Genomic DNA, 72089 nt, shown 5'->3' on the forward strand with positions numbered 1-72089 from the left:
AGGGATAGTTTTAAGAACTACAGTAAAGATCTAGGCAACAATACTAAATGCATTAGTAATATACTCACGGCAAAACAAAATTCACTTCCATATTTTACTAATACAGATTTATCTGGAAAATGCCAATGTTGCTAAACTTAATCAACTTTACTTGTTAAATGTTCAGTGAGTCTTAACCACCAAAAAAATTTCTCTTGGACAATCCGTATTGTCAGCATTAGATGAAAAATATGTTTGAACTCTGTAAAACCCTTTCCTTTAACAAGGAGATAAATTCAGCAATGATCTTCCTGCATCCTTTTCAGTATTATGAAGTTACACCTTTGGAAAACTTAAAATAGGTGGTAATTCTGTAAATAAATAAATCTTTCCAATGACTTATGAATTAGCAGTACAACTAAATACAGCTAATGGGAAAACATTTAACTATCCGAATATGTTAAATGCCACTTTATATTGCTTTAGTAGCAAAGTTGTATAATTTATCTCCTCAGCTTTTTAAAAGCTAATTCAAATAACTATACACACACATACCCTAATAAGAACCATATTGGGTAGCAGTTTACTGACAATTGAGGCAGATAGGCTAGACTCAAGGGCCTTATAAACATTTGTAATCATTTCCCTAGGAAGAGGTAGAATACGAGGTCAATTTTTATTTATAGCCTAAAACTCCCAGAGAGATCTAGTATCAATAGACCTGAGCTCTGTATGAAATGTGCCTAAGAACACCAAGCTTTTCACCTTTATGTCACATTTCAGTGAGCCTTCACAAGTTATGCTTCCCAAGGCATGATTAAGCAAAAATGGAAACATTTTTTTAATATACTAGGAGCAAAGAATTTCATAAAAATAACTTCTTAAGTGTACAAAATGTCTGCCATTCAAGTCTCAGCTCAAATGTGACTTCCTCAGAAGTCTTCCTTGACACCCCACCCAGAAAATTGCTGATATTTTTCCTAGCACCTCTCTGAAATATCTTGTTTATTCATCTATTGTTTATTTTCTAATTCTAGAATTAAGGGTGTATGAGAATAGAGATCTTGTATGTCTTGTTCATCATTGTCTTTCGAGCCGGTGGTTGGCATGATTATTTGTTGGATAAATGAATTTCTCAGGGTATATAACAGATTAAAATATACCAAGAAATACAAAAGCAAACTCATACACACATACACACACGGAAACATACATATATATATCTAAACAAACTTACCTGCATTACAGAATAGGTTCCAATTTTTTAAGGTACATTATTCCAAGTCAGAGGTGAAATATTTTGTTGCTTTAAAGTAAATAATATATAGATAGTATATATGTAGTACAGTAAAAATTATGTAAGCCTATCCAAACTGAAAAGCTTTGATGGGAAAACAATTTAGTATTTTTGGGAAAAAAAATTACCCACAAAAGACAATATTTATCCCGCTTTTATATTAGTTAAAAATAATCAGATGAAACAACTTTGAACATGACAATTTATTTATGCAGTTGTTTAAATCCATTGTTTAGAAATGTTCAAAAGGCACTTTAAAAAATATTTAAAAATACATTTTTCTGACTTAATGGTGATCACTTAAAATAAGCAAGTCACCAGACATTTTTAAACCATTCATGACACTATTACCTTAAATAATTTTTAAATTCCAAAACACAAACATTCACTAAGTAGTACAACACACTGCTTAGCAGTAATTTTACGATTAGTTTCCCTCTAATAATATACTTCATGTAGATTATTTTGCAGGGCCCTGCAAAGTTATTCAAACAACTAATATAAACTGAAAACTAGAGATATAAGGGAGTTGAAACACAGTACAATTCAAATCTAAAACTAGTCTTAGAGTTGGTTTCTCTAAAGAGAATTTGTAAAATTTTTTATTCCAATCTGTGTTAAAATATCTATTTCAACTCTGACGTATAAACATAACTCATTTTTTTAGTCAATAGAGGTAACATTTAGCATAGAATATACCACAGGTTGTTCCCCAGATTCCTTAACTATGTTTCTGTCAGGCCTACTATAAAGTAGAGAATGAAGCAAACGAGTTTTGTTTTTTTGAGAAAAGAGTGGGGGGATCCAAATAACTTTACTTCCTTTGATAACTGTACATGTAGGATTAGTTTAAAAGTGTAGATTTTTTTTGAGCACAAATATTTTAATTGTCTAAAATGAAATTTTAAGAGTTATCTACAGTTTAAAGTTCACTTTTATGAGGTGGCACATCCATCACCCTTTTAAGAGAGATAAAATTATGAAAAGATATCACCAGAAGCTGCATTAACATTTCAGCTAAGGGCCAAGAGAAAGTTAAGGGTGTTTCCATGACAAAACCAAAGAGGACAATCAGAATGAAGCAAGTTCAACATGGTCATACAAATTTTGGTGAAAGAACTAGAGTGGAAGCCCAAGCTAATGAGCAAGAGGGAGGAAAAAAGAAAACATGGTTCAAACAGATCACATGAGGAAAGTAGTACAAGTATCCTGAGAGCCAGCAGGCATTATTCTTTGACAGACTTTTCCTTTCAATCTCTTTAGGGAAACCTAGGTAGTAGGTATAAAATTATCAGTAAGTGATACAAATTCTAATCACTATTAACAGCCAAATTAACTTTGCAAAGGCAGCATTAAGAGTAGCTAGAAAGTGTAAATTATAAAGGAAATACAGAAAAGCAATAAATACAAAGAAGCAGAAACTGTCAAAGATAGAGTAATATTCTAATTAACTGAAAATTTAAATGATGGATAAAATGCTAGATATGATCTAATCAAGTGAGGGATTCTTTCAAATACAATAGTACTTGAATCTGGTAATAAGAGTTTGATAGGCTCAAAGAAGTGAAAAATTAGTACTCAATCATGAAAATAACCAGTTAGCAAATTTAATGTTCAAATCCAATTACCATATTCAAAAAATATTAAAAACTGATCAGTGATTTATTTTCATATCTTATTACAGTAACAGACACTACTCTGAAATTTATGGTATTTGAAAACAAATAATTAAACTATGGGACAAAAACCTGCTTTGTATCTATGAACTTCCCACTTGAAAATACAAGTATTCCGTTATTAGAGAACATAGGATATCAAAAGCCTTATGTTCTGAGACCATCCCAAAATCATTTATCCAGTAACAAAGACCTTAATCTAAAAGATGGTGAATAAATTATCATCATGCAACCTGGTTTTATGTGCTCTATCAAATACTTGGAGAATTTTTTTTGCTTTATTAGGTCATAAAGGATACTCAAATGATCCTTGAAAGTGATGAAATTTTAATTGACAAAATGATTAGAAAATGCTCTGCATGTTATAAAAGAGCATTCTGTGACTTAAAAAAAATTTTTATTAACAATTGTGGACATTTTTGATGACACTCATTTATGCATGCTTTTAATGAATTAGTATGTACTTACTAGTACTTAACCCTTCCTGTCTCAATGTAAAATTACTAAACTTGGAGAATTACAGATTTTATTGCAGGCCCTGATATCAATCACTATGGAGAAGCTAAAAAATTCTTCCAAAATGAATGATCCACTGACCCTTTAAATTATCTTTAAAGTATTTACATTTCCTGTAGTGTGATCCTGGACCACACTGATTTAAAACATGCTTTATGTAAGTTTTTGAAAAATACCTTAGTCATAGGCAGTAATCTTCAGTGTGTTCCAAAGACTATTTGTACCAGAATCACATGGGTAGTCTGGAAATGGTTCTCAAACTAGGATGAATAATACTCACTTGTAGGGCTTGTTTAAACACAACTGCTAGCCCTGTCCCTGTTTGATTCCATAGATCTGGGGTGGGGCCTGAGAGGGTGCATTTCCAACAAGTTCCCACATGATGTTGATGCTGCTTGTTAGGACCACACTTTGACAACCACTGCACTAGAGTATTTGGTAAGAATGCATATTCCTGGGCCCCATGCTAAAATCAGAATTTCCGGGATTGGGGTCTTTAGAAGTGCATTTTAACAAGCTCTCAGGCAATGTGAGAACCACAGTTTTAAAATCATTCTCAAATTTGGTTGGTTGATGTGACTATTACTGGACAATGTATCAGATGTCACATATTGTATCAGTGAAAAATGGAAATCATGCTAAATGACTAACCCCAAGCTTGATATGATTCAAATGAATAATACACTGAGTTTGGGTATAAATTCTAGCTCTGTAACTTACCAGCTTTTGTGACAGTGGAAAAGTTACATTAATTCTGTGAGCCTCGTTTCCTCATCTATAATGTGGAAATAACACTCAGTTTGTGAGGATTAACACTAATGTACATAGATTATCTAAGCACAGTACCTGACACATAGCAGGCACTAGATAAATACTATTACTTACCATTATAAGAAATGTATGAAATAATTCCTTCAGTACCTGATTTGATCAAAGCAGATTTTCATTAATTCAAATGAAATATTTACACTCCAAGGTAACAGAATAAAACATTATACCTATTGCTCCCTATTCTGGGGCAGAGAGTGCTCTAAGAGCCTTATATATTCACTTACTTAATCCTCAGAAAAATCCTGTGAGGTAGGTAGTATTATTATCCCTAATGTACAGATGAGGAAATTGAGGCACAAAGAGATTAAGTAAATTGCTCAAGGTTACAAAAATAGTAAGTGATGAGGCAAGAATTTAAACCCAGGCAGTCTGACTCCAAAGCTCAGGATTCATCACAACATTTATTTCCTATGGGTAGATCTTAACATTTTTTGATATTTATGGTAAATCATTTCTAGTAAAGAAAAACAGCATATATGAAAATTCATGTCCACACCACTGTGAAGAGCTGTTCAAAGAATAGAATGAATGCCTTGAAATTTTGGCAGATGATACCATAATGAAAACAGCAAAAAACAATTTAATAGGTAAAAATTGGAGTGTGTTTTCACTATGTGGACAAAATTAGGCAATGAAATGAACATCCTCTCAAATATACCATTCAAAAGAGGTTATGGTTTTGACATGTTTTGGCACAATAAATAAATTATTTAGCTAAGCAGCAGAGTCAATGGCATCACAGCCATGTAAAATTAGCATAATGATAAACATAAGGGAAATCTAAATCATTTGTAACACTAAAAATAATCTTACAGAAAGTCTGTAAAATATTCTGCTGTGATACACTCAGATAGTATTGCTAAAGACAATAAAAATTTTCTTTCCTTCCATAAACTCTATAAACAGAGTCACTAAAATTACAATGAGACATTTGTGAATGTTTTTGATGACAGTCTCGAATAGGTATTCTGCTGTTAGTGGGTCAAAATCTTGCATTCAAAATAATCTTGCCAGTGTAATTAATAGCCACCTCTGATCCTAAAATGAATTTCAAAACTCTGCTTTAAACAAGTTATGAAAGGCACAAACAAGTTCTCATCTCTCAACAGGAGGAGAATGAAAGAAATTATAATTACGTAGTTGGAAAAAGTTTTACATAACAATTAAAAATGTCACTTAGTAATTCCTGAGAGTGGGCACTGATAAAAGGAAAAGCATCCCCAAATAGCATTAAATTTACTACTTAATAGTTACCCATAACAATGGGTAAATTTGGGAACAAATTATAAAATGCATGTCTACAGAATGCTATTAATGCTTTGAGTAAATAAATACTAATAGTGGAGAATGGTATTCAAGAGTGGTTAATCATCTTTAGAAAAGAGACAGCAGGGACTCAGTAAAAGATTACTAATTAGAACCAAGTATATTAATATAGTCAAGGCCCGTGATATTTTCAAAATGTGGTTTTATTAATGCACTTTAGAATAAGTGCCATTCTTATTCTATCTTTTGGAAGAAATACTGCCAATTATAATAATCACAGCAAAATTTTCATTAGACAAAAACTGTATTTGTGTGTGGGGGGAGTGGTTCATTTATATCATACTGCAAATATAAACTCATTTCTCGAGTTTATTAACAACACTGAGCGACAATATTTCTTTCTAAAACTTTAAGGCAGATCTGTTTAGTATCATGTGTGTTACTAACATGGTACAGTGTAGTTTTAACAAATTGTTTTAGTTTCTCAGTGACAATAATACATATGGTCAAAAATAGGCAACAAAATCTCTTTTCTAGTTTCTCTACCTGGCCACCTTTTTAAGAACACAAGTTCTTCATATATATATATATATATATATATATTTATATATTAATGTATCAAAACACATTTTAACAGACTTCACAGCTCATTTAAAGCTTCAGTTTACAGTCATTTGTATGAAAGATTTCTATATGGAATGTTCACTTAGAAAGAATTCCTCACTGGGATTCCAGTGTTCTGTGTCAGAAATGCAGAAGTCCGTCTTCAGTGCAATGCTTGCTAGGCATTTACCTCTGTTCATTCATGTTTTTCTTTCAAGGGTTTCCTGATTTTACTTTTGGATCTTCATTTTTGTTTGCTTGATTTATTTCCTTTAGTATATTTTCAGGTAAGGCAGGTTGATATCTGTATAAATAACCATATGGACGAAGATGATAAACGAGGTATTCTAACTCATACATAGTTGTAGAATCAACATAGTGAAAAGAAACTGCAAGATCAGAGCAGCAACCAGGACCCTAAAACAAACACAACAGGCATCGTTAATAAACAACACATTGATAATATACAATATTCACATACTTATAAAGGACACATTAATTTTAAAAGAATTCAAACATTGAAACTGGCAAGGTAAACCAGAGGAACATAGTTTATTAGATCTGTGGTAGAAATCAACAGTTCACTTAGAGTTCCTAATGACTTAAAACCATGAAGTTGCTAAAGTATTTCTAGCAGAAACAGTATTTTCTCACATTCTTCAGTGTTTTAGCAGATAAAATTCTTGGGACTTCTTCAAATGAAAGGGGCAAGCTATACAAAGGATCAGACTCTATTTCTTCAACTTTTGCTTTTTCTTCCTAATTTTCTCACTGTAATTTTTTGCTTGGCTCAGTCTCAGACATCTCTTTACCATTTAATGACTATAAAAGCTTTCCCATTAGGTATCTACAATATAACACCTCATCTATTAATATCGGTCAATCCAAAGAGTATAGTATTTGAGATGAAGCTCTTAAGCCAAACCAGGGTTTGAATCCAAATTATGCCTACTAGTATACAACTTTGGATAAGTTACTTAATCTTTACAAGCTTCAATTTCCCCATGTGTAAAACGTGGTTACGTAAAGAAGACAAAGTGTGTAAAATGCTTGCGAATATGCTTTGCTTTAATAAATGCTCGAATAAATGTCAGCTATTATTGACAGAATAATCACATAGGCCCTCAGCTAAGTAGGTAGGAATTGAAACCTTTGCCAGTTATATAATTCTCATAGATTCCTAATAGGGTTGGTGTGAGAGCAAGTTTATAACTATATTACAATAATACGACAAACAAAAAGGAACAAGAAAGCAAGAAAATAAAGAAAATAGAATTAGATTGAGCCCAGAATTAAAGAGTTACAAGGTCAATCTGGGATCAGAATTGGTATTTGGAGAATATTTCATCTAGGTTTTTCCAACAAAACTTCAGACTGTATCTGATGTCTCTGCAAGGACTAACGGAGATAGACAGTCTGGCAAGTTCCCGGAAAATGAACATTTAATAATTCATGTTTGGAAGTATGTAGTTTACAGCATAGTAAAAATTATGAAACTGTCCAGTGCATTTTCTCTGAATTTTCTCTTTGAAACAAACACTGGATATGTGGGATTCTTAGAAACCACATAGTCACTGGAAAATTATCTGGTGCCTACTCTTTACACATTTAGGGAATATTAGAATAGAAACAAATATGAAAAGTAAATAGATAAGTCAAGTTGTGATTATCTCAATCAGTTCTGTCCAATAGATGTGAACCACATAATGTATTTTAAAATTTTCTAGTAGTCACATTAAAAATGTGAAAATAGATGAAATTTAATTTGAACATATTTTAACTGAAAAAAATTCAATCATTGTTTTAACATGCAATATTTTAAAAATTATTAATGAAATTATTGTTTTTATTTTGTTAAGTTCTTGAGAAATCGGGTGTGTATTTTATACTTACAGCACCTCCCAATTTGGACTAGCCACGTTTCAAGTGCTCAGTGGCCACCACACGGGACAGTGCATGTTAAACTAAAGCCTCCAGATCCCCAGGTATGGCCCCTCGACCGAATCCCAACTTCACAGAAAAAATTCTTTTATTAATTTGGATTCAGTCAAACGGCCGCACTGAAGAATCCAGAAGACCACAGGTTCCCCACCCCTGGACTAGACCGTTAGCAGTTATTTTTAAATTGCTGGTCTTCTCTGGAAACAATTTTTATATGCTCTAAAATATTACAATAATGCTTTTGGTAAGATTTACTGCATAAATTATGTCATTTATTTTATTTAGTTATTTTTTACTGGCTGGCCAGAATACCATTATTGTTAAGCATCATAAACAATAAAACAGCTATAAGAAAACAAAATATGGTTACCCAAAAAACTCAAGAATCTCAGGTGAAAAATCATCAGAGATAAAGAATTCAGTTACAGAGTCAGATTTTAAAGATTTAAAAAGGAAAAAAGTTTCACATATACCAGTTAAAAAGGTAAATTTTTTTTAAAGTCCAAGTAGAAGAGTAATAAAAATATTACATACTTAGGGATATGAAGATCTGAGAAAAACTATAAATCTTTAAGAGATCTTTTTAAAAAGCAAGTAAGAAAAAAAAAAAAACCTGGGCAAAAATATCATTGTCCTAAATTAATGAGTTTATATGTAAGGACAGAGAAAAAGAGGAGTAATTGGCTCTTAAATTAATAACTTAAAAATATTGTAAAAATTAGCTGGGTGTGGTGGCATGCACCTGTAGTCCCACTACTTGGGAGGCTGAGGCAGGAGGATTGTTTGAGCCCAGGAGTCTCAGGTTGCTGTGAGCTAGGCTGATGCCATAGCCCTCTACCCAGGGGAACAGAGTGAGACTCTGTCTCAAAGCTGGGGGGCATGGGCAATATACATAACCTAAACTTTTGTACCTCCATAATAAGCTGAAATAAAAAAAAATACTGTAAAGCTACAAGGTTCAAAATAGGATGCTGGGCTAACACCAAATAGAACAATGGCACAGAACTGAAATCTTAGATATAGATCCTACTATAAGTAATGCTATAGTGCATGATAAAGGAGCTATTTTAAATCAGTAATGGAAGTAAGTTAAAAAATAGTATTGGAACAATTTGAAAAAATCAGGAGCTCGCTATCGCAATCATGTACTAGTATGTTTCAGATAAATTAATGTAAATAAAATTGAACAGAATAAATTTATTCTATAAATAAATACATTTGATCATTTCCAACTTAAAAAAAGGCAATTTCTCATGTAGAGGGATATATATGTGAATAATTACACATCTATTTTAAACCTACTGTATTAAGACTCATTGCAAAGTCTCTGGTAAGAAGTCTATTCCTAAAACACTTCTTAGGAAGTGAGGAGGTGGTGTAAGAAGGGAACTGCATGAAGAATCAGTTCTGAACAAGCAACTTAAGAACATGACTGTTTGATAAATCAGACTATCTTACACCCTGACTTGTAAGATAAAAATTTTCGATGGCTGGGCACAGTGACCCACGCCTGTAATCCTAGTACTTTGGGAGGCCAAGGCAGGAGGTTGAGGTCAGGAGTTCAAGACAAGCCTGGGCAACATGGTGAGACCCTGTCTCTACAAAAAATTTTCAAAAAAAAAATTAGCCAGGTGTGGTGGCATGTGCCTGTAGTTCCAGCTAGTAGGGAGGCTGGGGCAGGAGGATTGCTTGAGCCCAGGAGTTTGAGGCTGCAGTGAGCTATGGTGATCCCACTGTACTCTAGCTTGGGTGACAGAGCAAGACCTTGTCTCAAAAAAGGAAAGAAAAAAAAAATTTCTATATTGTATTTTCAGTAATTACTACATAGAAAAAGTGTTATAAGATTTAGAATGGCTTTGAAAATAGTAACTCCCTTAGGGAGAAGAAAACTTATTAAATGACAGGTGAATAATAGAATTTTGATTTCACATTGGGTTTACTTAATAATCTCCTAATGGAGAATAGGCAATGTTATAGAAGGTTGGTACTTCAAATTCTGTTTAATGTCTTCAATACAATTGGATAAATTTTTATAGAAAGAACAAATCTTGCCATCCATTTTTAAAAACCACTATAATTTAAATAAAAGATGCACTACAGAAATATTCATTTTTCTCATATAAAGCATATTGTTAGGCATACCCTATTTGTAAGTAGAAATTGTGGGAAGTACTCTTAAAAGGAAGAAAGGCTATTTTAGTAGTTATAAAATAATGACAATTATGGTGTCCCTTTGCTGTTACCCAGTATCAGATACTTAGTAAAATCTTATATGCATTTTCATATATTTATTATATGCTTTGTAATGTTCTTGAACTTGGATATATTTTTATATGGGAAAATGCTAAGTCATCTTGGAATGGTCAGAATATATTATGAAAAGTTTACCTCCAAAACACAGCTGAAGCAATACCTCACTAAAACAAAAGAAAAATGGACTATCAAAAGGCAGATTGGGAAATACATATGGTTTTATAGCCTAAGAAATTGTTGTAGCTACAATAGCAATGAAATGATAGCATAAGGTTTCAAATAGTATCATTACATAGAACTGAACCTAGTGGATTTTTACTCCAACAATCGAGTATTCTAACATATTCTCCTTATGTCTTGTTTTTGTACATACACCATTAATTACAAAGAGCTCATGAGCAGTATTACGGAAATATTAGGTCATTAAGTTTGATAGTTGGTATCTCCGACATTTCAACTTTGACATTTTTTTTTTTTTCCTCTTGTGAAGGTACATCCTCAGTCTTTTAAATGCACTGTTTGGCTTGTAATTATCTTTCACGTTTTTTAGAGCAATTTTTGTGAAACCACGGATAAGTCAAAATTTCATGTTATTTTTGAATATGACTTCCATCATGGAATCAATGCAGTGCAGACAGCTTGAAATATCATCAAAGTGTTTGGGAAGCATGTGGCTCATGAATGCACAGCACGTCAATGGTTTGAGACATTCCATTCTGGTGATTTTAATCTTGAAAATGAGCCATTCAGGTGACCTGAGACCAAAGTGGGTAATGATGAGCTGTAACCTGTAGTGGAAGTGAATCCATCTCAAACCACAGGTGAATTAGCAGCTAGGTTTGATGTTACTATTCCAACAATATTGGACCATTTGAAATAAATCGGCAAGATAAAGAAGCTGGACAGATGGGCACTGCATGAATTATGTTCTAGAAGCTTGCCTTTCTTTGCCGTCACGACAGAAAGGTGAACCATTTCTACACTGTATTGTTACGTGTGACCAAAAATGGATTCTTTCTGACAAATGCAAGCATTCAGCACAATGACTGGATAAAGATGAAGTGCCGAAACACAGTCCAACACAAAATAGTCCTCAAAAAAAAAAAAAGGTAATGGTGTCTGTTTGGTGGTCCAGTGCTGGTATTGTCCACTACAGCTTCATAAAACCTGGTCAATTACAGTAGATGTCTACTACAACCAATTGGACAAAATGATGAGGATGCTTGTGATTAAGCAGCCAAGATTGTTCAGTAGAAACAGGCCAATCCTCTTGCAAGACTACATGGCACAAAAAACAACGCTGCTCAAACTACAGAAGCTGGACTTGGAAACTCACTCTCTGTCATCCACCATATTCACCAGACAGACCTTGCACCAACTGCCTGCCACTTCTTCCAGGCTTTGGACCACTTCTTGCAAGGAAAAATACTCAATTCTCAACAAGCTGTGGAAAACGCCTTTTGCGGTTTCATCGCCACTCTCCAGGCTTCTTTGCTGCTGGCATAAACAGCTATCCTTAAGATGGCAACGCTATGTTGATAGTTTTGGTGCATACTTTGATTAGCTGTACTGCTTCTTGTTTGAAATATAAAATTCAAAGTCGGACATTCCATATTTAATGACCTAATAATAAGCTTTTAGAATCAAAGTGGTTTGCAACACTGTCTAGTTACTTAACTTTCCTGAGCCTCAGTTTTGTCACCTGTCAAATACAGAATTACTGTAAAGATTAGCTATTGTGTCTGCATAAGTACTAAAAACACTGGTGGTTGACAGCTGAAGTAGTAGTGATTTGCTTCAAAGTTTCTTTTTAAAGCTGATTACCTAAAGCTTGGGTCAGATGGTCTAGGCCAGGGTTTCTTGACTTTGGTACTACTATTGACATTTGGGGTTGAATAATTTATTGTTTTGGGGGGCTGTCCTGTGCACTGTACGATGTTTAACATCTGGTGCGTTTATAATCTCGTGGGTCTCTACCCATTAGATGCCAGTAGCACTGTCTCCAAACCTTGCCAAATGCCTCTAGAGGACAAAATTGCCCCTGGTTGAGAACCACTGTTCTAGATAATGATTTGAAAGCACCAGCTTGTGAAGAAGAAAGTAGTAGCATAAAGTGTGTTATTAGGGCTAGACAAAAGAAGGCATAGAGAACTAGTGACTTGCTTAATCAGTAACAGAGTCTAAAAGCTAAGTTTCATGGTTCCTAGTGTCATTCAGTAATTCACTGCAGTTAGTGAAAAACTAGAAAAACAACCTACCAAATGCATTATCAGCAGGAGAATGGACAAATTATAATATATTCATATGTTAATGAAGCAGACATATATTAACATTGCTTAATCTCAATGTGTGAAAAGAGCAAATTGCAGAAAGATGCATATGGTTTGATTAATTTAAAAACCTGCAAAACATTACTATATATTATTTATGAATATATAAACATGTAGGAGAAACATGCACAGTAATATTAAATTCATGATAGTGGTTAACTCTGGAGAAGGAGGTAAGGGAATTAGATTGGGGAGGGTATATAAGCCTCAACTGTATTTATAACATTTTTTTCTTTCAAAAAAATCAGAAGCAAATATAACAAAAGATTCATATTTGGTAAAGGTGGTAAGTACAAGGTATATTATTCTCAAATATTTGTATACCTGAAATATTTCATACAATAATGTACCTTAGACAAAATTCTCAGGAATGTAAGCTAAGGTGTCAAATGAGAGCCAAGGCTTGTTAAATGCTTACTGTGTTGCAGGGGTATACTGTACTCTAATTACAAAGACTAAATGACACAGGTAGACCATGTCCATTTTACAAATGAAGAAATTGAAGCTCAGAAATTAGATAAATTCTGTCCATCCAAGGTCATTCAGCTATTAAGTAGGAAAGCAGGATTTGAATACAGGTCTTTCTGAACTTCAAAGTCTTTTCGTGTCTTATTCCTGATGACTAGAAGGCTCTTTACTCAGATACTCACACAGCCTGCTCTCAAGTTATCCCTAGGAGAGGTCACCTTTAATCATCCAAAGCAGAGTACCCCAACCCTGGGTCACTCTTCATTCCCTTACTTGGCTTTATTTTTCTTCAGGGCACTTACTACTATCTATATAAAATCATATTCTATCTTAACTAGTCTGCCTTCTACTGTATCTCTCCTCATCCAAACTGGAACTTGGTGTATTTACTTCCATATTCTCAATGCCTGGCATATAGTAGCACCAATACGTATTTGTTGAATGACCACAGCTGATGACCTCATTCTCATCTACTTTGTTATACTGCCACTCTATACAAAAAGACTAAGGAAGACTCCTGGTACTATAGAAATATACACACATTACTTCTCATCAACAAAAGTCAGTTCAATTATTTACATAGTAATGAAATTTCTAAACTTACCTCTACTGCAGGATAATAGTTATAATTCCAGTACCAAAAGGTTCTGGGTAGATAACCTTTGATTAAATGGTGTTCTGGTACAAAGGGATGAAAAGTTTCTTTTCCAGTGATATCTCTGGAATCTCCTGCTTCTACATTCATAATTTCCATGCATCTCCCGAGTGCCAAGTCTTCGATGGAGGAACTATGTGTACATTTTTCTGTTTTAAATGCATCAATAAATCTCTTCAAGGCTTCTTTGCTTAGTACATATCCTGCTCCTCCACTCATGTAGCCCTGCTTTACATAGGGCTTAAATCTTCTCCCAAAGTAAATGGGGTCTTCAGGGTTGTATCTGGAAAGAAGCCATCTCAAGTTGTCCACTATGACGTATGTATCGTCATCTGCTTTCAAAAACCAATCAGCATCTTCTAAATAATGGTCATAAACATAATGAAAGGCTCTAATTGTTTTCCAGTATAGTTGATCTCTGCCTTCTTTGGTTTTTAATCCCACAGCAGGGAAGTCTTTATTGTCTTCTGAACTCATGAACAACACTTTATTACAACGCTGGGCCCATGTAGCTTTGACGTGTTTGGCCTTTGTCTCCAGATTTTGAGGGCCTGTCATAACCCAGCAAAGAATTCTAACTCTCTGGTAGAGGTTGTCAGCGATGTCTGTGTTCTCATCTATTAAACAAATATTTTTAAAAGTTATATTTACATAGGTATAAAATACAAATAAATTATACTGAAGAAAGCATTTTCTTAAACAAATTTCAAAGACTCTCCTCCTATGTACCCACCATTAGTGATTTAGCTGAAAGAAAACAAAATTCAACCTAATGTGAATTGACACTGATTTATTGGTTTCATGTCAATCTTATCTAGGACATCAGTAGAGCTAACAAAGATTGACAATGACCTAAATGCTTACTACTTGAACTGTGTTTTACCGATCAATAGCATCAGCATCATCTGGGAGCTTGTTACAAATGCAGAACCTCAGGCCCCAACCCACTGAATCAGAATCAGCATTTTAACAAGTTCTCTGGTGATTCATAAGCACATTAAGTGCCGCCTTAAAAAGTCTCTGCTTGGCACTTCATAATACAAAGAAAACTTCAGCTGGTTTTCAACAGATTGACAAGAACTTCTCATTGCTCTGAATGAGCTTCTGAAGGACAGTAAAGACATGCTGCTGAAGTGGCAATTCATTTTCGAAGTTCACAAGAGTCTGTTGCTATGAATTTCTATAAGTACCCTATCCCAGTTCAAATCACAGGAGTAAATGCAGGGTTGAGATTACTTCCTGATAGTAATATACCTCATTTGAAAATGCAAATCCACCAGTCAGAAACAGAACTGGGAGATGGGATTTCCAAGATTGTCTACAGCAGTGTTTTCCCAAACCAGTGTGCAAAGAAATAAGGAGCTTATGCCAGAATATAAGGCAACATATTACTTCTTTCATCGAAGGCCTGCTATCAAACAAACAAAAAGTCCACTTACTTAGGTAATGAGCTTAGGGACTTAAACTGATTTACAACCTGGTACAAACTCCTTATCTGAGTGCAAACAATTTATAGACTGTCAGGCCAGGACCACATTTTGAGTAGCACCAGTCTAGAGTTAAGTGCCCAATTATAACATTCTAGACAAATGCTTCTCAAACTATCTGTGGTAAAAGACCAATTTTTATTCCCAATAGTTAGGGACCTACACGTGGAGAATTACTAGAAAAATAAATATAGCCCTAAGTTTTTCAATTATCATAAAAGTTTCTGCTTACTCCCAAGTAAGCAAAACTTCTTTAGTTGTAGACCAGCAAAAGTCTACAAACTACACTTTGAGTAGCAATGCTCTAGGCGGTAGCCTGAGGAAGCATACCCTTATAGTTAAGGTCAAAGAGTTACAAAACCGCAGTCCTGTGAAAAACTAATAGAGGTATAATATGCTAGTTAACTAATTGAGGGGGAATAGAAGCAAAGGCTGGGTAACATATAATATTCTCATCCCCCCTGAGTACCAAGAATTCAGAATTCAAAGGACAGAAGCAAAGTCACCCTATTGTTAGTAAGAAAGTATTCATATCTCATATACTTGAGGAGCTCAGTCTCTTAGCTATAGATATACCAAATCCTGAATGGACAGAGAAAACAGTATATGCAGGAATCCCCAATCTGTTTCACTTAGGACAAGACAACTTTCTCCTCACTGCTGGGATCTGGTACTATAGATACTCCCATTCTTTCAATTATTTAATCATTAATTACTTTATACCAGGTATGTGCTGGTACAAAAGATGAAAAAATGAGTAAGACACAGTAAGTCACTGAGGAATTCATAGTCTAGTAGGCCAGCTTTACAAGCAAATCAGTAATTACTACATACTAAGAGGTGTTATAATAGAGATACGTATAGAGGGTTCAATGTGCTGAAGGAAAAGAAAGTAGCAGCTTGATAAATCCTATAGAGCAGGGGCATAGGGACTTGGGTAGAGCAGAGAAGAAATAAGAGAGAAAGCGATAATAGAAAAAATAAGAGATGATGCAGAAAACAGGTGTTTAAATGAATAAAAGCTCACCAAAACAAAGAACAAAAGGCATGGTGAAGTTTAGTTGAGTGCAGGTACATGGGTATAGCCAAAGGCCGGAATTAAGGGAAATGTACTGTGGAATGAGAGGAAGAGGTCTCAAATATGGTAAAGTAGAATTGTTAGAATTTAGTGACAAATGGGATTGACAAAGTGGGAAGGCAAGCACCTACTATGATTTCATAGTTTCTGGCATTAAGAATATAAGAGGAAGAGCAACTTTCAGGAGTAGGAAGGAAAAGGAGATTCAACTTACACAAGTTGAGTCTGAGAGGAGTAGACAGACTTTTAGCATACCACCCATTTTGTGGGCCACTGAGCAGGACAAGCATGTGTCTATTAGGTCATTAAATATGAAATGTCCAATTTCAAATCAAAACTTTATTATATCTCAAACAAGAAGCAGTACAGCTAATCAAAGTATGCACCAAAACTATCAACACAGTGTTGCCATCTTAAGGATAGCTTGTTTATGCCAGCAACAAAGAAGCCTGGAGAAGTGAGTGGCGATGAAATCGTAAAAGGTGTTTTCCACAGCTTGTTGAGAATTGAATATTTTTTCCTTGCAAGAAGTGGTCCAAAGCCTGGAAGAAGTGGCAGGCAGTTAGTGCAAGGTCTGGTGAATATGGTGGATGACAGAGTTTCCAAGTCCAGCCTCTGTAGCTTAAGCAGCATTGTTTTTTGTGACATGTGGTCTTGCAAGAGGATTGGCCTGTTTCTACTGAACAATCTTGGCTACTTAATCACAAGCATCCTCATCATTTTGTGGATTTTGTAGACATCCATTGTAATTGATTGACCAGGTTTTATGAAGCTGTAGTGGACAATACCAGCACTAGACCACCAAACAGACACCGTTACCTTTTTTTTTGAAGACTATTTTGTTTTGGACTGTGTTTCGGCACTTCATCTTTATCCAGTCATTGTGCTAAATGCTTGCATTTGTCAGAAAGAATCCATTTTTGGTCACATGTAACAATACAGTGTAGAAATGGTTCACCTTTATGTCGTGACGGCAAAGAAAGGCAAGCTTCGAGACCATAATTCATGCAGTACCCATCTGTTCAGCTTCTTTATCTTGCCGATTTATTTCAAATGGTCCAATATTGTTGGAATAGTAACATCAAACCTAGCTGCTAATTCACCTGTGGTTTGAGATGGATTCACTTCCACTACAGGTTACAGCTCATCATTACCCACTTTGGTCTCAGGTCACCTACATGGCTCATTTTCAAGATTAAAATCACCAGAATGGAACTTCTCAAACCATTGACGTGCTGTGCATTCGTGAGCCACATCCTTCTCAAACACTTCGTTGGTATTTCCATGTGTCTGTGCAGCATTGGTTCCACAGTGGAACTCATATTCAAAAATAACACCAATTTTTGACTTATCCATGGTTGTACAAAAATTGCTCTAAAATAATTTTTGAAAGATAATCACAAGCCAAATGTGCATTTGAAAGAATGAGGATGTACCTTCACAATAAAAACAAAACAAAACAAAACAAAACAAAAACAACAAGAAGTGTCAAAGTGAAATGTCAGAGGTATCAAGTGTGAAACTTAGTACTTCAGGTACTCGGACATTCCATACTTCATAACCTGATAATATGTGTTTCTATAGTGAGGTCTAGTATTGACTACTCCAGGCTGGCTCCAACTGATCATCTGAAGACAGGTGGCTGTGCTACAAAGCAACTGCATAGTGACCAGACTGCTCTATGTTAAGAACACAGATCACCTGCTCAGAGCTGAATTAGATAAATATTACATAACAGGACATGATTTGTAATAGTATGCATGTGCTTGCTAGTTGATAAAACTCAACCAGGCTTTGATACCTCACCCTTCAACTTCTGCTTGAGAAGCAGGGAAGAATAATTTACTACTGGAAACCTGAGAGAAATAACTCTTAACGGGGAACCCTCTGCATTCCTGAATCCCAATTGTTTTCAAGCTGCATGTATTCTTTTCTGTCTAATAAATCACAATTTACAAAAATCTCTGTATTGTGTTAATGTCTTTTCATGGTGTCTGGAACTGGGGTGAAGGATAGATGGAAATTAAAATTATGAGGGCTGATGAGATCACAAAGACAGAGAGCTAAAGGACAGAAACTTTGAGAAAAACAAAATTTAAGTGGGACATGGAGGACTCAACTGAGAACATCTGGTTAGAGATAGGGGGCAATGAGAAAATGAAGTCATTGTAACACATCCTTAGATTTTTACTTCCTTAGTTCTTTATGTCTCTCAAAAGGAGAAAAGACTAATGATAAAAATACAAATTGAGATTTATAGATATCTCTTGAGTTTCTCTATGAAAACAAGACTTAAAGCAAAAACTATGACCAAGACCAATAATAAAAACCAAAGGCATTGATATAAACCATAACAAAATTGAACCTAAAGAAAAATTTTCAGAAACAAACTTAATCTGAAAAGTTATGCTTTTTCTCCAAGTCATGGTTTCTGAACAATTTCTACTTAAAAATAAATTTGATATTAATACTTTACTCTCTAAATAAATCGAGGTTTTATCGATTCCCTTCTCCTGAGGCAAACCAAGAATTATTTAGTATTCGGAATAGAAAGCTCATTTTAATTAAAAAATATAGACAGTGATACAACAAAGTTCACATAAATAACTTTTCCAGTTCTCTCAACACTTAGACTAAAATAGTGTTCACGTTTACTCCTTTATAAAGTAAACCATACCTTTATGTTGGCTAGCATCTGCATTGAAGTTCATTTGTCCTTCTAGATGATTCTGTCCATTATCATCTGAATGCCTAGCATGAGGATCATTATGAAGAATTTTAGGCTGGGTGTCACCCTGTTCTCCCAACAAAATACTGAATAGCTGAGAACATAAAAAAAATCCTATTGCTGATCCACACAGGAAGGTTAAAAAATTCAGCCAAGATTTAGAGGCCATTTCCCGAAAGTGTATTTCTGTAAAAAAAAAAAAAAAAAAAATAGCAGGATGTTATAAAATTACAAAGCAATATACATGCAAAGAGTAAAAAGTCTGATAATGTTTAGCTATGATGGAGAGTTAATTCCTTCTATATAGAACAGTTCTAATAGTATTTAATTTTTTATTTTCTATGAGTGTACCCCTCTATTTTGCTGCTAAAACAGCACAATATGGACAATTCAATAAAACAGAGGAGTAATTAGGATAGTCACTGTTGTAGTGGGCATGGGTAAATATATCAATATTCACACACAGAATTCCAATTCTTCCCATCAGGATCCTCTGTGGATCCAAGCCTGCTTGCGATGTTCCTTTTCTTTCTTTGCTGACATCTCTGAGTACTGAAGTCTACTTTTTTTTCTCTTTTGGTAGCAATCACCACCCCCCCATTTCCAACCCAGGGGTTAACAAACCTTTTCTGTAAAGGATTAGAAATAAAATATTTCAGGCTCTATGGGCTACATGTGGTCTCTGCTGCATCATCATCTTCTTTTTAAATAATCCTTTAAAAATGTACATGCCATTCTTAACTTGTGGAGGGCTAGGAGTAGCACAGTTTTGGGGCCCATGGACCAAAACTGACCTGCCACCTGTTTTTGTAAATAAACTTTTATTTGAACACACCCATACCCATGCATTTATGCATTGAATATGGCTGCTTCTACACTACAATAGCAGAGCTGGGTAGTTGCAACAGAGGCAGTATGTCCCACAAAGCCTTGCCTGGCCCTTCACAGAAAAATTTGTTGATCCCAGCTCTAATACTCCTGCTTCATTACAGTACTGGAGTTAGCCTCCCCCTGCTCACCATCTTTCATTGTTTTCCCACTAAACTGCAAGATTCTAGATGGAATCTATATATCAATAGGATTAAGCAGGATGCCTAGAACACAGTGGCTGCTCAACAGATGCCTGCTGAACTGTCCTACAACCAAACATAACATCCCCCTTTTAAGGGTTTGCTTAAATAATTACTATTACTACATAGAAAAGTTATAAATGCCTATTAAATTCCTACAAGAGCCTTTTTAAATCTGCAGTTTCCTATTCCCCAAAATAATTTTTAAAGTAAGTTTGCTAAGCATCTACTATTTGTCAGGTGCTATCCACATTATTTCATTTTAAATAAAATTTAATTTCAATTTCACTTTTGATTCTATGTCCATTTGGCAGAGGAGGAAAAAGAAATTTTAAGAAGTTAACATAGGCTGGGAATGGTGGCTCACACCTGTAATCCTAGCACTTTGGGAGGCTAAGGTGGGAGGATTGCTTGAGGCCAGAGTTCAAAACCAGCCTGGGCAAAACAGCCACACCCCATCTCTACAAAAAAAAAAAAAAAAGCCAGGTGTGATGGTTCATGTCTATAGTCTTAGCTACTTGGGAGGCTGAGGCAGGAGGATCATTTGAGGCTAGGAGTTTGAGGCTGCAATGAACTTTGATCATGCCACTGTACTCCAGCCTGGGCAGCAAAACAAGACACTGTCTCTACAGATAATTCACACAGGTTGACACAATCAAGATGAGCTACAATTTGAACCCAGGTATCTCTGTTCAAAAAGTCCACGCTCTTTCCATTGCATTTCTCAAATTCTTCACCCAGTTACCACTGATAGCATAGAACAATGGGCATGTGTAGTGAAAGTAGGGGTCTGAGAGATTAATCCCCCAAATCAAAATGGTGTTGAAATATTTTATAAAAACAAATGCACAAAGCAACAATAACGATTACAACAATAACAAAAATAAAACAATGTCACATGGTTATATTTCATGATGAGCTATGTTCTTTCAGACCAATCAAGTGAGTACAATCAGAAAAACTAGATGAAATTTAAAAAAAAAAAAAAAGTTTGAAGACACTGGTAAGATATCAAGGCAGTGAGAATTAGTAGGGCCAAGATCTGAAAGAAGAGAGAAGAGAGGAAGACTTGAGATGTGGCACAGCTCCATTCTTCAACACAATTACTGATTCTGAAAGAAAAAAGATGAGAGGCAATGTAGCTAAGCAAAAATCAAAATTCAAAATCTGCCCAGGAGAAGAGGTCCTAGAAAACACCCTGGCTTTTTTTTATATCAAGGACCCTAAGAGGCTACCTCAATTTAGGAATAAGGATGAAACTAAAATAAACCAACTTTTACAAGGGCTGAAGCCTAGGTGGAAATCATCTCAGCCACTGACTGCATGCTTAAGATGATCTGCCTGAGCCTAACTGCAAAAATATTCTTCTAGAGAAATACAAAATCACAAAGAACCTCAGCTTATTACTAGAATTTTTGTACAGTGAGATACAATGTCCAACACAGTGGGAAATAACCAGGCATCAAGAAGAAAAATGTGACTACAGAGAAAAAGGTAGACAATAGAGCCACAAGAGACTCAGGTAACAGATTTTCTGTCACTAGCTTTAAAAGTAACTATTCTTAATATACTCAAGAAATGAAATGACAATATTTAAAAAAAATAGGCATAGAATAGATATAGCCGAAGAGGAAAATTAATAAAAGCTTGATCAGAAGAAAATGTGCAGAATGAAATATAGAAAGAAAAGAAGGGAAAATAAAGAATTGAGCAAAAGAAACATAAGGAATAAAATGAAAGAGTCTAAGATAAGTGTTAATTGGAACTTTTGAAGGAAGAGACATATAACTGAGGATAAGCAGTATTTGAAGAAATAATGACTAAATATTTTCCAAAATCAAAAGACTACCAACCCTCAGATTCAAGAGGTTCTACAAGCCCCAAGATAAAAAAAGAAAATGACACCTCAGTACTCTACAGTCAAACTACTGAAAACCAAGGACAGAGAAAAAAACTTAAAGGAAATAGTAAGATTGATAGCTGACTTCTCACTGGAAACAACAGAACCAAGACTGCAGTGAAACAGTATTTTTTAAATGCAGGAAGAACTACCAACCTAGCATTCTATACTCAGTAAGAATATCCTTCAAAAATGAATCTGAAACATATTTTCAGGAGAACAAAATCTAAGTGAACTGATCACTAGCAGGCCTACTGTAAAAGAAATACTAAGAAGAGTTCTTTGGGCAGAAGGAAAACAATTTTAGATAAAAATTCAGAAATATAGAAAGGAAGAGAAAGTCATAAAAAGGGTATGTATGCAAATACACCAAATACTAGCCCTATAAAAGATTTTTTAAAAAAGTCTCACAAGATACTAGTATTACTATTATCATTAAAACAAATGATTAGTTACTAGCACAAAAAGTGTAGGGGGCTACATGGAGTTTAAGTGTTCTAAAAATCATTTCATTGTCCAGAAGTGGTAAAAATACTAATTAACTTTAGACTTCACAAGACCAAGGGTGTACAATACAATCTCGAGTTTAATCATTACAAAAAAAATAGTGAAAGAATGTATAATTAAAACTCTAATAGGAAAAAGTGAAATAATAAAATACTTAACCAAAAACAAGGCAAGGTTAAAAATACAGAAGGGAATACAGAGTAGGTGGGGGGGGGGAAAACCCAGTAGTAGTAAGGTGGTTAATTTAAACCCAGTATATCAACAATTACATTAAATGTCAATGGACTAAAAACTCCAATTAAAATTCAAAAACTGCCAGGCAGACTAGAGAAAAAGTAAACCCAACTACGTGCTGCTTACAAGACACACATAAAATATATTTACAAAGCTGAAAGCAAAAGAATAGAAAAAGATATGCCATACTAGCAGTAATAAAAAGCAAGCCAGTATGTTAATATTAGAAAAAAATAAATTAGTGGTTACATCGTTTGTTCTCCTTGTGATACTTATTAAGCTCTAGATTTATGATTTACACACTTCTGTATTAAGAGGTGCTTAACTGCTCCATACCTGAGATATAAATTACCCATCTAAAACTATCTGACACTTGTTTATGCCTTTTGCTCTATCTTACCTTTCTGTACGTTCAAGTTCAGAAAGGTAAGCCTTCGTGGATGAAGTACCTAAATCCCACTCAACAACCCCTCTCCAATCCAATTTCCCAGAGGAAAAGTAAAAACACCTTTAGTACATCCTTCTGTTTTCCCTGACTGAGTATCTCAAATTCTGCCCCCCCATCCCTTTTCTGCTATTCAGATTTGCCTTCAGTGACATCTTTATATTCAAAAGATGCAATAAAAAGTATCCTTCCTGTCTTAAGTGATTGTTTTGAAATTCTAAAAATCTCAGTTGTTTGCGGCTCAAGTTCACTAGATCTGGCTCTAACCAGAAATTATGATCTGAGATTTCATTCAAACAGCCAAAGAACATTGACTATTCAAATATCTGTTTGATATTATGTAAGTCCTCCCTTTAATAATGTAATTATCAAAACATAACCTACAATAGAGGTGTCTGATGTGAAAGTACCATGAATTGAAAACATGAAGAGAAGTAAATGAGAGATGTCATAACTCCTAATTTCTTATGGTAAAGACAGACTAGCAGAATAAGATTGAAGCCGTGAACCTGGAGGAAGGCTTTTAAGGTAACATTAGCAGAAATCTAAGAAACTGAGATGTCATTTAGGAGCCATACTGCAAGCAACTCTCCACATCTCTGATTCTCCACTGACACTCTTGCTTTATAGCACAATGGTGTTGATTTTCCACTCTTTTTGTCCTAGTTGTGGCTTTCCTCACCTTAATATCAGATATAAACACTTCACTGTCTCAGAAAGGTACAAACACCATGAAATTTTCCACTGCTGCAGAGTTAACTAACCACTCCCAGTACTGAAAGAGAATGCAACACTCACGGTGGCATTTAATACCACTCAGGCAGAAAGCATTGTAACTGAGAAAAGGAAGTAAAGACTGCAGGACCAAAGAAAATCCTTATTTCCATCATCACAGTGCATATCTGAAGTGAAAACAGTGCCAATCCAGCTCCAGTAACTATGAATACTAACCTGCTTCCCAATCATTTTCCAAGGAGATACTGAGCTTCAGAATAGGCCTATTTCTATAGCATGGAGGACGTATTGTTTGTAGAAAGCTAGTGAAGTATTTATGAATAGGGTTTTCCTAGCTGAGGCGGCACTTTTTTTTAGCAAGGCATTCATCCTGGAGTGAGTGGAGGGGGAAACTGACTTCTTGATGTTACATAAGTTGTTTTTAATTTAAAAATGTTTTGTGAAGCTGTTTGATGCCTGCCATATTCTCTTACTCCTGTCCCCCCAGAGTATTATCTGTCAGCATGTACTGGCACCTCTTTGTTGCTTTTAACACATCCCCTTCCAATTTCAAGAACTCCTGCCTCAAGACTCAGTAATAGTGAACTCTCATTTTTCTTTCCTGCTCCTGGGATAAAACAGCCATCTCATGGGGGTGGAATGCACCCCAAAGCCCACTCAGATTTTTGGCAAAAATCATCACGTCCACCTCTTCAGATTCTTAACAAGAGTGCTGCAGTAGACCAGACGGGAAGAAGAGAGTTTAACCATGATGCACATCATAGGGGCCTAAATATATATTCATTTGAATTGGGTAGGGGAAGTTATTTATGCCAAGTGCTTCCAAACCTGATGCACAATCAGAATCACTGGAGGAGCATTTTGAAAATACAGATTTCCAGGCTCAACAATTAAGATTTCAGATGTAAAAGAACTGCTGGGAAAACCAAAATTTATATGTATTTTATTTTTAAAAGGATAGCTTTGTGTTATTCATTATTTTGAAAAACTCAAGCTATAGAGAAATGAAGGAGGAAGGAATCACCCCAAATCCCTCTACCCAGAAACAAACATCATTAACATTTGGTGACTATCATCACAGATCTAGCTCTATGAATAACAGAGGCAGGAGAAGTAATTACAACTAACACTGAGCCCCACATTAAAGGCTTTATGTGAATTACCTGTAAACCATAAACTAGGGACGATTATTCCCATTTTATAGATGAACTTAGAAAGATAAGCAACCTTCCCAGAGTCACATTAGCAATCTGAATCAAGAATTTAGACTCTTAACCACTTTGCTAGATATGTCTTAGTCCATTTTATGTTACTTATAAGAGAATATCTGAAACTGGGTAATTTATAAAGAAAATAAATTTATTTCTTAGTTATGAAAGCTGGGAAGTCTAACATCAAGGGGGACACACCTGGTGAGAGTCATCTTGCTGGTGGAGACTCCCTGAAGAGTCCAGGTAGCAGGGGGTATTATTAATACATGGTGAGGGGGCTGAGCATGCTAATGTGCTAGGCTTAAGTCTCTCTTTCCTTATAAAGGCACCAGTTCCCCTCCCATGATAACCCATTATTCATTAATTCATGAATGGATTGATCATGGCAGAGGCACCACAACCCAATTACCTCTTAAAGGTGCCATCTATCAATATCACCACATTGGGGATTAAATTTCAACATGAGATTTGGAGGAGACAAATATTCAAACCATAGCACTAACAGTTTTACAGAACTGGAATTATATTAGTCATGCTGTTTTAAAGATTTAACATATAAACTGAATTCATTTGAATTTATAGAAAAAAGAGGAAATGAAATGAATCTAGAGGATCTATTGAATGTCACCTAGACATTTATAATATGACCCCCTCTCTTCTAAATGTTGCCTTCGAAGATTAGGAAAAGAAGATTATGAAAAACACAAAGCATTTGGAGGTCCTTTATTTAACGATATGTTTCATATTTAGGCAGTACCTATTGATTTCTTGCTGTGAGAAATGTGGAAATGAGCATGCATGTACATTTTATATACACACACCCGCACACATGCGCGCACATACTGTCCCCATAATCAATTTTTTAAAACTCTAATCCCATGACAGACTGAAAACCAATTTTTGTGATCTATTGTTATTTGTTAAAAATTTACGTAATTTACATTATAAATTATGAACTATAATTTCATGACTGCTTAATCTTGAATCTACATTAAACTGGATTCCATGCTCGCTAACAGTCCTTTTATCACAGCTCCTCTAAATTTGAGTTCTTCAATAACATCATGTTTTTTGTTTGCTGGGTTTCAGCAAATAGTTTTAGTAATGGTGCTTATTGATGCTATAGTTAAACTCCTGCAGTTTTGAGAATATCTGCTATTGTCTTTATATATGAAGCACAACTTGACCTAGTACAAACTTTCCTCTCCTTAAAACTTTGTGAATATTACTCCATGGTCTTCTCACATGGGTGCCAGAGAAGTCTGAGGATTGATCTTTTATCCCTGTAGATAGATTTTCCTCTTCTCTTATGCTTAGTTTTCACTCACTCTACCTGTTCAATAATACTCTCACCAAGATTTTAATGCCCTTTGCCATGAGAGTATGTTTTCACCCAGTTTTTCAGGCTTTCAGAAATTCAGTGGAATTTACATTTATTGTGGTATAAAGTACTAAAATTACTTTTTGCACATTTTGCCAAGGTTAGAATCTAGTACTTATAATTTTATTCTGGATTATGACACTCATTTGCTATATTTACATATTCAAAATACATTTCCCTCCTCAAACCACATTAAAATAATTTTTGATACACCATTATTTTTTCCCAAAATACTTTCCTTTTAAAATTGGGATGAATCTTATACAGCATCACATCTATAAATGTTTACAAATACCGTACATGTGAGGTATCATGTTAGAAACTTTGGTTTTCTCTGAGCCTCACAGCAACCTGAAAACTTGACAGCAGTACTTCCATATTACAGATGAAGAAACTAAGTATCAAAGAGGTTATTTAAATTGACCCAAACCACACAGCCAACATGGCAAATTGAGACTCTATCCCACATTTCATTTAAAGTTCACAGGGTTTCCCACTATACCATTCTCTTACCTATAGTCATCTATTAATTTTCCATACCCTTTCCCTTTCTTTCTAAAATTATCTTTAAATGGAAGATTTAAAAAAAGTTATTAGTAGGTTCAACACGGACCATTTTTGCTTTATTTATAAATCTTGAGGTGAAAGACAATACTGAAAAGTTCATAGGCTCTATGATGAATTGTGAAGATGTTAACATTTACTGAAAGAATGGAACTAATTTCAGACTAAATTTTCATGCCTCTGTTCTTTACAGCAATCTTGCTATTAAAAATTCAAATGTTTATTTATAGAAATCCATAAACAGGATAAACACTGCTAAAGATTTAATTCAATCTTATTTTCAATATACTTTTCACTAAACAAAAAAAATCTATTAAATAGAATAAAATTTCACTTGCAATAAACCCTCAGTTATAGTTTTCCTCTAATTTTAGGGAAAATTTGTATTAATTTTGTTCCTTTCCAGTTCCAGGGTATAAAGAGAGGTAAGCTGCCAGGATGAGATGTATGTGTAAGTTTTAAAGTTCAAAAACCATTTACAAATATATGGCACTATGCTATATACTTCTGTGGAATTTATAATCTTATTAATTATTCAGGCAAGTAAAAATAGCAAAGGAAGAGTTTAAAAACAATAGGGGGACTTATAGCATTAACTGCCTATATTAAAAAAAGGAAAAGTTTCAAATCAATTATTTAAGCTCCCACCTCAAGAATCAAGAAAAAGAGCAAAATAAATTGAAAGCAAGAAGATGGAATAAAATAATGAAGAGCAAAAATCAAAAAAATTTAAAATAGGAAAACAATACAGAAAAGCAATGAAAAAAAGGAGGTTGTTTGTAAGATCAATAAAATGAACAAGCCCCTAGCAAGACTGACAAAGACAAAAAAAAATGAAGGCACAAATTACCAATAACAAGAATGATATAGGGGATATTGCCACTGACCCTGCAGACATCAAAAGAATGATGAGGGAATATTACAAACAACTCTACACACAAAGAAACTTGACAACTTAGAAGAAATGGACCAATTACTTAAAAAGCATAAACTACCACAATTCACACAATAGATACTTTGAACAGCCCTACAATTATTAAGGAAACTGAAAGCAAAATTTAAAAATTCCCCCCAAGCCCCCAAAATATCCATACCCAGATTGTTTTACTAGAGAATTCTAACAAATGTTTAAAAAAGAATTTTTTAAAAAATGATTTAATATCACTTATATACAATCCCTTCTAAAAATCAGAAGAGGGGAGAACACTTCCCAATTCATTTTGTCATGTTCATATTATCCTGATACCAAAATCAGACAAAGACAGTAAAGAAAACTACAGACCACTACCTCTTCTCATAAATATGGAAACAAAATACTTAAAGTACCAATTACTACGTAAATAGAATTCAGCAATATATAAAGAGAATTATGACCAAGTGGGGTTTATTCCAAGGATGCAAGACTGGTCCAATATAAAAAAAAAAAAAAATCAACAAATATTATTCATATTAACAAGCTGAAAGAAAAATCACATGATCACATCAAAAGATGCATAAAAAGCACTTGACAAAATCCAATACTCAATCATTACAAAAAACTCTCATAAAAACAAAATAGAAAGAACTTCAACCTAACAGTTGAAGTTCTTTTGATAAAAAACATTTATCAAAAACCAACAGCTAACATACTTAATGGTGAAAGTCTGAATGCTTTCCTCCTAAGATCTGAAATAAAAGCAAGATGTCCACTCTCATCACTCTTATTCAACATAGTACTAGAAGTTCTAGCTAATACAATAAAGGAAAAATAAAAAGTAAAATGAATGAATGAAAGAAAAAGGGGCATATAGACTGCAAAGGAAAAATAAAACTGTCTCTAATTGCAAATCTGTAGATGATATGACTATCTATGAGGATAATCTCAAGGAGTCTAAGAAAAAAATTTTTGTAGAGATAGACAAGATTATTCTAAAATTTTTATGTTAAGACAAAAGAACCAGAATAGCTACAACAATTTTGAAAAACAAGAAAAAAGTGGGAGGAATCAGTCTACCTAGTATTATATAGTTCAAGATGTTATATAATTATAGTAATCAAGACTGTATAGTACTGGTGGAGGGATAGACACATGGATCAATGGAACAGAAAACTCAGAAATAGATCCACATAAATATACTCAACTGAACATAGCCCTCATGACCTAATCACCTATTAAATGCCTTACCTCTTAGTACTCTTACAAAGGCAATTAAATTTCAGCATGAGTTTTGGAGGACACAGTCAAACCACAGCATCACATATCTGAAAAATAATTACCTTTTAGAATATATAAGGAACTCTCAAAATTCAAAAGCCAAAACAAAACTAAACTCAACCAAACAACCAACCAAAACAATGTAATTAGAAAATGGGCAAAAGATATTTCACCAAAGATCTATACATGACAGATGAGAGCATGCAAAGATATTCAACTTCATTAACCATTAGGGAAACGCAAACTAAAACTATAAGATATCGCTATATACCTATAAAGATGGCCAAAATAAAAATAGTGACACCACTAAATGCTGATGAGGATGTGGAGAAACTGAATTACTATACATTGCTAGTTGGGAATGAATGTAAAATGGTGTTTAGCTACTATGGATCAAAGGTAACTGTGCAAAAAAAAATATGTTTTAACCCATTAAACAAACCCAACTTATTATCAAAGTGAACTATTCACCCTGAAAAAATGGGGAAAATGTCAAATTTGAATGATATACCCCCAATCCAGTGAAGCTCCCCACCCACACACACCCCCAACTTCCTGGAGTCTTTAAAAAGTCACAGAAAAGGAAATCCCTATATGCAGCTGCCCAAGGTCTGAGCTCTCTTATTTACCTCTAAGGCAGCTAAATGACTAGACAGAAACTATCAACAGCACCAGCACAATACTCTAGTTCAAAACTTAAAGGAAAGATAAAGTGGTTTGAAAAATAATTGTCTATATGTAGCATAGACAAGTAGTAAAAAAGATTCTATCCACACATTTCATAAGCCAGACCAGCCAGAATTGATTATATTTAAAAATGAATAGAAATACATGTAACCTGCATAAAAATCTTGTAGTAGAAAAAAATGAAACACAGGATGCAAAAGAGGGGTGAAAAACACAGTTCTGCACACTTACTACATAAAAAGGAAGAAAATCGTTAATCTATGTAGGACTGCTTTGTACTTAGAAACTCAAGAGGTTAAAACAATTATAGAGATAATGATAGACATGAAAGGCAATGGAGGTCAACAGAGGAATAACTTATATTCCATAGGAGAATAGAATAGAAAAAAAGATATAACAAAAGAAAATACACTGAAATGAAGGCCATACATCTGAATATTTAAAGTCTCATATATATGATCGAGAGAAACCTAATGTATATGTAATTGGTATTTAAAGATACTCTGAACTTCACTCTTAAACTCTGAAGTATCCAGGAAAAAACAAGCAAACCAAAGGCAAAACATCAGAACTAAAAAGGAAACATAATCAGGCAGCTTTCTTCTCTGTATCATTACAAGGCAAGAGAAATGCTATAAAAACTGAAGGATTTCAGGGGGAAAACATACACTTACAGGCTTAAATATCCAGCAAGTTATCATTCAAGAATCAAGATAACAGGAAGACATTTTCAAATATGCAAGAATTCAGTACCCTTGGTACTCTTGGTACATACTATCTACTTAAAGATATATTAATAATTCAGTGAGAGATGAATTTATATTTTAAAAACTCCACAAAACTCACAAATGGAGAAATCATACAATGAAAAGGTTGGTAAGAGACATGTAATCCTTTCTAATGCAAAACTGAAGAAACTGTGTGGTAATTATGAAACGAAGCAGAAATGTTATTAACCTGGAAAGAAAAGCTACATAGGATAAAATGATAAAGTTTAACTATGAGAGACCTAGGCAAAAATGGCATATTCTGCCAACTGAAATGAAGTGGCCGGTGGGAGAAAATGTGCTTCTAATATACGTTCTAATTTCATCACAGGAGTAACTCAGAGTTGTTGTTTCTTAAAAAAGTTTGATTACAAAAATCTTCAAACATACACAAAATGCAACAAAAAACCTCCATACACCAATCACACAGATTGAATTATAATAAAAAGTTGGCATATCTACTTCATTTATTCTTTTTTCAACTGATTATGGTATTTTAATGTAAATTTAGACATCAAGTCATCTCATCTCTACATACTTCTATCTATACCTCTCTAAAAATACAGACATCTCACAAGCCACAATGCCACCACCAAATGCCTAACAAAATTACTTAACAATAATTCTTTGGACCTATCTAACCCGAAGTTTGTAATCAAATTTCCCCAACTGTCTTCTGTAATCAAACTGCCTCAATTAGCTCACAAATGTCTTTTCACAGTTGCTTTGTTCAAATTAGAATTCAAACTGTATACACATTCACAGATAAAATAAAAAAAACAAGATAACACTTTATATAACAAATAGCTATCAAACACAAAAACCCAAGTGAAACACATATTTCTCTAAAAAAGCTAATTATCTGTGGCATTAGAAAACTTAGGGTGAAAAAAATAATAAAATGTCTAATATCAAAGCTGACTCAAGATATATAACCTAAATAGACAAATAACCACAGAAGAAATAAAAAATGTTGTCAAAGAGCCAGACTTCAAAAACATCTAGCCTTTTCCTGGATGAAATATTTTAATCTTTCAAAAAACAATTTTTAAACTACATGAATCATTCTAGAAAATTAAGCAGCAAAACTTAATTAATTCTTCATTTATGTGAAAGTTTGATGCCATTAATCTGACAAAGAGAACCCCCCCAAACAGCATAGAAAAGTCCTCAGTCCAATCTCACTCCAAAATATTGCATTATCACAGAGAATGCAGTCCAAATATTAGTACTTAATATAAGTTGAGTCCCTTGGAACCAAGCTGTAAGATGAAGCATTTGTGTGAAAGTGATTAGAAAGTATTCTGTGGAAAAAACTTGTAGGTAAATAGGACAGTAAAGGTAAGGAAGGTAAGCAACGGTAAGATACCAAGGAAGGTCCCATGGAGGGTAATTTTAGCTCAATTCCTCAGGATAGCTCTGTAGACAATGTAGGTTACACCTTAGAGTTTACTCATACTGTCACTGGGTTAAGGCTATCCTTAGGAAACAAATTTCCCAGATACTTTGCAGCATGTACACTGTCAAAGCAGGCTCTGGCATTGTGAGGGTGGCCCTCCAACAAAAAACCTAAGGAGCTAAATGCTGGGAATGAACATACACCAGGAGCCCGAGAACAGGAAGGAAAAACAAGCCTATGGACAGAGCACTGGCATCATCTGCTACAGTGATTTTAGGATAGAAAAAATAAAAACTACTTGGTTTAGATTTGCACTATGGAACTCCTAAAATGTTGAACAATAAATCACTCAGGCTGGATCATTCCACAGTTAAAGATCACTGGTGATGAGCCCCAACAATTTGTAGAAATTTCAACTAGTGTTTTTAGCATCTGCTCTAAATTATGAACACCAGTTAAGAATCACCAGACATTTTAAGGAAAGCCTCTAATAAGAAAGGAAAAGCCCAACATAGTCAAATTTAGAGCAACTTGGAAGAGACTATGCAATGAGAAGAAAACTTAAAAACAAACAAAATACCACCATTAATATCTTGAGAGATAAAAGATGCCATGCAATTGCATTCATGAAAGAAGAACAAGATACCAGTCTTTAAAAATCGGAGAACAAAAAGAACTCCTACAAATTAAAACACAAGAACACCGAAAACCTCAATAGAACAGCTGTAGTTTAGATAATATTAAAGAAATCTCCCTATAAAAAAAATCTCCCAAAGCAAAAGACAAGATGATGAAAAATAAAATTTATGATAACTAAAGATCATTTTAGAGGTCCAGATATGACAGAAGGGAGGAAATCAATAACTAAATATTTCAAAGGCATTTCCACACTGAAAGTGATTCAGTCATACCCAGCACAGAAAATAAAAACAGACCTATAAAGATACATTATCATTGGAAGAAACTTTAGCTCTGAATTTTAAAAAAAAATGAAACAACGGCAAAAAAAGGACATTATCATCAAGTCTCAGAACATGTAGCTCGAAGAAACCATCTTTCAAGCTTTCAGAGGGACAAAAGGTCACATATGAGAAATCAAGAAGTAAGTGGTTTTGAACTTCTGCATCACAACATCTAAAGCTAGAAAGTAAGAAAAACTTAAAAATCCTGAGGAAAACTAATTTCCAACCTAGAATTTTATACCCAGTCAAACTACTCAGCAAGTGTGAGGGAACAATAAAGACACTTTAAAGACATGACAGACTTTGGATAGATCAATTTTCAGTGGTATTATACTGTATTTTAAAGCACCAGTAGGACACTGATGCAGAACTGTTGAGCAAGATTTTGGAGATGCAAGTCTGGAAATTGGGAAAACATTCTGACCAATTCACACAGAACTGGTCATCTGTATATGTGAATTAAAAAATTAAAAATAATAGTCAATGACCGGGCGCGGTGGCTCACGCCTGTAATCCTAGCACTCTGGGAGGCCGAGGCGGGTGGATCGCTCGAGGTCAGGAGTTCGAGACCAGCCTGAGCAAGAGCGAGACCCCGTCTCTACTAAAAATAGAAAGAAATTATATGGACAACTAAAATATATATATACAAAAAAAATTAGCCGGGCATGGTGGCGCATGCCTGTAGTCCCAGCTACTCGGATGGCTGAGGCAGTAGGATTGCTTAAGCCCAGGAGTTTGAGGTTGCTGTGAGCTAGACTGACGCCACGGCACTCACTCTAGCCCGGGCAACAGAGCGAGACTCTGTCTCAAAAAAAAAAAAAAAAAAAAAAAAAAAAAATAATAGTCAAATATAAAATATAATCTAGCAAATAAAAATAGGTAACACTGAATAATTATTCATTGAAAAAGATTTCTTCTAAGTGCTTTAAATCAATTTACCTTATCTTTCCACAACCCTGTGCTGGCTAAAAGAGTTGTATAAATTCCTAATAATTTTAATTGTTTGCCATATGGCCTGCTACTCTAAAAAACTCAAAACACAAGTTAAGATTCTCTTTAGCATATTCCCTTCTTTGCCTTCAAAATGTAGCTGGCCTTTTCCTTGGTCATTCAACTCTTAATCTAATCTAATGAAACTTTAAAAAAAAGGCATTTATGAACAGTACTGTACATAATAAGCCTTCAAGTATCCGCTAAGTAAAAAAAGAGTCATACCCCAAAATTAGAATCAGTAAAAGGGAAAATTATATAAACTAAGATATGCCCACTAAGTAGAATATTATACAACCACTAAATTTGTTTTTGAAGATTACATTTCAATATGGAAACATATTATAATGTAAGTGAAAAAACAGGCACAAAATTTTATACACAATGTTACTCCAATTACGTGCTTAAGATTAAAAAAAAAAACATCCCCAAAAAAGCCTAGAAAAAAATACAAAATATTAACAATGCTGCTAATTTCAGAAGGCTTATGGCAACTAAGATTATTTTTCTGTCCATATTTTTTCAAATCATGCTTAATTAGTATACGTTACTTGACCAGCTCTCAAAAATAGGATCTCTTTAAACTTTTAATCAGTAAGAACCCACAAACAGTTTTTGTTTATGCAGATTGTATCTATTGCCTAAATTTTTATTCAAAATTAAAACTGAGTATTTTTTAAGGCTTTAAATAGAGCAGTTTTAGGTTCACAACAAAATTGAAAGGAAGGCACAGAGATTTCCCAATATCCCTTTCCTCTTACACATGCGTAGCCTCTTCTGTTATCAACATCCATCACTGGAGAGTACATTTGTTGTAATTGATGACCTACATTGACACACCGTTACCAACCAAAAGTTCAGTTTACATTAGGGTTCACTTTTGGTGTTGTACATTCTATGGTTTGGACAAATGTATAATGACAAGTATCTGTCAGTATAGTACCATACAGGATAATTTCACTGCCCTAAAAGCTTCTGTGCTTAAACTACTCATTTATTCATAATAGTAATGATAAACCCACTACCTATTAACATAAATAATAAATTTTATGAAAAGTAATTATATTTCCTTAAAAAAAAAAGAAAAAACAAGAAGAGTGTGGCATTGCTTTAAATTTTTGCAAATTTCAGTATCTGCCTTAATAGGCAACAGCTAGAACTGAAATTCCATATCTCCTTCTGCATTCAATTTGTTGCATCATATATCACTCAGCTTCTAGAAAACCTTACAGTACACTTGTGAAAGAATGAGTGAAAAAAGCAAATAAAATCTCGATAATAGTATAGTTTTGACTTTATAAACCTCCTGAAAAGGTCTGACAGACCTGCTTCTCTGGACCCCACTCTGAGAATCACTGCATTATTTTGACCCCAAATTTTTTTCGTACAAAAATAATGAATGGTGGTTGACATCTTGCTGGATCACGAAATAAACAGGATGGAGACTTGAGAGTTCTTTGATTTCTGGGCAATTAGAACTCAAATGGGAATTTGCTATATTCAACCTCCATTCTCCTCTACCCAAAGGGAAGCAAAGCATTTCCTTAGCTCAGTGTTCTTTCCATTTGGTTCAGGTTCAGTTCTCTTTAAGTTACTAGTAAATATAACAGGCTTAGAAATCTCAGTCTGAATGTTAGCTACTAAAAAGTACCTCAAAAGGAAATCTGTATGGTACTCTCCTTTCTTCATTTTGATATGATAAAGTGATATATCACCAATTTTGGATATCATAGACACCACTGAGAATGCACAAAGTATTTCTGGACTCAGAACAGTAACAAGAAAGCATTCTCACCTTTTGCTTCCAAACCTGAAATTGGTGGCAACACTGAAAAATAAACAGAATCACAGTTGGAGATTTATACAACTTGATTTTAAACATGATGGCAAGGTTTTATGTAATCTTTGGAAGGTGCTACCAATTGAGCACCTTTCCATGCGTCAAATACTATAGTAGGAGCCAAGGATATAGACATTGGCATATTTTCTCCTGTTTTGAGCATAAACTCCCAGAAGGCAAAACATAACATTTTCCCTCTCTGAGTTGCTGACTATGATTGCTTTCCACAAGATAGTACTGCAATAAACACTAGCTGGCTTTCAATGAGAAGGGAAAAGCAGCTCACCGTATTTATCCCTCCACCCGCAAATCTGATCATATCTCCACACTGGTCTATTTTAACCACTCTGTGATGACACCTTCCTACCTTCATTCACTGATCATTCTATCACTCTTCCTTGAACCAATAACTTTAGCTTCTCTTCACCAATAACTCCATAGAGATGAAATAATAGTCTTGTTTAAAAAATATACCTTCCAATGCCACCAGATCAAGTTAAACTGCTTAACCTGGTATACGAGATCTAGCTCCAGTTTACCTTCCTCCTTCTTATTTCTGATATTCCCTATCCCGAAAGCCTATATTCAGCCATTCTCCAAGTTTTTCAAGGCCTTATTTATATAGATGATTTTGACCATTCTATTCTTTCTGCCTGGAGTGCCCTGCCCAATTCTGTCTACTAGATAGATGTGTAACTATCTTTTAAGGTTCCTGAGTTTCAGCACTTTCCATGATCTCCCTTTTTCTCAGTCCCCATGGCCAAATTAACTAATCTCCCATCAAGTGTTTCCTTGTTCCTTCATTTACTATATACTCATCACACTATCATACTGCATTACAGCAAGTATGCATATCTCTCTACCACTAGATTATGAGCTCCCCAGAAATGGCAGCTATGATTCATTTATCTCGACAGTATCCAACACACTGCCTAGCTTGTAAACTACAGTGGAAATGACTTTTCCCAACAGGTATCTACACTGCCTGATTTACTAAATAAAACTGCTTTTATTGTATTTCAAATCATGCCTAAATCTCTTAAGTCATCAACAGTTTTTTCAAAGCTTTTTAACAAGTCTCTATATTATTGGACAAAAAGGAATAAAAATGAAATGAGTTATCAGTGAATAAAGCATACTGCTGACATAATCATTAAGAATTTACCTACTGCCAGGCATAGTGGTATGTGCCTATAGTCTCACCTACTCGAGAGGCTGAGGTAGGAGGATCACTTGAGCCCATGTGTTTGAGGTTACAGTGAGCTATGATCATGCCACTGCATTCCAGCCTGGGCAACAGAGCAATCACTTGAGGCCAGGAGTTCAAGTCTGCCCTGGGCAACATAGTGAGACCCCGTCTCTTAAGGAAAAAATAAGGGAGAAGCAGAAAACCTAAATGAAAAAAAAAAATTCTGGAGCTGGAAAATACAATAATTGAAATAAAAAATCCAATGTGTACACATGGAAGCAGAGTATGGAATGGTGGACAATGGAGACTTGGAGAGGTGGAGATATAGGAGAGGCGTGGATGATGGGAGGTTGTTTGGTGTGTATAATGTATGTTGCTTCAGTGGTGGATGCGCTGAAGGCTCTGACTTCACCACAATGCAGTATCAATGTAGCTAAATTGCACTTGTGTCCCATGAATATATACATATAAAAAATAAATAGAAAACAAAAACCAAAACCAATATCCTAAAGAGAACCAAAGGCAGATTTGAATAGGTAGAAAAAAGAATCAGAGAAATGAAGATAGGGCAATTGAAATTACTGAGTCTGGGGAACAGAAAGAAAAAAGATTGAAGAAATGTGACTAGAGCCTAAGGGACCTGTAAGATACCAACAAGTAGGACAACATAAACATTGTGGTAGCTCCAAAAGGAGAAAAGAGAGAGAGAGAATATTTAAAGAAATAAGGTTGAAAATCCCCCAAATCCAATTAAAGACATGAATATAAATATCCAAGAAGTTGAAGACACTGCAAGTAGGATGACTTCGAAGAGATTCACACCAAGACACATTATAATCAAACTACTCAAAGCTAAAAAGAGACTCTTGAAAGCAGCAAGAAAGAGGTGACTCATCACATACAAGTGATTCTCAATAAAATTATTAGCAGATTTCTCATCAGAAATTTTGGACGACAGAAGGCAGTAGGCCAATACATATATACATATGTACATACGTTCATTTGTTCGTTCATTCATTCATTTATTCCATTTGTTCATTCACTCATTTATTATTTTTTTGTAGAGACAGAGTCTCGCTATGTTGCCAGGCTGGTCTTGAACTCCTGGCCTCAAAGCGATCCTCCTGCCTTGGTCTCTCAAAGTGCTTGGATTACAGATGTGAGCCACCATGCCCAGCCTGGCCAATGTATTTAAAGAGCTATAACAAAACAAAAAATTGTCAACCATGAATCCTATAAACAGCAAAACTGTCCTTCAAAAGTAAAGGAGAAATTAAGACATTCTCAAATCAACAAAAGCTGAGAGTTCATTACCACTAGACCTGTTCTGCAGAGCAGAGTCCTGCAGGTTGAAACAAAAAGACACTAGACACAATAACTTGAAGTTATATGAAGAAAATAAATCGCAGTGAAGTACACAGGCAATTATAAAAGCTAGTACTATTGTAACTTTGGTTCGTAACTCCACATTTTGTTTTCTACATAATTTAAGAGACTAACACTTTTAAAAAATTAGCTTACATTTATTGACAAAAAATGTATAAAGATGTAATTTTATAATATCAACAACTGAAAGAAGTGGGAACGGAGTTGTAAAGGAACATAATTTTTGTATGTTACTGAAGTTAAGCAGGTATGAATTCAAATTAGAGTATTATAAATTAAGGATAAGTTATCATCCCCATAGTAACCAAAGAAAATAGCTATAGAATATACTCCCCCAAAAAGAAATGAGACAGTAATGCAAGAAATAAGAAACAGAAAAGAGATAAAGCCATAGGAAAAAAATAGCAAAATGACAGAAGTCCCTCATTCTTAGTAATTATTTTAAATGTGAATGGATTAAGCTCTCTAATCAAAAGGCAGAAATTAGCAGAAAGTATAAACATAATCCAACTATATGCTGTCTGCAAGAGACTCACTTTAAATCCAAAGAAACAAACTGGTTGAAAGTGAAGACACAGAAAAAAGATATTCCATGCAAATAATAACCAAGAGAAGTAGACATAATAACAGACAAAATAGACTTTAAATCAAAAAAGCTTATAAGAGACAAAAAAGGACATTATCTATTAATCAAAGGTTCATTACACCAAAAAGATATAACAATTACAGTTGGCCTGGAACAACATGGTTTTGAACTCCGTAGGTCCATTTATATGCAGATTTTCTTCCATTACTACCACTCCTAAGACATCAAGACCAACCCCTCCTCTTCCTCTTCCTCTTCCTCAGCCTACTCAATCTGAAGACAAGGATGAAGATCTTTATGATGATCCACTTGCACTTAATGAATAGCAAATAAATTTCTCTTATGATGTTCTTAACATTTTCTTCTCTAGCTTACTTTACTGTAAGAATATAGTATAAAATACATATAACATAAAAAATATGTTACCTGACAGCTTATGTTATCAGTAAGACTTCTGGACAACAGCAGGCTATTAAATTTTGAGGTAGTCAAAAGTTATATGCAGATTTTTGACTGCATAGAGAGGTGTCCCAAACCCCCAAGTTATTTAAGTGTCAACTATATAAACATTTATGTACCTAATAACATCATTTAAATAAATGAAGCAAAAATTGACAGAAATGAACGGAGAAAGACAGTTCTACAGTAATGGTTATATTAATAATAATACATCACTCTCAATAATGAATAGAACTGGACAGAAGAAAATAGAGGACATAAACCAACAGAGTAAACCTACTAGAACAGAAATAAACAGAACATTCTACACAACTATAACAGAATATGTATTAGTATCAAGTACACATGGGACATTTCTCAGGACAGACCATATGTTAGGCCACAAATAAAGTCTTAATGGATTAAAAAAGACAGATATCCATACAAAGTACCTTCTCTGACCATAACAAAATGAAGTTAGAAATCAATAACAGAAAGAAAACTGAAAAATTCACAAATCTTTGGAAATCAAATAACCAATGGTTCAAAGAATAAATCACAAGAGTTAATTAGAAAATACTGAAAGACATATGAAAACAAAAACACAATACACCAAATCTTATGGGACACAGAAAAAGCAGTGCTAACGGGGAAATTTATGGCTACTAACACTTACATTAAACAAAAAGAAAAATCTCAAATCAAGAACCTATCTTTACAATTTAAAGAACTAGGAAAAGAAAAAAGAATTAAAAGCAGGCCGGGCGTGGTGGCTCACGCCTGTAATCCTAGCACTCTGGGAGGCCGAGGTGGGCGGATCGTTTGAGTTCAGGAGTTCGAGACCAGCCTGAGCAAGAGCGAGACCCCATCTCTACTAAAAATAGAAAGAAATTATATGGACAGCTAAAAATATGTATAGAAAAAATTAGCCGGGCATGGTGGTGCATGCCTGTAGTCCCAGCTATTCGGGAGGCTGAGACAGGAGGATCCCTTGAGCTCAGGAGTTTGAGGTTGCTGTGAGCTAGGCTGACGCCACGGCACTCACTCTAGCCTGGGCAACAAAGCGAGACTCTGTCTCAAAAAAAAAAAAAAAAAAGAATTAAAAGCAAAACTAGAAAGAAAATAAAGAGTAGAACAGAGATAAACAAAACAGAAAATAGAAAAACAACAGACAAAAATCAATGAAACTAAAAGTTGGTTCTTCAACAAGATCAACAAAATTGACAAATCTTTAGCTACATTAAGAAAAAAAGAAGACTCAAATGACTAAAAGTAGAAATGAAAGTGAGCGCATTGCTACCAATTTTACAGAAATATAGAAGATAAGAGAATACTATGAACAATTGAGTGCCAACAACTATATAGCCTAGATGAAAAGGAAAAATAGCTAGGAACGCAAAACTACTGAGACTGAATCACAAAGAAATAGAAGATCTGAATACCCTATAATTCGTAACGGGATTGAATCAGTAATAAAAAATCTCTCAACCAAAAAAAAGCAGCCCTGGACCTGATGGCTTTATTGGTAAATTCTACCAAACATTTAAAGAACTATAAAACCAAGCCTTCTCAAACTTTTCCAAAAAATAGAAGAGGAAAGAACACTTCTTCACTCATTCTGTGCGGTAGCATTATCCTGATACCTAAGCCAGACAAAGAAACTACAAGAAAACTATAAACCAATAGCCATCATGAAAGCTGATGCAACTACCTCAACATAATAAAAGCTGTATATGAGAAACCCACAGTGAAGATCATACACAACAGTGAAAGCTTTCCCTCTAAGATCAGCCCAATTTCATTATTTCTATCCAACATGGTACTGGAAGTTCTAGCCAGAGCAATTGAGCAAGAAAAAGCAATAAAAGATATCCAAGTTGGAAAGAAGTAAAATTACCGGCTTGCAGGTAATATGATCTTGTATATAGAAAACTCTAAAGATTACACACACAAAAAAAATTGTTGGAGTAAATATATCCTGTTTCTTTGCTGAATTCAACATCAACACACAAAACATAAGTGGAACTTTTACACATTAATAATAAGCAATTTGAAAAGGAAAGTAACAATTCCATTTACAATATAATCAAAAAGAGAACTTAACCATGATGATAAAAGATTTGTACAATAAAAACTACAAAACATTGCTGAAACAAATTAAAGAAGACATAAATGGAAAACCATTACAAAATCATAGACTGGAAGACTTAACATCGTTAAGATGTCAATACTACTCAAAGTGGTCTACAGATTCAATGCAATCCCTATTAAAATCCCAACAATGTTTTCTGCAGAAATACAAAAATCCATCCTAAAAGTCACATGGAATCCTCCAGGGCCCTGAATAACCAAAACAATCCTGAAAGAGGAACAAAGCTGGAAGACTCAAAATTCCTGATTTCAAAACTAATTACAAAGCTATGGTAAACAAAACAGTATGGTATTGGCACAAAGACAGACATACAGACTAACGGAATTAAGAGTCTACAAATAGGCCGGGCGCGGTGGCTCACGCCTGTAATCCTAGCACTCTGGGAGGCCGAGGCGGGTGGATCCCTCAAGGTCAGGAGTTCGAGGCCAGCTTGAGCAAGAGCGAGACCCCGTCTCTACTAAAAATAGAAAAAAATTATATGGACAATTAAAAATATATATATAGAAAAATTAGCTGGGCATAGTGGCGCATGCCTGTAGTCCCAGCTACTCGGGAGGCTGAGGCAGGAGGATCGCTTGAGCCCAGGAGTTTGAGGTTGCTGTGAGCTAGGCTGACGCCACGGCACTCACTCTAGCCTGGGCAGCAAAGTGAGACTCTGTCTCAAAAAAAAAAAAAAAAAAAAAAAGAGTCTACAAATAAATGCTTATGGTTTATGTATGGTCAAATGATTTTTCCCAAGGGAGCCAGGACTATTCATTGGGCAAAGGACAGTCTTTTTAACAATTGGTGCTGGTTAAAACTGGATATTCACAAGGAAAAGTATGAAGTTGGGCCCTTACATAACACAAAATACAAAAATTAACTCAAATTGGATCAAAGATTCAAACATAAGACTAAAAGTATGAAATATGTAAAAGAAAAAACAGAGCAAAAGAGTTTCATGGCATTAGATTTGGCAATGATTTCTTATACATACCAAAGGCAAAGTCAACAAAAGAAAACCTAGGCAAATTGGACATTAAGAAAATTTTTTAAATTTGTGTATCAAAAGACACTTTCAACAGAGTAAAAAAGGCAAACATCATCATCTATCCTGATAAGGGATTAGTATCCAAAATATATATACAATTCCTAAAACTCAACCAAAAAAATCAAACCAAAATCAAAAATGGGCAAAAGATTCAAATAGACATTTTTCCAAAGATGTACAAATGGCCAATAAACATGTGAAAAGATGCACAGCAGCACTAATAGTGAAATACCAATCAAAACTACATCTTACACCCATTAAAGATGGCCACCATCAAAAATCAGAAAATAAGTACTGGAAAGAATATGGAAAAATTGGAACCCTTGTGCATTGTAGGTGAGAATGCAAAATGGTACAGCTGCTGTAGAAAACAGTGTGGCAATTCCTCAAAAAATAAAACATAGATTCCAATTTAAAAAATAAATAAATAAAACATAGAATTATCGCATTATCCAACAGTTCCACTTTTGAGTATATGCCCCAAAGACTTGAAAGCAAAGTCTCAAGGAGATATTTGTACACCCATGTTCATAGCAGCAGTATTCACAATAGCTAAAACATGGAAGCAAATCACGTCTCAACTGACAGATGAACAGACATGCAAAATGCATTATTTACATACAATGGAATAGCATTCAGCCTTAAAAAGGAAGGAAATTCTGACATACACTATAAAATAGATGAACACTGAAGATATTTTACTACATGAAATAAATCACTCACAAAAAGAAAAATGATGTTTGATTTCACCTATATGAGCTACTTAGTCAAAATCAGAGACAGAAAATAGAATTTTTGTTTCCAGGGTCTGGGGAAAGAGGAGAATGGAGAACTACTATTTAAATGGGCATAAAGTTTCAGTTTTACAAGATGAAGAGTTCTGGAGATAGATGGTGATAATGCTTGCACAATATAAATGTATTTAATACCATTGAACTATAAGCTTAAAAATGATTAAGATGGTAAATTTTATGTGTATTTTACACACAAAAAAAGTGATAAAGATGTTGATTTCCTCCAAATTAACCTGTATGTGTAATGTGATCCCAATTAAAACGCAGGAAGATTTTAAAAAATTAAGTAACTTGGTAAAAAGTATTCTAAAAATTTGGAAAAATAAACATGAACATAACTGGGAAATTCTGGAAAGGGGAGTAGTGGAATAAGCCTATCATATCTATTTTAAAATGTAAGAAGATTTTTAAAAATTAAATAATGTGGCAAAAATTATTCTAAATGCTGTTTGGAAAAATAAATAGGTGAATGTAAATGGGAAATTCTTGAAAAGGGAACTGAGTGGGGAGGGGAATAGACAAAGCTTACCACATATTAAAATATATTACCTACAAAAAACAGAGATACATTAATTAAAACAATTTGATATTCAGACTGAACAGACTGTGAGTCTGTAAAGAAATGCATTTGTTAATACTAAAGACATGGTGCTGAGAAACTTTTTCCTCTCCAGACTGTCAGAAACTATGTTGTTTGAAACTGTATCAATAAGAATGGAACATCCCACTCTTGCATGGATGATGGATCATTATGAAGCAGAAGCAGCCTCAATTTCCAACTGAGAGCTTCAGATAAGGGGTTTCCAGATACAACATTCCACATTTATCTTAACCTAACAGTCTCCAAGGAAACAGAACCCTGAGTTTGCTTCTCAGCCCAGGCCTAATATTAACCCCTTGACATACAGTCTTGCTGTGCTTTAAACTTAGCAAATATTGTTGCATTTAAATTTTGCCTATTGGATAGGAAGGAGAAGGGAGACCTGGCACTCTCACCCACCACAAGGACAAATCCCATTACCCTTCTATGAACTGCTGTAGAGGCCAAGGTGAGGGAAGTTGAGCTCTCTATAAGCTACTTATCCATGCTGCTCCAGCTGAGAGGGGCTCCATCTTCCCCGGTGGCAGGCTAAAAGTGCAGCCACCACAGCCCACACCTATGTGTTCCACCAATGGCCAGTGGAATATCCCGCCTCTGCCTGTCACAGTCAGAGCCTAACCAGGTCCTATCCCCCCAGTACTTGAGCACACCATCCAGGGGCCTGGAAATTGCCCAGCTCAGTCCACCACTGTTGGCATTTGATCACTCCTGCCAGGGTCTGAGGTTGGGCTGACCCAACCTACCAATACTCCCATAGGTAACACCCAGGGGACTGGCCTGCTCACCAACACCAGCACAGACCATTAGGATACCAGTGAGTTGCTCGACCACCACTGGTACCATCACCCACGTTATACCAGCTTCCCAGGGGCCTGAGAAACTGCCCACACGCCTGAACCACTGCTGCTACAACTAGCATCCAAGCAAGCCACCAGGAGGCCCAAGAATTGTCCTTCCAGGGCACTAACACCATTGCTAGTATAACCCACCCTGAGACCTAAGACCAGGCACACTCAGCCCACTGCTGCCACCACTGGGGCTCAAAGACTGGCCCATCTGGCATCCTAGTTCCCAGCAAAACTTCACCATAGCCTCCACTAATAATTATACCCTAAACCGTCAAGGAAATCGCAAATACCACTGACACTAAGTACAGCTGAAGAAATCATACAGAGATCACAATACTGCAGCACCCAAAATCAAAACCAAAGCACCCTATTCAACCAATAGCATATATACATTTTCAGGAAAAAAAAAAAAAAAAATCCACCCCATGAAAGCAGTTTCCAAAAATTGGAAGAGGCAACTATTATACCACATGTGCAAATATCAACATAAGGGCACAGGAAACATGAAAAAGCAAGGAAATATGACAAAAACCAAAGGAACACAAAATTTTTCCAGCAATAGATCCCAATCAAAAAGAAATCCACAAAATCCTGGATCATGAATTCAAAAATACTGTTTTAAAGAAGTTCAGTGAGATAAAAGAGAACTCTGAAAAACAACACAAAGGTAATCAGAAAAAAAAAAATTCAGTAGTACAAGGATAAGACTAAGAAATTTACCAAAAAGATACATATTTTTTAAAAGAACTAAATAAATTCTGAAACTGAAGAATTTAACTTGAAAGCTTCAACAACAGACTAGATCAGGCAGAAAAAAGAATCTCAGAGCTTTTGAAATAACTCAGTGAGACAAAAACTAAAGAAGAAAGAATTTTTAAAAATGAGCAAAAACTTTGTGACATTTTGGACAACAGAAAGCCACTGAATATGCAAATTATTGGTATCTCCAAGGGCAAAGAGAAAAAAGACTGACAAAAGGATTAGAAAGAAAAAGGATTAAAAAAATCTATTTAATGAAATAATAGATGAAAACTTCCCAAATCTAGGAAGGTATTTAGACATTCAAATACAAGAGGCTCAACCATCCCCAGGCAAATATAATGCAAAAAGATCTACTCCACAACACACCACAATCAGACTGTCTAAAGTCAAAGACAGAATGAATCCTAAAAACAGCAAGAGAATAGCAACTAGCCACCAGAAAACAATTAACAATATGCTGGGGAAAAAACCTCACATATCAATAATAACCTGGAATGTAAAATGACTACATTCTCCACTTAAAAGATACAGAATGGCTGAATGGATTAAAAAACATGATTCAAGTACATTCTGTTTATTAAAAAAAGAAAAAAAGAAAAAACTTTACCAGTAAAGACACATAAAGACTAGAAGTAAACGGGCAGGGCGCGGTGGCTCACGCCTGTAATCCTAGCACTCTGGGAGGCCGAGGTGGGCGGATCGTTTGAGTTCAGGAGTTCGAGACCAGCCTGAGCAAGAGCGAGACCCCATCTCTACTAAAAATAGAAAGAAATTACATGGACAGCTAAAAATATATATAGAAAAAAAAAATTAGCCGGGCATGGTGGTGCATGCCTGTAGTCCCAGCTACTCGGGAGGCTGAGACAGGAGGATCGCTTGAGCTCAGGAGTTTGAGGTTGCTGTGAGCTAGGCTAACGCCACGGCACTCACTCTAGCCTGGGCAACAGAGTGAGACTCTGTCTCAAAAAAAAAAAAAAAAAAAAGACTAGAAGTAAACGGATGGAAAAATACATCCCATGCAAACAAAAACTAAAAGTAAGCAGGAGTAGCTATATTCATGTTAGATAAAACAGACATTAAGTCAAGAATAGCAAAAAAAATACAAAAAAGTCATTATATAATAACAAAGGGATCAATCTAGGAAGCAGATATAACAATTCTAAATATTAGTATATATGCACCCAATACTGGAGTACCCAGTTTCATAAAGCAAGTATTACTAGATCTAAACAAAGAGATAGACTGCAATACATTAATAGGGAGGACTTCAATACCCCACCCAGCATTAGACAGATTATCTGGACAAAAAAAAAAAAAAAAAATCAACATTGGATTTACACTGGATATCAGATAAAATGGACCTAACAGACATATACAGAACATTTTGTCCAACAATTGTAGAATATACATTCTTTTCATCAGCACATGGAACACTCTCCAGAACAGACCATGTTAGGCCACAAAACAAGTTTCAACAAAATTTTTAAAAAATCAAAACCATACCAAGTATCCTCTCAGACCATAATGGAATAAAAGTGGAAATCAATACCAAGAGGAACACTGGGAACCATACAAATACATGAAAAAACAACAAGATTGAGTCAACAAAGAAAGTAAGAAGGAAATAAAAAAAAAATTTCTTGAAACAAATGAAAATGGACACACAAAATACAAAAATCTGTAGGATATAGCAAACGCAGTGCTAAGATGGAAATCCATAGCACTAAATACCTACATCAAAAAAGTAGAAAGATTACAAATTAACAATCTAACAACGCACCTCAAAGAACTAGAAAAGCAAAGGAAAAAAAAACCCAAAATTAGCAGGAGAAATAACAAAGATTAGAACAGAACTAAATGAAATAGAGACTAAAAAAAATACAAAAAAAAAATCAACAGAACAAAAAGTTGGTTCTTTGAAAAGAGAAACCCAAATTGATAAACCTCTAGCTAGGCTAACCCAGAAGAGAGAAGACCCAAATAAACAAAATCAGAAAGGAAAAAGGAGACATTTACAACTGATACCACAGAAATACAAAAGATCATTAGAGACTATCATGAACAACTATATGCTGACAAATGGGAAAATCTAGAAGAAATGGATAAATTCCTGGAAAATACAAGCTACAAAGACTAAATAAGGAAGAAATAGAAAATCTGAACAGAACGATAATGAGTGGTAAGATTGATTCAACACTAAAAAAAAATCTCCCAACAAAAAAAAAAGACAAGACCAGGACTGGATGAATTCGCAGCCAAATTCTACCAAATGCGTAAAGAATACCAATCTTGAATACCAAACCTAAGAGGTGGGAATTTTCCCTAACTCATTTTATGAAGCCAGTATTACCTTGATATCAAAACAAGTACACACCAAAAAAGAAAACTACAGGCCAATATCTCTGGTGAACGATAGATGCAAAATCCTCAATAAAATACTAGCAAAGTAAATCCAACAGCACATCAAAAAATAATAACCATGATCAAGTGGGATTTATACTAGGGATGCAACAAGGATGATACAACACAGCAAATCAATAAAGATCATGTATCACATCAACAAAATGAAGGACAAAAATCATTATCATCTCAATAGATGCAGAAACAGCATTTGATAAAATTTAACATCCCTTCATGATAAATCATTCAACAATCTAGATACAGAAGGAACATACCTCAAAATAACAAAGGCCACATATGATAAACCCATAGCTAACATCATACTGAATGGGGAAAAGTTGAAAGCCTTTCCTCCAAGAACTGGAACAAGACAATGACAACCACTATCACCATTCCTATTCAACATAGTACCAGAAGTGCTAGCAGGAGCAATCAGGCAAAAGAAAGAAAGAAAAGGGATCCAAATAGCAAATGAGGAAGTTGAACTGTCCCTTTTTGTTGACGATATGATCTTATTAGCTAGAAAAACCTAAAGACTACAACAAAAACTCCTAGATTTGATAAATGAGTTCAGTAAAGTTGCAAATAGCAAAATCAACATGCAAAAACAGTAGCATTTTTATACACCAATAATGATCTAGGCAAGAAAGAAATCAAAAAGGCAATCCCATTTACAATAGATTAAAAAAATATCATAAAATACCTAGAATTTAACCGAGGTAAAATATTTCTACAAGGAAAACTACAAAACCCTGTTGGAAGAAATTGAAGATGACACAAACAGAAAAACATCCCATGGTCACGGATGAAAAGAATATCATTAAAATGACCATATTTTCCAATGCAATCTACAGATTTAATGCAATCCCTACCAAAATACCAATGTCATTCCTCACAGAATTAAAAGAGAACCCTAAAATCCAAAGGAACCAAAAAAGAGCCTGAATAGCCAAAGCAATCCAGAGCAAAAAGAACAAAACTGGAAGCATCACATTACCTGACTTCAAAATATATTACAAGGCATAGTGACCAACACTATGGTATTGGTATAAAATTAGACACATAGACCAAGAGAACAGAATAGAGAACCCAGCAATAAAACCCACAAATTTACAGCCAACTCATCTTCGACAAAGCCAACAAGAACTTACATTGGGGAAAGGACATTCTCTTCAATAAATGGTGTGGGAGAATTGGATAGTGACATGCAGGAGAATGAAACAGGACCCCTATCTCTCACCATATGCAAAAATCAACCAAAATGGGCCGGGCGCGGTGGCTCACGCCTGTAATCCTAGCACTCTGGGAGGCCGAGGTAGGCGGATCGTTTGAGCTCAGGAGTTTGAGACCAGCCTGAGCAAGAGCGAGACCCCATCTCTACTAAAAATAGAAAGAAATTATATGGGGGCCGGGCGTGGTGGCTCACGCCTGTAATCCTAGCACTCTGGGAGGCCGAGGTGGGCGGATCGTTTGAGCTCAGGAGTTCGAGACCAGCCTGAGCAAGAGCGAGACCCCATCTCTACTAAAAATAGAAAGAAATTATATGGACAACTAAAAATATATATAGAAAAAATTAGCCGGGCATGGTGGTGCATGCCTGTAGTCCCAGCTACTCGGGAGGCTGAGACAGGAGGATCGCTTGAGCTCAGGAGTTTGAGGTTGCTGTGAGCCAGGCTGACGCCACGGCACTCACTCTAGCCTGGGCAACAGAGTGAGACTCTGTCTCAAAAAAAAAAAAAAAAAAAAAAAAAAAAAGGAAAGAAATTATATGGACAGCTAAAAATATATACAGAAAAAATTAGCCGGGCATAGTGGTGCATGCCTGTAGTCCCAGCTACTCAGGAGGCTGAGGCAGGAGGATCGCTTGAGCCCAGGAGTTTGAGGTTGCTGTGAGCTAGGCTGACACCACGGCACTCACTCTAGCCTGGGCAACAGAGTGAGACTCTGTCTCAAAAAAAATAAATAAATAAATAAATAAATCAACCAAAATGGATTAAAGACTTAAATGTAAGACCCAAAGCTATAAAAATACTAGAAGAAATGCTAGGAAAAATTCTCCTAGACACTGTTGTAAGCAAAGAATTTCTAAGATAGGCAACAAAAACAGACAAATGGGATTTCATTAAACTAAAAAGCTTCTGCATAGCAAAAGAAATCATCAACAAAGAGAAAACTTGTTGAATGCAAGAAAATATAAACTATTCATGTGACAGGGACTAATACCCAGAATATACAAGGAACTCAAACAATTCAACAAAAAAATAATCCCATTAAACAGTGGGCAAAGGACATAAATAGACATTACTCAAGAGAATACATACAAACAGCCAACAGGTATGTGACAAAACGCTCAACATCATCTAATCATCAGCTAATCATCAGAGAAATGCAAATCAAAACCACAATGAGATATTTTACCCCAGTTACAATGGCTATTAATAAAAAAGATAAAAAATAACAGATGTTGGCAAGGATACAGAGAAAAGGGGATTCTTAAACACTGTTGGTGGGAATGCAGACTAGTACAGCCACTATGGAAAACAGTATGGAGATTTCTCAGAGCACTAAAAATAGAATTACCATTCGATCCACACTGGGTATCTACCCAAAGGAAAAGAAATCAATATATCAAAGGGATACCTGCACTTACATGTTCATTGCAGCACTATTCACAATAACCAAGATACAGATTCAACCTAAATGTCCATCAAGAGATGAATGCATAAAGAAAATGTTGTATATATACACAATGACATACTATTCAGCCATAAATGAATGAAATCATGTCATTTGCAGCAACACTGATGGAACTAGAGATCATTATCTTAAGTGAAATAAGCCAGGCACAAAAAGTCAAATATTGCATGTTCTCACATAAATGTGGGAGTGAAAAAATCTGAACATATGGTATAGAATGGAAAAATAGATAACAGATTGGGAAAGGTGAGTGTGTAGGGGGGGCGTAGAATGAAGAGAAGCAGGTTAAAGGGCATAAACATATAGTAAGATAAAAGGAATAAATTCAAGGTTGGATAGCAAAGTAGGATGACTATACTTAACAAAAATATATTGTACTCAGGTGATGGACACTCTGAATACCCTGACTTGATCACTACACATTATATACACATAACAAATTTTCTAATGTATCCTATAAATTTGCACAAATTAAAAAAACAGTGAAAACACTAAAAGGCTGGTGAGGATGCAGAGAAACTTGATCACTCATATATTGCTGTTAGGAATGTCAAATGGTACAGCAACTCTGAAAAACCTTTTGGCAGTTTCTTTAAAAACTAAGCATGCAATTACCATACAACCCAGCAATGCACTCCCTGGCATTTAATCCAGAGAAATGGAAATTTATATTCACACAAAAATTCATAGCAGCTTCATTTGTAATAGCCCCAAAGTGGAAGCAGCCTAGATGTCCTTCAAACACATGAATGGTTAACAGTGGAATACCCATACCATGGAATACTACTAAGCAATAAAATGGAAGAAACCACTGAAGCAAGCAACAAGTTGCATGAATCTCCAGGAAATTATTTTGAGTGAAAAATGCCAATCCTACAAGGTCACATACTGTGAGATTATGTGTGTGTATGTATGTGTGAGTGTATATAAACATCCTTGACAAAATTATGGAAAGAACAGATTAGTGGTTGCCAGGGGTCAGGGTCTCAGGGATGGCGGATGGGGAGAGGGCTGCAGGTGTGGCTATAAAGGGCAACAGGAGGGATCCCTGTGGTGATGGAAACCTCAGCATTTTGTATCCATGTCAATATCTGGGTTGTAAATACTGCACTGTAGTGTTACACGATGTTATCATTGGGGGAAACTGGATAAAGGGAACATAGGATCTGTTATCTCTTACAATGGCATATGACTCCACAATGATCTTGAAATAAAGTTTAATTAAAATAAATAAATAAATTTTGCCTAAACTCCACCCTTTTCCAAAATCCTATGATAATCCTGCTTCCTTCTTCAGTGAAATGCTGGCATTTTCTCTACTGTGAAAATCTCCCTCACAGCAGCAAGTTAATTAACCTGTCAGCCTACAGTTGTTTCCCTGGTGGTCTTTATCAGATGAGCTTTATCAAAGGGACTTTATCAGATTGAAATAAAGAGTCTATGAAAAATAATAAAATTTCATGTGAAAATTTAATACATAATTCACACAGCACTTCAAATCAAGGCTTATTCATGAAATGGTATTGAACTAATTAATCTTTTGGGAAACATAAAAAGCAACCAGGTGGATCCCTACCTTTCTGATAGTAACAATTCCAAATATTTCTAATATTTTAATATTTTTAAAAACAGAATTAAAACAAAACTAGAAGAAAACATCTTTTTCCATTTTTTATATCACAAATTGAGATCTTCCCAAAACTCAGAAGCTATGACTACAGAAAAATTATGAGTTTATTCATTGGATAAATTTCTGGCAGTGAAGAAGTTGCTGGTTCAAATGTATGTTGTAAAAAAGAATGTACAGCAAAAAATACCAAGAAGTATCATAAATAAAGAAAAAAAATGATTCAATCCAATATAAAAGCAGATAAAGAAAAGACTCACAGGAAAAACAATGGTCAAAGATGATCAAATTTCACTCATAATTAAAGAAAGGTAAATCAAATGAAGAGATACTATTTTTAACATTATACTGGTAAAAATTTAAAGTTTATTAACACCTAGTATTGACAGAGATATGAGAAAACTGGTAATCATGCATTCTTTCTCACAATACACACTTTCACTGTCTTGTGGAAGGGCATTTGGAAATATCTTTTACAATTTTTATTTGAACATACCTTAATCCATCATTTCATGATCAGAAATTTACCTATGGACACAATCACAATGAGAGTATCCAAAAGTGACTCATTACCTTCCTCTCTTAAATTGGCTCATTCTACCTTAATTACTGGTAATTACCTAAATTACTCAGCCATGGGTTCCCATTTCACTCAGAGCCATCTAATTTAAACTAGAAACTAGGCAGACATTCTTAATGCTCCCCTAACCCTAACCCCAAATCCAATTACCAAGGCTTGCCAATTTTATTTCCTAAATATTTTTCTAGTCCATTGTCTCTTCTCTGTTTCTATTATTTGCTCTACTTCAGACCCTCCTCCCTCCCCTAAACTACAACAATATCTAACCTGTCTTCCAGAGTCAAGTGCCCTCTCTTCAATCCATACCCTATCTCCAGAATGACCTCTCTAAAGTGAAAAACTGATGTCACTCCATGAATCCTTTCATGGAACCCCACTGCCTACAAGACAAAAACTAAGCATCTTTAAATAACATAATATATGAAGGCTCTTCATGATCTAAACTCTGTCCAGGTTTCCAGCCTCATCATTCACTACTCCGTGCCTTATAATTTATGTTTCAGCAATCCTGAACTATTTACATTTCCTGAAACATCCCAATGCAGTCAGTTCTTCTGCTCTTACTCATCTTTGACTACAACACCCTCCTGACTCCACCATCTATGTTCCAACCTCTGTAAATCCCATTAAAGCCAAGGTTTCTTAACTTTGGCATTACTGACATTATAAGCTGGACAATTCTGTTGTGGGAGCTGTCCTGTTCACTGTAAGATGCTTAGCAGCATCCCTGGCCTCTATTCACTAGATGCCAGTAGCATTACCAATAGCTGCGACAAACAAAAATGTCTCTAGACATTGCCAAATGTCCCATGGGGAAGAAAACAGGCCCAAGTTAAGAACCTCTCCTATTAAAACTTAGTTTCTCATATATACATGAACTATCTCAGGAAGAATATATAAAACCTGGTTTTAACACTCATTGCCTTTGAGGAGGGCCACTGGGTAACTGAGGTAGACAGCGACAAAAAAAAAAAGCTTGCTTTTCACTACATTCACTGTGTGTGTACTAAAGTCTTGTACCTCTTCTAACCTCTCCACTGCTACCACCCTGGTCTGAGCCACCTTTCTCTTTTTTCCTAACTACTGCAATGGCCCCTTTCCTTCTTCAGTCCATCTTTACCAGCAGCCAGAGTGATTCTTTCAAAACTGAAATCAGATCATGTCACTTATTTGCTCAAACCTGCCACTGTCTTACTAAACTCACTCAGAGAGAAAGCCAAAACCTTAAAATGATCTTCATACAATCTGCCATCCTACTCCCTTGCTTTCTGATCTCTCCTCCTAGCAGCAATTTCATAGGTTGAATCTAATGCTGTTTCATCACTGCATTTTAACTCTGTACTCCTCCTTGCTGTTCCTCAAACATGCCAGGGTCCTTGCATTTACTGTTCTCTGTTGGGAGTATACCTCAGCCAGATATGCACATGGCTCACTCTCCAATTCCTTCAGGTCTTTACTGTTCCGGGGTCTTCCCTGGCCACCCGATTCTTACCCACAGCACCTATTAACATCTAATATTATTTTACTTATTAATCTTGTTTATTGTCTTGTTTCCATCTTGACTGATGTTTCTCAAACTGGTGTCTGCACCAGAATCTTGTGGAAGGCTAGTTAAAACAGTTTCCAAATCAAGAGATCTAGAGCCAACCCTAAAATTTGCATTTCTAACAAGTTCCCAGATATTGCTGATGCTTCAAATCCAGCAACCACATGTTTAGAACCAATATTTCAGAATGTAAGCTCCATGAGGGCAGAGACTTTTGTCTATTAACTGTTTAATCTCTAGGACCTGGCACACAGTAGGCACTTTCTATGCATGGTTTGAATGTTTATCCCCTCCAAAACTTATGTTGCAATTTAATTCCCAATGTAGCAGTACTGAGAGTTGGGTCCTTTAAGAGGTGATTGGGTCATGACGGCTCTGCCTCCACAAATGGATTAATCCATTCATTTAATCCATTCAATTAACCCATTCAGAGATTAATGGGCTATCACAGGAAAGGGACTCGTGGCTTTATAAGGGGAAGAGAGACGTGAGCAAGCACATTCAGCCCTCTCGCCATATGATACCCTGTGCCACCTCATGACTCTGCAGGGAGTCCCCACCAAGAAGGCATTCACCAGATGCCATTCCTTAACCTTGGACTTTCCACCTTCCATAACTGTAAGAAATTCCTTTTCTTTATAAATTACCCAGTTTCAGGTATTGTTACAAGCAACAGAAAACGAACTAAGGCATCACTGATCTATGTAAATAAATTTAAATGTCCTCTCCTCTGTTCCAACTGTATCCTCTAGTTCAGTTTGTCACATGCTGCTAAACATTTACTGAACACTTTAAAAAGATAAATTGTGTAACTGTTACAGGTTAAATTGTATCACCCAAAAAGATATGTTGAAATCCTAACCCCAGTACTAATAATGCATGTGACCTTATTTGGAAATAGGGTCCTTGCAGAGGTGATACGGTGGACCTCAATCCAGTACACCTGTTGTCCTTTTAAGAAGAGGAGAGCACCACATGAAGACAGCCACACAGGAAGATTGCCATGTGATAACAGAGGCAGAGCCTGGAGTAATACAGCTGCAAGCCAAAAAACGCAATGACACAAGAAGCTAAGGGGCATGGAAGAGATTCTCCCCTAGAAACTTGACAGAACATGGCCCTACTGACATCTTGATTTCAGACATCCAGCCTCCAGAACTGAGACAATAAATTTCTACTGTTTTAAATCTCCTAGTTTGTGGTACTTGGTTATGGCAGCCCTAGGAAACTAACATGACGACCAAAAATGCAAATGACTACATCAACCTGTATTTAAATTTCAAATTCTGCCAATTACCAAACTTTCACCAGTTTAAATATGCTTTAATATATAGTTTTCACTATAAATCAATCAAGTTTCCTGTTCCAGAATCTCCCCAACGTTGCCTCTCCTTGCCCTCAATGTGTCCCTTCAATGTGCAAGGCAGCACACATTACAGGCGCTAGATAATTTATTCGGATTTTCTTTTTGGTTTCTCCCACCTTCTTCCGGGCTTCCCTAGCTCACAAATACCAGCATCTTTATAAATATTTTTTCTCTCCATTTTCACACATTGCAGAATTTGGCATGTATTTTCCCCTTTGGCATCTGAATTAGGTGCAAAATAAAAACTTAAGTACACATTGGGGTTCCTCTCTAACCAAAACTTAAGATAAAAGCCTAACTTCACATTTTATGGAACCAGTCTTTTTTTCCACTCTTCTTTTAAAACAATTACCTTAATCCTACTGAATTGGGGGTAAAGAGAATTTTATCTTACCTTTCTTTGAACCTTGCTGTAGTTTGTACACCAGCCTCTTTAATACAATCTCAACAAATCTTTTACATGAAAAGATGGTTGTACTGGGAAGCTAGCTTAAACTTTTAAGTGGATCTGAATTGAATTTCAGCATCAAGCTGTCCATTTTTTATTTAAGGTTTATTACAGCTGCACTGTCACAAAAATTCCAATCAATGATTTTACCACATAAAGACTTTAAATTACCATGGTTTATAAAGTTAAACTGTATAATACAATTTTTATTTTAGCACAAATCAATACACAAATAGTAGATAGCATATGCCTAGTGACACACTTTTATTTCTACGATTAGATAAACATTAATTTATTATACATACTCCTAAATTTGTGATAAGATTCTAAGAATTTTCAGATGTTGAATTTACTCAAAAAGCATAATTAAGAAAAACTTTAAATGGGTAGTAACCACAAAATATTTTTTAAATGCTGAATCACAAATAAAAAGATACAGAAAAAATATGAATTCCGGGCAAATTTAAGAGAGACATTCAACAGTTCTTCACTAATACTGAAAAACCATCTCTTTCCTATGAATAATTTTAAATGAATCATACCTTCCTTACTGTATCACTGTTTTACTTAACATATGGTGAAAAGAGTTAACTGTTTGGTAACTTGAAATTTATATTCACTTAAACTGTATGTCAATATATACCAAGGCTGGCGGAAAATACAGTTTATTATAATATATACAATACTTAGAACACACAGTATCATGTCTACAAAACTCATTCGACACTTATAAGGGAGTGGAAAGCTGTCATCTAAATACCTTCTAAAAACTCAGATTCCCACTTCCTAAATTTACACCAGAATTAAACAACTTGAAATTATGCACAACATTTTTTCCTGGCATCTAGGCACAGCTATCTATGTTGTACGCCCAACTCTTAGTAAATTAACATATTTCCGTCCCTTACACATTGGTCTAATTATTCACTCTGATACATTAATGTTCTAACTTCATAACTTTTCAGTTCATTATGAAATCAATTCATGGTTAGCAGAAGTTTCGATCTGAGGAAACATCGCGATATCTACGATGAATTTTAGAAATCTATATTAGAAATCTAGTCAACTTATCAAAAATGTGTGGGGTTTTGTTAATTTTTTTCTTCGTGGAACTGATAGATCATATAAAGTCTGGTTTAAGATAAGGACAGTGGGGCTAGGAAAGAATAAATCTCCACCCCTAAATTAAGCTCATCTTTTAAGAGTATACAGTTTACCCAAATTCAAAGCACTATGGACAATCTGTCAGCACCTACTAATCCCATTACACTTTGTTGGATGAGAGGGAGAGGCCAAGAAAAAAAAAATTCCTTTCTTTCTTCTCCACGCAGCAAGTGCCCCAACACACACTTGGCTTATTCACTCTACCCGAGGCAGGGAAACTTAAAGAAATAAATCAGCTACAAACCTGATGATCCAAGCAAGCTCCAGGCACTTCTGGAAGGCGCCCGCTCGCTGGGCGCTCAGGCAGCGCGGCAGCCCCGTGGCTCTCGGGGAATGTGCTCTACACCTGAGCGCCGAGTCGCGCAGGACTCACAGGTCTGCAGGGGGCGGGGAGGACCCCGGGGGCGGAGCCGGCAGCCCGGCGGGGCAGCCCTGGGGCAGGACCGCTAAGTGGTTCGGCCCAGACGCCCGGGCACAGCCCGCGCCCTCGCCGCCGACGCCCGACGCCCAGCGGCGCTGGAGAAGGAGGAGAGGGGTGCAATAGAGCAAAACAGAAAGACCCACGACGAAGAGAAGGCTACACGCCGACAAAATAACGGCCCGGTGGGCACCCGGCCCCTGTAGCAGCCTGCAGAGGCGCCGGGAGCAGGAAGTGCCCCGCGCCTTCCTCATGAGCACTGACGTCCCCAGCCCGGCTCCGACCCCGAGACACCTGTTCGGCCCCGCCTGGGGTTTGGGTCCACCCTCACACTCTCTCCCTCCCGCACACCCCAAGAAGGGGGAGGGCGAGGGGAGCCGAGACCTTGGACCCGCAGCCTGAGGGCGCCTCCGCCGGCCGTACCTGACATCAGCCACGGCTCCCTCTCGCCCCTCCTGGGGGGCGGAGAGGGGGACGACACGGGACTGGCGACCTTTGCTCCTCTGGGCAGCCGCAGAAGTCGCTCGTGGCCGCTAGCCGAGGCCGCCTGCTGCCGCCCAGATCATTCCCCGGCAGCAGCGGCGGCGGCTGCTGAGGCGGGCCCAGCGCGCGTTCCCGCCCGCTGGCTCCGCCCCTCCCCACCGCGCGTCCAGGCCGCGGCCCGCCTACGGCGCAGCCGCCACCCAGGGGTCTCCTAACGCTGACGTCGCCGCCGCCGCACCAGCCCTCAAGCAAGGGCGGAGCGGGAGGGGGCACGACGGGGCGGGGCTACGGCGACGTGCGGACGCGGGTATTGGCCGCCGAGCGCGCGTTCCGCCCTTCTGCGAAGGGGTCTGGGAAGTCGGGGCCTCCGCGAGCTGTAGGTTTAATCGCAGCCCTCTTGCGGCTTGTCTCAGCTGTCCTCTATTTCTTTGGTCCTACTCTAGGGTCATGCACTAGCTTGGGACCTTGAGGAGGAAGAAAGCAGGGAAACAGCAGGGACTCAGGCAGGGGGTGCCTGAGGGACTTTTGTCTGAAGGACAAGCTCTGACCAAGACGTTCATTTTTTTTTTTTTCTTGTTCTCTCCCTGTACCCTCTGTCCTCGGTATCTCGCTAGCCTTAATGAAAGAAACCATGGCAAGTTAAGTTATGGAAACAGGTGCTGGGTAACATCATATGTGAACCAGAAAGGGCTGAAAACCCAGATAGTGACACCAGAAAGCCTCCTGTAGGCATACGTGGTCTTTGGTTCTGTCAGTACTTCAGGTCTGTCTAACAAGGCAAGAGGAGCTTCTTAAGGGCTTTGCAAAACTCATGTCCTCTTGTGTTGGCAAAAGGGCTATAAATGATGAAACTGTCTTTGGAATAGAGGGAGGGGACTGCCACCTGTTGAGGCAATTCGACCGTAGGAGGTGGGGATATGGTCTAGGACTTACTGGCTTTAACCATCATCTACAAGGCCAAGCTCCACGATGGGAAAGCTACGCTTTAAATATCCTACTCAGGCAGTTCTTCAGTACTCCATGATAGCTGTTAATGGGCTCTGAAATCAGACTGCCTGGGCTAGAATCTTGGTCCCTCCACCTACTAGCTGTGTAACCTTGGCAAGTTACTTAACAGCATACTTGAGAGAAATAATAAGCAACATATATTAGTTATTGTTATTTTTCCTTTAATTTGCTTAGGTTCATCTCTAGTGTAGTTTCTCAGAACATACCATCAATAAACCCAAAAGAATTTTAAAACTTAAAAAGCACATCTAGTGATTCTAATCCAAACATCTCATTTTTCAGATGAGAACACTGAGGTTAGAAAGATAAACTGATGGGCCCATGCTAAAATAGAAGAGCAGATATCCCGAAGTCTAGATTAGTGCTCTTTTCCTGGCTCATGCATCCAGACTTCCCTCCCATATATCCTTGCCTCCATCCTCTTCTCGCCAACTCCTGTACAGTTATTGCGTAGCGTCACGCATCCCCCACAGCTTTCCACAATATTCTTGCACCCATTGTAAAAAAGGGAAAGTAAACCCTTTCAGAGGTCACAGTCTTCCCAGTAGAAAACAAAACAAAACTCAGAACTCTTTAATCTCATTTCAATTTTACTGAAAATTACAATGAATAAGGAATAACATTTTTCCAGTGAGCAAAGATAAGAAATCCTTCCAAAGTAAGTTCACCCACAGCCATATCTAGGAAAATTACTGGCAAGAAGACATGTTGATGGAAACAATACTGAATCAGTTTTGCCCAAATTGGAGTGCAGTGATAATTCATAGGTGCATTCAGAGTGCACTATAGCCTGGAACTCCTGGGCTCAAGCAATCCAATCCTTGTGTCTCAGCTTTCTGAGTAGCTGGGAGTCTCCTAATAGCTATTATTCTTATGAAAACAATACATGCTTAGTCAAACAAATTTTAAAATATTCAAACTAAAATGCAAAGAAAATAGTTCTGATTTGTCCAAATCCCACAGAGATAACCATTTTTAAAATTTTGTGTTACATTTTTCCAGGTGTCTCTCTAAGACTAAAAAACACATAAAGACATATAAATACATTATTCCATAAATTGGTTTTTATTATATGCACAGTTCTTTTCTCACTGAACAATGTCATGAATAACATAATTTTTTTTAAGTTGCATTGTGTTTGTTAAGTGGATGTACCATCATTTATCTAGCCAGTATGCTACTGATTGACATTTATTTCTTTCCAAGTTTTTACTACTATAAACAACTCTTTGATGAACTTTCTCATGCTTAGAATTTTGCAGGACTGTGCAATTACATCCTTGGAAACATTCCTAGAAGTGATATTAACATCAGCCAATTCTTCAACATTAACAACTAGAAAAATAAAAGTGGTTACTTTGAAAAGAATATACTTCATACCTAGGACTTGCAGGGAGCAAGGCTCTTGCCTCCCTAAGGTTTGCTGAAAAATCACTGACAAGATGCAGATTGATTAATAGAAGGAAGAAGATACAAATTTATTTTAATGTGTATACATGGGAACCCTCAGAATGAAGATTCAGGGATACAGAGGAAATTGTCTATTTTTATGCTTAGGTTCGACAAAGCATGGACAACCATGTAGATATATGTTTGGATAAAAAGGATATGATCTAATGCTAGCAGGCTGAGTTGGGGAACCCAGCAAGTCCTGTCTGTCAAGATTCTTGCTGGACTTCCTGAGCATGCTTTCCTTCTTCTGGTTGTGGGACATGGCCCTAGCTGGAATGGGGGGGGTGGGGGTGGTCTTATGACCTGTAGTCAAATAAGGTATGTCAGATAATTTCTTTATGGCCACTTTTTACATAGAATTTTAGGTTTTATGTCTGGGTTTCAGGACAAGGGGCTTTGGTTTTTATGACCCACCTTGGGGAAGAGGGATTCTAGTTTCTATGGCTAGTCTCAGGAAAGAATGAGACTGAGAGGCAAGAGGACAAGGGAAAATCAGAGAACTTTTGCTTTTGAGGCTGTCATTTTGGGGTACTGTTTTCTGAGCCTCATTAAACTCAAAACCAGATTCTTGCATTTGCAACATATTTGAAACAGATAAACCTTGGAGAGTATTACTGTCTGGTGTCTATTGTTTAATAATATGTGTCAAAGCTCCTAGAGCAGGAAGGAAGACATTATTAGTTGTCTAAACCAATATCCTTTTTTCCTTACTCGCAGAAGGCTGATTTTTTCAGGGTGACAGTGTGTCCAGTTATAATAAAAATGTTCCCCTCCCCAGACTCTTGTAAGTCATGGTGGGCCATGTGACCTGTCAATGAAATAAAGGTGGATTTCTCTAGGAGGGGCTCAAGGAAAGCTTTCCAGAAGAAATATTCCTTTAGCCATTTGCCCTACAGCCATTCTTTTTATTTTAACATGGAACAAGGACATGATGCTGGAGGTAGAACAGCCATATTTCAGTCATAATAACAAAACACACACAAACACTATTAATAGTGTAAGAAGCCAGAGGTGCTTGGGTTTATGAAGGAGGACAAGCTTAGCAGCTCTGGACTGCCCACTTCTGGACTTGTGACATGAGGAAAAATAAATCCCTCCTATAAAAGGTTTTGTTATTTGTGTTTTCTGTTATAAGCATTGAATGCAATTCCTAGTATATATAATAAGATAGGTCAAGTCATCATTTATTTAGCCCTATGTATGGATTTTTTTTTTTTTTAAATAACATCTTGCTCTGTAATCCTGGCTAAAGTACAGTGGCATCATCATAGCTCACTGCAACCTCAAACTCCTGAACTCAAGTGATCCTTTTGTCTCAGCTTCCCAAGTAGCTGGGACTACAGGTGTGCCACGACACCTGGCTAATTTTTCTATTTTTAGTAGAGACAGGGTCTCGCTCTTGCTGAGGCTGATCTCGAACTCTTGAGCTCAAGCAATCCTCCTTCCTCACTCTCCCAAAGTGCTAGGATTACAGACAGGCATGAGTGCCCAGCCTATATATGGAATTTTTTAATGGGTGAGATGAAAATGGGGACTGAAAATGTAAATAAACAACAACAACAAAACATTCTCTTCTCTAATAGACTTAGTTTTCCTTTAAATACTCAAATATTACAAATAGATTCATAATAATTAAGTTAAATTTGATAAAGTATACTCACTCTATAGTATTATAGTTTTAAAATATTAATATGTCCACAAAATTCTTTGATACTTCTTTCAAAGGGTGGAGCTTAATTCCCCTCACCTTGAGTTTGGTCTGTGTTGTAACTTGTTCTCATGAACAGAATGTAGCAGAAATGATGTAGTGTGACTTCTGAGGGGAGAAATGTGTACCAGCTTTCTTCTTCTTCTCTCTCTGGCATTACTTGCTGGGTGAAATAGCTGTCATGTCAGAGTTATGTCACTCAGGCCACTTACGGAGAGGCCCACATGATGATTAAGGCTGCCAGCCAACAGCCAGTGAGGAACTGAGGCCTCCTGACAACAGCCATGCCAATGAGCCTGGAGGCAGATTCTCCAGCCCAAGTCAAGCCTTCAGATGACTGCATGTATCCCTGGTCAACATCTTTACTGTAACCTCAAGAGATACTCCAAGCTAGAAACACTCAGCTATGCTGCTCCTGAATTCCTGGCCCACAGAAACTGTGAAATAATTAATGTTTAAATGCTTGTTGTATTAAGCTACTAAATTTTGGGATAATTTTTTATGCAACAATCGATAACTAATACAGCTCGATGTAATCGAGTAATAGATACAATGCCTGGCACATACTCAGGTGTTTGATTACTGTTTGAATGAATAAACAATTGAATGAAGTAGAGTATGTCTTTTTAATTTTAATGGGAACCATACACTGCTAGTATTATTTTTAATCCCTGACACCTGTGTTATATAAGAATTTTTTTTAAATATGACTATATAGAGATAAATTGCGAATTTCACTGAGATCTGACCATTGACAGTCATGGAAGATCATATGGTGAATAGAGCAATAGAATCCTTGAAACTTGAATTCTGCTCCCAATATTATCACTAATTAGCTGAGTGACCTCTGGCAAGTCACCTAACCCTTCTAAATCTCAACTTCCCTGTCCATTAATGAAGGACAATGATTCCAAACTTCCCCAAAAGGCAGTCAATGAGACTATATGTGAGAGTGTAGTTGTAAAGAATTAACATTTGTTTAATTAAATGAGACTGATGAGGTCTACCTTATTTTTAAGCAATTGAGCATTAAGTATTTTAGGTGTGAACACACTGAAGACCCTTCTTTCAAGAAGTGGCAACTTATTTACCAATTTTACTGTGTACCTTTGTAAAATAGTAGCATCATTCATAGCAGGCAGTTTGTATTAAAGAGGATGACAGAATGGTAGCTTATTGTATGTCAGATCTCATTTTATTAGCCTGTTGAAAATTTATTGCACTTTAACGAGTGCATAATTATGATGGGCTCCTTTTTCTTTTCATGGATTAATTTGTAATTGTGGCTTGGTATATGTACCCCTCTTTGTAGTACAGTAGTACTTAAACATAGTTTTGTTTTGTTTTGTCTTTTGCTTATTTTCTTTTTACCTTTCTTTTCTTATTAATATATTTCAAAATATTATGGGGATACAAATGTTTTGATTACATGGATTGCTTTTGCACTGCTTGAGACAAAGTTATAAGTGTGCCCATCACCCAGATAGTTTACATTGTTCCCGTTAGGAATGATTTCACCTATCCCCTCCTCCCCCCTCACTCCTGCACAATTTCCCTTGAGTTTTTACTTCCATCTGTGCATGTGAGTACTGTTCAGTTAGTTCCAATTTAATAGCGAGTACATGTGGTGTTTGTTTTTCCATTCTTTAGATACTTCACTTAGGAGAATGGTCTCCAGTTCCATCCAGATTATTACAAAAGGTATTAATTAATTTTTTTGTGGTTGAGTAGTACTCCATGGTATACATATACCACATTTTATTAATCCACTCATGCATTTGATGGGCACTTGGGTTGTTTCCACATCTTTGTGATTGTGGATTGTGCTGCAATAAACATTCGAGTACAAGTGTCTTTTTGATAAAATGACTTTTTTTCCTTTGGGTGAATATCCAGTATTGGGATTGCTGGATCAAATGATAGTTCTACTTTAGGTTCTCTGAGGAATCTCCATACTGTTTTGCATAGCAATGTACCAGTTGCAGTCTCACCAACAGTGTATAAGTGTTCCTTTCTCACCATATCCACACCAGCATTTGTTTCTTGGGGACCTTTTGATAAGAGCCATTCTCACTAGGGTTAGGTGATATCTCATTGTGGTTTTAATTTGCCTTTCCCTGATTAGTGACATAGAATATTTTTTCATATGTTTAGAGGCCATTAGTCTATCTTCCTTTGAAAAGCATCTGTTCATGTCTTTTTCCTACTTTTTAATGGGGTTGTTTTTTCCTTGCTGATTTGCTTGAGTTCTCTGTAGTTTCTAGTTATTAGCCCTTTGTTGGATGTATAGCATGTGAATATTTTCTCCCATTCTGCAGGTTACCTATTCACTCTATTGATTGTTTCCTTGGCTGTGCAGAAACTTTTTAAATCAATCAAGTCCCACTTAATTATTTTTGTTTTTCCTGTGATTGCCATTGGGGTCTTCTTCATAAATCCTTTGCCCAGGACGATATCTAGAAGAGTTTTTCCAACATTTTCTTCTAGAATTCTTACGGTTTCATGCATTAAGTTTAAGTCTGTTATCCATCATGAATTAATTTTAGTGATTGGTGAAAGATATGGAGCCTGTTTGAATTTTCTACATGTGGCTACCCAATTTTCCCAGCACAATTTATTGAATAGGGGTTCTTTTACCCAGTGTATATTGTTGTCTGCTTTGTCTAAGATCAGATGGCAAGGCCGGGCACGGTGGCTCACGCCTGTAATCCTAGCACTCTGGGAGGCGAAGGCTGGAGGATTGCTCGAGATCAAGAGTTCAAGACCAGCCTGAGCAACAGTGAGAACCTGTCTCTACTAAAAATAGAAAGAAATTAGCTAAACAACTAAAAATATATAGAAAAACTTAGCCGGGCCTGTAGTCCCAGCTACTCAGGAGGCTGAGGCAGAAGGATTGCTTAAGCCCAGGAGTTTGAGGTTGCTGTGAGCTAGGCTGATGCCGTGGCACCCTAGGCTGGGCAACAGAGCAAGACTCTGTCTCAAAAAAAAAAAAAAAAAAAAAAATCAGATGGCAATATGAGGATGGTTTTATATCTGAGTCTCTGCTTTTTTCCATTGGTCTATGTCTCTATTTTTCTGCCAGTACCATGCTGTTTTGGTTACTATACCTTGTAGTATAGCTTAAAGTCTGGTATATTGATGCCTCCAGATTCATTCCTTTTGCTTAAGGTTGCTTTGGCTATTCAGGCTCTTTTCTGGTTCCAAACGCTAAAGAAGGTCTTTCAGGTTGAAATGAAAAAACATTAGAGTCTAGTGACTTGACAGTAATTCAAAGCTATATGAAGAAATAAAGATCTCCAGGTAAAGATAAATACATGGCAAATATAAAAGAAAGTATTATTTTATTTTTGTTTGTAACTCACCTTTTATTTTTGACAAGATTTAATAAACATGTATAAAAATGATTACAATGTGTGTCATTGGGCACACATGTATAAAGATATAATAAAAACAGTGTCATATTCTGTTTGTGTTGCTATAAAAGAATAACTGAGGCTGGGTAATTTATATTAATTTATATTTTAAAAAGAGGTTTATTTAACTCTGCAGGCTGTACAAGAAGCACCAGCATCTGCTTCTGGTGAGGGCTTTGGGCTGCTTCCACTCATGGCAGAAGGTGAAAGGGAGCTGCGTGTGTAGAAATCACATGGCAAGAGATGAGGGAAGAGAGAAAGATGAGAAGGTTCCAGGGTCTTTTAAACAACCAGTTCTCAGAGGAACCCTTGTGGGAACTAATAGAGCTAAAACTAACTCACTGCCATGAGCACAGCACCAAGCTATTCATGAAGGATTCACACCCATGACCGAAACACCTCCCACTAGGCCCCACCTACAACATTTGAAATCAAATTTCAACATGAGGTTTGGAGGGTCAAATATCCAAGCTATAGAAGACAGTAAGAACATAAAGGGGGTGGATAAAGATGTATAGTAGCATAGTTTTTATATGCTTTTAAAGTTAAGTTGGTGTCAATTCAAAATAATTACTTTAAATTTAGGGTGTTAAATGTAATTGCCATGGTAACCACAAAGACAATATCTAAAAGATATATACAAAAGGAAATGAAAAGAGAATCAAAATGATTCACTACAAAAAATCAACTAAACATAAAAAAGGCAGTAATAGAGGAAATGGGGGACAAAAATGTATTAAATACATAAAGAAAATGAGTAGTAAAATAGCAGAAGTCCTTCATTATGAGCAATTATTTTCAAAATAAATAACTTAAACTCCTTAATCCAAAGGCAGAGATTGGCAGAATGGATAAATAAACATGATCTACCTGTACATCTTAAGAGATTCACTTTAGATCTAAAGACACAAGTTGAAAGTGAAAGGATGGAGAAAGATATTCCATGTAAATAGTAACCAAGAAAGAGCAGAGGAAGCTATACTAATATTAGGCTAAAAAAAAAAAAAGGCTTTAAGACAATAAACGTTATATAATGACAAAGAAGGACATTATATATTGGTAAAAGGATTAATTCATAAAAAATTACAATTATAAACATATGTGCACCAAACAACAGAGATCCAAACTATTTGTAGCAAATATTGACAGAATTAAAGGTAAACAGTTCTACAATTATAATTGGAGACTTCAATATATCACTTTCAAAAATGATTAGACAATCTAGACAGAAGGTAAGTAAGCAAATGGAGGACTTGAATAATGCAATAAACCAAGTAAACCTAACATACATATATAGAACATTCCATCCAACTATAGCAGAATATGTACTCTTCTCAGAGGCACATTCTGTACTCCAGGATCAATATGTTAGACCGTAAAACAAGTCTCAATAAATTAAAAAAGGCCGAAGTCATACAAATTATCTTTTTTGACTAAATAGAATGAAGCTACAAATAAAAATAGCGGGAAAATTAGAAAATCCACAAATATATGGAAATTAAATAACACACTACTAATCCACAAATATATGGAAATTAAAACAACAGACTACTAGACACACATTAGTCAAAGAAGAAATTACAAAGAAAATGGGAAAATATTTAAGACTAATGAAAATGAAAACACACATATTAAAATGTATAGCATGAAGTGAAAACAGTGTGCAGAGGGAAATTTATAACTATAAATGTCTATGTTAAAAAACAAGACCTAACTTTAGGCCTGATTAATGGCCTAACTTTATCCCATGAAGAACCATAAAAGAAAGAGCAAACCAAACCCAAAATTAGCAAAATTAAGGAAATAATAAAGATTAGAGCAGAGATAAATAAAAATAGAGACTAGATAATCAATAGAGAGAATCAGTAAAACCAAAATTTTGTTCTTTGAAATGACCATCAAAATTGAAAAACCTTTTAATTTTCAAGGTGGTGGATTGGTGGCTTTGTTAGCATACGTCGTCTACTTGGAAAAAGCAAAATAATGTGTGGAGAGTCACACTGTGAACTTTTCTCCAAGAAGGAACATAGGAGCTGAACAGAAAAAGTGAAAGAAACTTTGGATACTTTGACAGAAGCATTGGGCAAGGAGAAGCTCTCAACTGAGATTTGTGATCTAATCTTGAGTGGTATGAACGCCCAGGGCCAAAACTGAGGGGCAAATGGGAAGTAGGCTCTTGCTGCAGGTGCAAGAGCTGGGCATTCCCCACTTTGCAGGCCCAGACCAGGACGGGTGTGGCCTGAGAGCTGTGATTTCTATCTCAGGTGGGAAGTCTTGTGGCCTGAGGCAATTTCATGATCTGAGCACAGACTGCTTGGGACTTAGCTGGTTGTTTCAGCTTTCTGCCAGCAGAAGGCCCTTGCTGTGAAACTGGCCATGTCAAGGCTATGGAAGCTGGGCAGGTCCCACTGCTGCCTGCTGAGCTACAGAGGCCAGGCTGTCCATCTTTCCTCATGCAGACACTTTTGTGTGGCAGAGGTGGCTCCACCTCTCCCTGGTACATTGCTCTAGTGGCCAGGAAATGGCCCTCAACCTCTGTCTGGGCCACTGCTTATACCCACACATGGGAAGCCAAAGTACAGGCTTGCCTGACCTAGCCCTCACCTAGCTTTGCCCTGCCCCACCAATGACAGAACATGGGACAGGGACCCCTGAGAGTTCCACAGCTTGCTCATTGCCTGTGTCATCTGAATACTTCTCCTGGTTAACAAAGGCTGAGCTTCTTAGCTTGCTGCATTGTAAAACAAACAAACAAACAAAAAACAAAGACCAAGCATAAATCCCATGGCCAACATTGCAGCTAGCCAGCAAGTACCACAAACTGGTCAGGAGGTCAATCTGCACAGCCCATTATAACATCTGATGACACAATTGCACATCACTTAAGAAGGAGAAAAGCTTTGTGTAACCTCAGCTAGCATCATTGTCCACACCACTCCGGCTACTCAGGAGGCCTTGAGTCCAACCACCCACCCACTCAATATAGTACTATTACAGCTGGCAATTGAGAAAGCCACCACACTAAGGCTATTTATAACCAAGGAAATCTTACAGAATCTATGCCACTCCATTTCCACCCTCATCAGGGCTGGTGATTACTCCTGCTATTGGGAGATCCAAGGTCAGACCAGCCCAGTCCACCTCCACCCCAGATCTACCTCCCTCTGGCCTGACAGTGGAGCTGAGGCCACTGCATGTCCCACAAACCAGTCTATGGTCTGAGGTATAGGAGAGCTTCTCCAGGTAAACAAAGATCAAGCACATACCCTGCTGCTATTGCTGCAGCCAACTCTTACCTGCAAGTCCCACCGACTGGCCCAGAGTTTGAACTGCACAACCCAATATAAAATCTACTGACACACTTCACAGCATGTAGGAATGAGAAAAGCTTCTTAAGACCTCCACCTCCCCATTCCTGCAGGGGGCTGAGAGCCTAGACACATGTCCAGTGCACTGCTACTACAACCAGCATTTGGAAAATCACCACACTAAACCTATCTAAAACCAAGGAATTTATACAGAGCCTTGGCCCACTGAAAACACCCAGAAGTAAAGCCAAATGACCCTACTCAACATAAGTCACACCCTCAAGGGGGAGAAAAAAGTTCCATTCAAGTGAAAGTAAATTAAAAAACAAGAACTGAGCATTTCTCCAGAGGAGAAGGAATCGATGTAACAATTCTGGTGATGTGAAAAAACAGAATATGTTGATACTCCCAAAGGATCCATAGTACTCTAGCAATGGATCCTACTGAAATGAAAATTCTGAAATGCCAGATAAAGAATTCAAAATACGTATTCTAAGGAAGCTCAATGAGATCCAAGGGAAAGTTGAAAAATAACACATAGAAACCAGAAAAACAATTCAGGATACAAATGACAAATCTACTGAAGAAATAGATATGTTTGGAAAAATTTTCTGGATATAAAACATTCATTGAAGGCATTACAAAATACAGCTGAAAGCTTTAACAATAGACTGACCAAGCAGAAGAAAGAATCTCAGAACTTGAAGACAGATATTTTTAATTAATCTAGTCAGACAAAAACAAAGAAAAGGGAAACAATTTTAAATCAGCAAGAGAAAGGTGTATGGTCACTATCAGACTAATGGCAGACTTCTCAGCAGAAACCTTACAAGCTGGGAGAGATTGGGGTTCTGTTTTCAGAATTCTTAAAGAAAAAAATGTCAACCACAAAAATTGTATCCTGTTAGAATAACTTCATAAGTGAAGGGGAAATAAAGTCTTTTCCAGACAAAGAAATGCTGAAGGAATTTGTCACCACTAGATTGGCCCTACAAGAAGTGCTCCAGGTACTTCTAAATCTGGAAATGAAAGGTCAATACTTACCATTATAAAAACATAGGAAAGAATAAAACTCACAATTCTTATAAAACAATTCCACAAATGAAGCTACAAAGCAGCTAAATAACAATTAACATTGTGAAAGTAAAACAACCTCACATATCAATATTAAACGAATGTAAATGAATTACATGCCCCACTGAAGAGTTGTACATTGAAGCAATGGTTAAAAAAACATTACCCAAATATATGCTGCTTATAAAAACCCACCTTACTATTAAATATTAAAGAAACTTATATACCGAAGGTAAAGGGGTGGAAAAAGATATTACACAAAAATGGAAACCAAAAGCAAGCAGGACTTGCTATTCTTATATCAGGTAAAACAGAATTTAATACAACAACAGTAAAAAAAAAAGAAAACAAAGAATATCATTGTGCAATGGTAAAGGGAACAATTCAACAAGAAGATATAAATACCCTAAATATATAAACAACCAACACCAGAGCACCCAGATTCATAAAACAAATACTAGTAGACCTAAGAGATAAACAGCAGTACAATAATAGTGGGGGACTTTAGCACCCTACTGACAGCACTAGATAGATTATCAAGACAGAAAATCAACAAAGAAACACTGGACTAGAAATTGGACTTTAGAATAAGTGTACCTAAAAGACATTTACAAAACATTCTACCCAACAATGGCAGAATTGACTTTTCTCTCATCAGCACATGTCACATTCTCCAAGGTAGAACATATGTTAGGCCACAAAACAAGTCTCAATAAATTTTTAAAAATCAAAATCATATAAAGAATCTACTCAGATCACAGTGGAATAAAACCTGAAATCAATTCCAAGAGGAACTCCAGAAACTATATAAATACATGTAAATTAAACAACCTGATCCTGAGTGATCTTTGGGGTCAATGATGAAATTAGGATGGAAAGCAAAAAGTATTTTGAAAGGAATAAAAAAGGAGACACAATTTACCAAAACATATGGGCTACAGTAAAAGCAGTGCTAAGAGGAGAGTTTATAGTGCTAAAGGCCTACAGCAAAAAAAAAAAAAGAATGATGACAAATTGACAACCTAATGTCACACCTCAGGGAATTAGAAAAACAAGAGCAAACAAACCCAAAGCTAGCAGAAGAAAAGAAGTAACAAAGATTAGAGTAGAACTAAATGATAGACCAAAAAAAAAAAAAATACAATGAAGTAATGAAACAAAAAAAATATACGTAAGGTGTATAATTTAATGTTTTGACATATATATGCATCCATTAAACTATAACAACAGTCAAGTTAGAGAACATATCTATCACCCCAAAAGTTTCCTCCTGCCATGCCCCAGCCCCAGTAAATAAATAAACAAAATTGATATACCAACCAAGCAAAAAGAGTGAAGATTCAAATAAACACAATCAGAAATGAAAAAGGAGACATTACAATTGATACCACAAAAATACAAAAAATTATAAGAGATTACTATGAACAACTATATGCTTACAAACTAGAAAACCAAGAGGAAATTGTTAAGTTCCTGGAAACATACAACCTCCCCAGATTGAACCAGGAATAAATAGAAAACCTGACCAGACCAACAATGAGTAATGAGATTGAATCAGTAATAAAAAATCTTCCAAAAACAAAAAAAAAGTCAAAGACCAGATGTATTCACTGCCAA

The 72089-nt window shown here is 36.1% G+C and overlaps 1 protein-coding gene across 2 annotated transcripts; it reads right to left on the minus strand.

Annotated features, from left to right (window-relative positions):
- Nucleotides 1-6211: 6211 nt before the first annotated feature.
- Nucleotides 6212-58571, minus strand: C1GALT1 (core 1 synthase, glycoprotein-N-acetylgalactosamine 3-beta-galactosyltransferase 1). 2 transcript variants are annotated; one of them, XM_069462022.1, is made up of 4 exons: nucleotides 58450-58571; nucleotides 19058-19294; nucleotides 13765-14432; nucleotides 6212-6585 (listed from the first exon to the last, which is right to left on the minus strand). In XM_069462022.1, the coding sequence occupies exons 1-4, from the start codon at nucleotides 58454-58456 to the stop codon at nucleotides 6382-6384; spliced, it is 1116 nt and encodes a 371-aa protein (XP_069318123.1). In that variant the 5' UTR covers nucleotides 58457-58571; the 3' UTR covers nucleotides 6212-6381. The 2 variants fall into 2 exon arrangements, with proteins under 2 accessions (XP_069318123.1, XP_069318124.1); XM_069462023.1 differs by lacking the exon at nucleotides 58450-58571 and adding an exon at nucleotides 57853-58012.
- Nucleotides 58572-72089: the final 13518 nt, after the last annotated feature.

Source organism: Eulemur rufifrons, chromosome 29, assembly GCF_041146395.1.
Source record: "Eulemur rufifrons isolate Redbay chromosome 29, OSU_ERuf_1, whole genome shotgun sequence".
NCBI classification, from domain to species: Eukaryota; Metazoa; Chordata; class Mammalia; order Primates; family Lemuridae; genus Eulemur; species Eulemur rufifrons.

What these genes read in the sequence shown, in the direction of transcription:
- C1GALT1 (XM_069462022.1), bottom strand. An exon ending in AGATGCTAGCCAACATAAAG is followed by an intron (nt 14,433 to 19,057) that starts GTATGGTTTACT and finishes TTTGTTTAATAG; the next exon opens with ATGAGAACACAGACATCGCT. An exon ending in ACTATTATCCTGCAGTAGAG is followed by an intron (nt 6,586 to 13,764) that starts GTAAGTTTAGAA and finishes TGTTTGTTTTAG; the next exon opens with GGTCCTGGTTGCTGCTCTGA.